This window comes from Gossypium arboreum, chromosome 1 (genome assembly GCF_025698485.1).
Source record: "Gossypium arboreum isolate Shixiya-1 chromosome 1, ASM2569848v2, whole genome shotgun sequence".
Lineage (NCBI taxonomy): Eukaryota > Viridiplantae > Streptophyta > Magnoliopsida > Malvales > Malvaceae > Gossypium > Gossypium arboreum.
In genome coordinates, this window is record NC_069070.1 from 107,462,631 (window position 1) to 107,534,719 (window position 72,089).

Sequence of the window (72,089 nt, forward strand, 5' to 3'; positions counted from 1 at the left end):
CTTTTTGTATGAAACCAATGACATGAGGTTTCCATACAACTAACTTCATCAAGATCATTTACAAGTGTATAATCATGTTTTACTTTGAATTTGGTACCTTTTAAGAAAAAGAAGTAGAAAGGGGTGAATAAAGGCTTGGTAAATAGCCTAATAAAGTCCACATGGTTAGACACACGGGCGTGTGTCTAGGCCGTGTGTCCCCTGCATCTAAAACTTCAAGTCAAATTAGTACACGGGTAAGACACACAGGCGTGGGTCTGGGCCGTGTTAATTTAACAGAGTGCTCAAGTTTTGGACACGGGGTGAGACCACGGGCGTGTGTCTTATCCGTGTCTAAAAGTCAGTGTTGCCCACGAGTTAAAGGCATGGACGTGCCCTAGACCACACGAGCGTGGGTGATCGTACGACCCCTCACACACGGGCGTGTGACACTTCTAAATAAGGAAATTTTTCTAAAGTTATGGGATGTTCCCAGTCCTATCCCGAATCATCGCTATGTAAGTTTAGGGTCTCGAAGGCCCATTTAAGGGACGAGATATGAATGCTTGTAAGTTTCAGTTCTGAGCTAGACCTGGTGAGTCGATTCAGTATTTTTTAAATAAAAAGTTTTGGTAATGCCTCGAACCCTATCCCAGTACTGGCTACGAGTGAGGGGTGTTACAAGCTTGCCAAGTAATACTGAACCCAACCCAAGGGAATAGCTCAACGCAATTAATGTTCAAGATGAAGAAGGATTCATTGAGCCTTAGCCAGAACCAAGGCAAGAAACTGTGGTGAGTAGAGGTCAAGGTGAGGTAGGTCAAAATGAAAACAAACCAGTAAATGTAGAATATAAACCTCGTGTGCCACACCCCAACACGACAAAGAATGACCGCTCAGATGAATAATTTGGTAAATTCCTTAAACTCTTAAAAAAATTACATATTAACTTACCGTTTATTAAAGCTCTGTCAGAGATGCCAAACTCAATGAAATTTTTAAATGGGCTTTTAGCAAATAAGCGGAAGTTGGACGAGGCATCACATGTGGAGCTAAACGTAGTTTGCTCAGTTATTTTACAGAATAAGCTACCTAACAAATTAAAAGATCCAGGGAGTTTTACAATTCCTTGTTTAATTGGTAGTTTAGATGTCAATAATGCATTAGCTGATTTAGGGGCTAGTATTAACGTCATGCCTTACAAAATGTTCAAACAATTAGGTCTTAGAAAACCCAAACAAACTAGGATGAGCATTCAATTAGCAGATAAAACTATAAGATTTCCTAGGGGTACTATTGAGGATGTCATAGTTAAAATCGATAAATTTATATTTCCCGTTGACTTCATCGTTCTATACATAGATGAGGATAGCAACACTCCTTTGATTTTAGAAAGGCCCTTTTTAGCAACTGCTAAAACGATTATTGATGTTGGCACAGGTGAGCTTATACTTCGTGTGGAAGACAAAACAATCACCCTTCAAGCTCACAATTTTGGCAACACATCGAAAATTGAAGGTGATTGTTTAGACCAATCTACTAAAACTGACAATATAGTACAATCTACTTTGTAGGAAATGAGTTTGAAGGAAGTACATGAACCATTCTCAAGCAATAATAGAGGACCTATTCATGAAGAACGAAGGCTAAAAATCGAGGAGCTAGATGAATGGCGGACGCATAAACCTAGAACACCCGATAAACCGAAACTACGCTAGAACGAGCTCAATACCTTTCCAAATCAACTTAAAGTTGGAGATATAGTTTTATTAGATGCACAGATCCTCACATTGTCACTACCAAACTGAATGAAGACGTCCTTCTTATAGTACTTAGCATTTTCCTATTTGGTACAGTCGAGGTAAGTCATTCCAAATTCAGCACTTTTAAGGTAAACAACACTCGTCTAAAACCTTATTTTGATAAGATGGATAGCAGGAATGAGGAGTATAAACTCCTCGAACCACCATGACCATTCAATGGAGAGGTAAGTTGAGCTTAAACTACAAATAAGTGCTTCTCGGGAGGCAACCCGAGTACTAACTGTATTAACTTCTTTAAATTTTAGTATTGAACTCCTAACTTACTAACAGAGATCTTGAATACAGGTTTTCCACAGAGACACGGCCAAGCACACGGGCGTGCTTAGGACCGTGTGAAAACAGGGCAAAGATTTTCCCCAAACATGAGCTACGATAAAACACCACGGCTGTGCAACATGGCCGTGGTCGAACCTGCCAAAACAATATTGGCGTTCAACACGCCCGTTTGGAAGAACAGTGGGTGAACCTGTTAAAACAGCACGGGCGTGCTACACGCCTGTGTCTAGCACCCGTGGTTGAACCTGTTAGATTAACATGGGCATGGGCCTACATACACGGGCGTGGGAGAAGCGAACGAAGCCAGACATGGTCGTGCGACATAGCCGTGTACACCTACACGCCCAAGGAACACGGGCGTGGATCAATTGTCAGATGCGCCCAAATTCAAAATTCGCGAAACACAAGGGCTGAAATTGGGGAACACGGGCATGTTCCATGGCCGTGTGCCCCAAAATCTATAAATACCATGCAATATTCACTATCTTCCCCATTCAAAAACCCTAACCCTAGCCACTGCAAGTCCACATGCCCTCCCTACCACCCCCGTGCGCCGCTTCCAACTTCATTCTGACGCTTATTCTTCCATTTTTTAGCATTTGTTCACTCTTTTCCCTTTAATTCCACTCATTTTTAATGCTTTAATCTTCATATATCTCACACTATGATATCATTCAAGTTTCATTTCTTTTAAATTAGTTATCATTCATTCCACATGACATATTTTTGTGAAACTCTCATGCCTTATTCACCTATTCTAAATCAATATTGTTTTCAATTGCTTTTTGTTATTTACCATTACAACCCATGCCATCTGCTAAATTTATGCTCTTTATATTTCCATTAAATTCTTTGCCATTTTTACTCATATCACCATGCTAATGCCACAAAAAGTATGCCATTGAACTTATTGTTTTAGTTAAACTTAGTATTTGTGGATGAACATATTTATGAATTTTTCTCTTCGAATCTAGTCGTATTTTACCCTATCTACTCATCAAGACAAATTGATGATTCCAATTGCAGGTACTATGTCATCTTCAAATGGTAAAAAGGTCGTTGTCCCTGCTTCAAAGAAAATGAAGAGAGCGTCATCTTCCTCGGGTCCTACCGCGGAAATTCGTCACCCTTTTTTGAAATTATCCATCAGGCCTAAAAAAGAACTGTACCAAATACTCCAAGCCCGACCTTTAGGTGTGGGCCGCTGCATTGACTGGATGGCTCTTGAACAAGTCCAGTTGGCTGACGATATATGAGCACTCCTGACAACCGATCCATGGGACCACTTTTTTGCGACCATTGAACCGACTTACCTTGAGCTCACACTTGAACTTTGCTCGACATTCCATGTTCAAGACGTCATGACCAACTTTGATGATCCTGGAACAGTTCAGTTTCGTCTCAGCGGTTTAGTTTGCTAGTTGAGTGTGCCCGAGTTCGGTATAGCTTTGGGCTTGTACACAGAGGAGTTCATGGATGAGAACAACCTCGAAACTCTCCGTCGCCACATCCACTACTCTCCCTCGAAATGCTGGTACACTTTAGTCCCCGGTTCAGCCACCTACGACTCAAGTCGCTCCAAGGCATTAGCTCTCTCTCCCTCCTTGAGGTACCTACACGCCATCTTAGCACACACTTTGACAGGACGTCGAGAGAGTACCGACGTCGTCAACACTCACGACGCCTACTTTCTATGGAGCATGGCGAACGGGCATGTGCTCGACCTTGCTTACTTTATTGCCCTCGCCATTCGCCACCAAACGGAGCAGCATCGGAGGGAGGTCATCTCTATTGGCCCCTACGTGACTCGACTGGCACGGCACTTTGGGCTCCTCAACACAGTAGCCCAATCATCCTCTCTTACTCTTATTGGCCAGATGTCCCCACAAGGCATTTCGAGCATGCTTAGTATGAGGATGATTACGAAGCACCGAGGAACCCACCCTCTTTAATATCGTCTCGCCCAATCTATCGAGGAGGAGGCCTCTGAGGACATTACTGATGATGTCCCTCTACAGCACGAGGACCCAGCGTCACAGCCACCACCACCCTCTCGTCCAGTTAATGCGGTGCCTTCATATGCTGACATCTCTGAGCGCCTCACTCTATTCGAGTAGTAGTGTTTTCAATGATTTGACAATATTGATGCTACTTTACAGCAGCTATGTCAGCACCTCCACATCTTATCGCCACCACTACCTCGTGAACCATCCGGCAATGATGATGTTTAATTTTAATTGATTTTTATTTTATTTTTATTAAGTTCACTTTTAGCTTTTAAATATTATTTCCTTTTTATTACTATCTTATATATTAGGTTTATAATTAATTTTTAATCTCGGATATTTCTTTATGAGTAAATATTCTTCCTAATATCCCCTAAAAAGTTCTTGATTTTCTCACAGTTATAAAGAGCTCCAAAGCTCACAATCGCATAGGAACTAAAAACTTAGTCGGGAAAGGTTCTCCATGACTGCCATGTCCTGTTCGACCACGACCATAGCTACCACTAGATATAATATTCTTTTGGCTCAGGACTTATGGGCTAACGAACCTCTACCTCCACCAGAGTATCCTCCTCCACTCTCGCACTATTATTCTCCAAACCTTCAGCTCAAGGAAATTCATTCATCACTTAGGAAGTTTCACTTCTCTCCCTAAATTATTTTTATATTATTTTCTATATATTTATCTTTGTACATTAAGGACAATGTACATCTTAAGTGTGGGGGTTATTCATTTCATTATCAGAAAAATCCCTGAATGATTGATTTATGATTTTTATACCTTGTTCTCTTGAAAATCTCTAATATCATATTTAGGATAAATTTTGATTGATTTATGATTTTGATTGATATATCTTGAATTAAAACATAGGCATTCATGCATTAATTGTCTAAACTTTAAGGCGTTAGAGAATCAAGCATGATAAGTTGATTTTTAAGAATTTAAAATTTTAGGTTGGTTCCCCAAAGTTTAGGTATTACTTTGAGTTGGAATTCACAAGTTTTAAACATCAAAAAGCCATAATTTTTGTGAGATTTTTGAGCCTTTTTAGCATCTATTAATTCTTTCATGCTCACTTTCATTATGAGTGCGTCAGTATTGAACTGTTATTCTAGAACTTGCTTGATTATGCATGTCAAGACCACACCATTTGATTTGATATGTCAAAATGATTAAGGCACTTAGGATTAACCCACTCATGCCATGAAAAGCCTACCTCCACGATTAACCCTTAGTGAACCTCCTTGAGCCTAACAACCCATTTCTTGTATTACCCTTAATATTAACCCTTAACCCATTATTGTTGAAATCCCCTCAATTATTTTGATCCCTATTTTTGTTGAGATTTGAGTTGAATAAATTACTTAGATATGTCTTGTTAGTAATAGTTAGTCTATGTTATTTAACTTGTTCTTAAAAAAAAATACATGTATACATATTAGTAATAATCTTTTTTTTTTTGGAGCTTCAGTATTTAAATTCCTTATTTTGAGAAGAAGGCCTATTGTACACATTTGATGACTAGTCATTTTTCTAGTTAAGTGATTTTTCAATTCAGTCTCGATTCTAACCTTTTCTTTCAGCTTGTGACCATACCCCCTAACCAAGCCACGTTACAACCCTCTAAAAACCTTTTGATTGATGTTTCATCTCAATTTATAGTGGTGGAGATTTAATTTTCATGCAAGCCTATGGTAATGACTTTTCATTATTGACTATTGAGTGCTTCATTTATTGTCCTTAAACACCTCGAGTGATTTGAGTGAATCTTTATTGAGGATGCGAAACTCTGTGATATTTTGAATCAAAGGTAATTACTTAGATGGTAATTACTTGATGAGGGTAGACACCTATGTTTTCAGGATAAAATGCTCAACTTAGAATGGTTGAAACTTTAATGCTCATTCAGTTGAATTCTTAATGTATGATTACCTATGGATTAGTTCGAGATATTATTGATAAGAATTATAAGTTGAGAAGAATTTATTTTGATTATGAGTTGAGAATTTTGCTTAAGGACAAGAAAATGCTTAAGTGTGGGGGTATTTGATAAACCATAATTTATACATATTTTTACCCCATACTTAACACATTTTATGGATGATTTTTCTTTAGAATTGGTGAGTTCGATGCTCCTAATTTCTTAATTTCATGTTTTATACTTAGGCGAGCATAGGAGAGCGAAAGGAACGAGAAATAGGCCAAAAATGGAGAAAATGGGCCAAATTACGAAATCAACACGGCTTGGACTTCCTCACACGGGCATACCACACGGTCGTGTTAATTTGGCAGAATCGAACCAAGACTCACATGGGTAGAACACACGCCCGTGCCAATCTAACAAGCTCGAACACAGCCTGAAGTAATCGCACACGGGTGTGTCTCTACCGAGCCCAAGTTGAGTCCAATTCGAAAAAGGCCACTTTTGAGGGCTCTTAAGCATTCCAAAGCCTATAAATACACCCTAGAGGAGGAGAATAGGAGAGGCACAGGGAGGAAAGAAGGAATTACTCAAAGAAAGCCGATTGATTCATCTCAGAAGCCGGATTCATCATCAAGACTGAAGATCTCCCTTCAATTTCCCTTCAGGAGTTTTAGGTTTTCTTTATGTTTTGTATTCATTATTCTTCTAAGATGTTTTCCTTTTTAGTTATGAACTAAATCCCCTAAATACCTAAGGGGAATGAAACCTAAGACGAATCTTGTTATTATTTTCTAAATTGTATGATAAATATTTAACTTGTTCTTAATTATGTGTTCTTAATTCTTGTTTTGATATCCCAAGATACTGATTCAAGATAAACTCTTATTTAGAGGAGGAATAGACCTTGTCTAAGAGTACATTTGTCATAATTAAGCGGAGTTAATTGTGCGCCTAGAGATAGAGTGACAAGATTTTGCCGGATTAGGGTGAAACCTAATAAGGGGATCCATAGATCGAGTTAATGCAACACTAGGGTGTTAATTAGAGAAAAGTCTCAATTATTCAATCTAGGGATTAGACGTTATTAGTCTTGAGTAGGGATAATAACATAACTTAGGGATCTCTACGGAACAAGTTAAATGAATAAATCATCCGATTCAGAGTCAGAATAACAAGTAAAGTCTAAGTGAATTCTTCCTTAGGTATTGTCTTAATTCAATCGTTTTTCCCAAAAGTAATTCCCTAATTCTATTTTCTGTGAATTCTTAGTTTAGATAATTAGTTAGTTAAAACAAAACCCTATTATTCTTAGGCTAGATAATAAAAAGACAGTCATTACTAGTACTTTTAGTTCCTTTGGGTTCGACAATCCGGTTTTGCTAAAACTATACTACTATTCGATAGGTACACTTGCCTACATCGTGATAATAGTTAGTTTCAAGAACGATTAATTATAAATTTATAAAACTTATCACACAAAATCACGCGATCAGATATACATTAATCAGTAAACAAATTCTTACCCAACCAGCCTCTACACACCATCTCCGTCCATCTCTAAACTCCATGTGGGGTTTAAAACATCCACTCATCCTTACACTCCAAGTAGTACCGAATATGACACATAATTAGTAAATTGCAGCTGAGCTACCAGATAATAGGCTTAAGAGCCTTTCAGTACACTTCCTCCAAATATCAACATCCCAACCCAATGCAATACAACATATAGTATATGACATGCTAATACATGAATATCAGTTACACATATAGTTCAATATTCATTCATATAATCATCATGCTCAATACATACATCATACTTACAGTTCACGCATTTAAGGGTCTGAGTAGTGCTTACCGACCCTACGGTAGGTTCACAGTCGACTTGGGAGACCCATGCAACCTAAGAACATCTTTCAGTTAAATGGGCTCACAAACCCATATGGCCTGCCCTTGTGGGCCCACACGCTTGTGCGGCCCATACGGCCTAATTTGGCCTTGGCCGTGTGGATCACACGACCTGGCCCAGATTCCCACACGCTTGTGTGGACTACCCATATAGACCCACACGCTCGTGTGGCCTACACGGCCCAAATCAGTCTATCCCATGTGTCGCACACGGCCTACTTGGCCATCACACGGCCGTGCCTTGCACATACGGCCTAGCCTCGTTGATCACACCCCCATGTTATGGCACATTGCTTACCACACGGGCAACCACACACCCGTGTGGCATCAACAGTGAGGTTTTCGGCTTTCGCCGACACCATATTTTCTATGTTTTCGGGTACACACCTGATATCGGTTTGATAAGAAACCATTCCTAAGCCTCCCGGAACCTAAAAACTAGATTAACCATCACCGATTTAGCAATTGATTAATGGATTCTGAGAAAAATAAACCAACTGAAACCCTACTTACCACCGACAATAAACTTTCGCTAACTCTTATTAAACCAAAGAAATGAATCTTATTGCTCGAGACCTCCTCCTAAATCATCAATTGCAGTAGAAATTAGATTCTTAATCGCTCAATACACAACAACTACAACGAACAGAAAAAGAAAACTTACCGAACCCACACAAGTGTAAATCGCATTGCTAAGAGAAAAGATGAATTAGGAAAATGAAAAGGAAAAAAGAAGAGGGAAAGTTGCAAGGGAATTTCAGCAGAGTAGTAGAGTACCACGTTAGAGATTTTGGAAAAAGAGCCGAAATTTTGAAAAAAGAAAATTAATGGAGATAATTCTCATGACTCCCCATATCCTTCAAATCTCTCCACTAATCCACTACTCAACCCCCTCAGCATTCCTGTTTGACTAAAACTCTCTCTGTCATTCAATAAAAAAAATAATATTAGTTTACACTTAATTTACAACCAAATACATATCGACTCATATTTTACACTTTATTCAATCTAGTCCTTATATTCGAGATACTAATATTTTTCAATATCTAACATTGGATTAAAATCTGATTTCACATTCTTTTATTAGGGACCTTATACTTCCTATCTATGACATAATTTTATGATAGTTTTTAGTTTGTTCAATTTAGTACCTAATGTTACAAATTTATCTAGCAACCTTAATTAACTTTACAATTTAGTCCTTATCATGATCTAAGCTTAGTAACTATCAAATTCAAACCTAATCCATCAATTTATCTATAATGACAACTTGTTAAAAACTTAAAATTTGAACAAATTGATACATGAGCTAGCTAAATCAAGCTCTCATGATCATAAATCTATAAAAAAATTACTAGAAAAAAATTTGGTTACCTTATAATTTTGGTTGGCCAAATGTTAACAGCTTCAAAAATGGAGTTTTGTTCTTTCTTTTCAGACATAGGGTGGAAGAAGATGAATGTTTTTCATCTTTCATCCCACTTAATATATAATAATTAACATTTACTTAAGCTAATTAATTATATTTATTAATTTGACTTTACATTTATTTATTTATTAATCATAATTTTTTACCGTTTAGAGGTTATTTATCTTCTTCATTACCCACTATTAAGGCTCTATTTATTTCACTGAAAATGACTTTCGGAAAATGATTTATGGAAAATGATTACTTTTCTGGAAAATCTAATATTTTCTGGTGTTTGAATGAATCTATGTAAAATATTTTCTATTGTTTGGTAGATTTCTTAAAATATTCCATAAAAGTTGTTTTCAATCAAACAAACATACATTTAAGATTTTCTTATTTTTCATTGTTTAATTGAATTTATTTTTATCTATAATTTTATATTTTACATTGTTTTTGCATATATTAAAAATATTATGTTAAATTTAGATTTATTACAACATTATTTTTTAGTTACATGACTACTAAGTGAATATTTTTATTCAAAATGTGACACCAACAAAATTAATAAAAAAATTAATGATGTCAACAATTGGACTTGATTTTCAAAATTGAAAAGTAAAGGGACTAAATTCTTAAAAATAAAAAGTACAAAGACTAAATTACAAATCTGTGAAGTGTACATAGACTTATGACATATTTTAACCTTTATACTACAAAACATTTATTATTAATATATTTATAATTGTAATAAATATTTATTATTAAAATATTAATATTGAATATTTTTAATAATATGTGAATCATATTATTTAAAACTATTATTTTTAAAATTTATTATTAAAATAAAATTGAAATATTAGATAATTTATTAAAATAATAAATTATATTTATTATATTAATAATTTCTTGTATAACTAAATATAAATAATTAAATATGTATGTTTAATAATATTTTAATATTTTTTAAAAATAAAATTTATTATCAATATAATAATATTAAGCTTGATTTAAGTTAATTTTATATAAAAATAAAACTATCCATAGATGAGCTCTTTTCCGACAAATGACTTACACTCCTAAAATGATAAGTTATTTTTACAGGAAAAATGGCTTATTTTACTCTTTTACTTGTAAACAAATGAACCTAACATATAGAACAATGATTTAATAATTATTTAAGTTCTTTGAATAATTGTTAATTAAGTTTTAAGTATTTTTAAATTAAAATTCAATTTATAATTTAATTCTTAAACTTTGATTAACTATTTTCTCAATTAAATTATTTGATATATCTTTAATATATTTTTATAATAATTTCGTAAATATTCCTTTTGACCTTTACAGACCCAGTTTACTAGAAAAGAAGATTAGAGACAGCAAAGGATTCAAAATCAATTGAGATGGACCGAAATTCCGTTTTCTCGAGAAAACAAAAGCAAGAAATTCCCAAATTTATTTTTATGGTGTGCTAATGTAAGATTAATCTATAAAAATAGTCACTTTTATCTGTCCCAGGTTATATTTTAGTCACTTATGTTTGAAATGTTATATTTTAGTCACTTATATTATTATTTTGTTACGAAGTGATCACTCTACCGTCAAGTTCCGTTATCTCTCTAACGGTAATTCTACGTGACAGTCCAACTAGATTTTAGGTGCCAACTTGAATTTTTAGATGAAAATAGATTTTTAATTAAAAAATTTAATTAATTAAAATTTTTAAACCTAAACCTTAACTAAAAAAACTGTTCATCTCATCTTTTTTATTTTCTTTCGTCTCTTCTTTTTTCAATGATTTTTTTTTTCATTTGACTGAAAAAATTATTATTAAGTTCAAAATAGTTGAAATCAAATTGACTGCTTCATAAAGATGGATTCAATGGAAGGTTCAGGCATGTCTTCTTTGTATTCCTCTATCTCTTTTATTCAATACTGAAAAACAAAAGAATAGATTTTTTATTGTTTAATAAAAACCCTAAATTAAAATTTTTGAAGGCATTCAAGTGGATTACCAAAAAATCTAAGAATTTTTAACTCAATCGTAGCCCTGCCATCCAACTGGAGAAAAACATTAGACAAGAGAAAAATACCATACATTTTCAAGCTTAAACATTGATTTCACTATCAATAAAGTGACCTGAAGTCGAGAAGAAACTGATTTTTAATTTCATTAAACAATAAAAAATTCAATGTTTTATTTCTGCAGTATTGAATAAAAGAGATAGAAGAATGCAAAAAAGACATACCTGAACCCTCCATTGAATCCATTGTTATGAAGAGGTCAATTTAATTTCAACTATTTTGATCTTAATAATAATTTTTCTAGTCAAATAATAAAAAAACCATTGAAAAAAAGAAAAGACGGAAGAAAAATAAAAAATAGAAGATGAACAGTTTTTAGTTAAGGTATAGGTTTAAAAATTTTAATTAATTAATTTTTTAATTAAAAATCTATTTTCACCTCATTTAGAAATTCAAGTTGGCACCTAAGATCTAGTTGGACTGCTACGTAGGATTACCGTTAGAGAGATAACGGAACTTAATGGTAGAGTGATTACTTCATAACAAAATAATAACATAAGTGACTAAAATATAACATTTCAAACATAAGTGACTAAAATGTAACCTGGGCAAACAAAAATGACTATTTTTATAGATTATCCTTTTTTTTATTATATATTTTTAAAAAGGACCCGAGGGAAAATAAATCGACAGGCGGAGAATTAGCCACACATGACATTACCCACAAACATGTCGAGACTCGCTGACCCCAGTTTTTAGCTTTGCTTCTTCCCCATAACCTCCACCTCACAATTTTATCATTTTGCCCAATTCCCCGATAAAAGATAGAGGTAAGCCTTTTACCCTTTTTCTTTTTTTAGTTTTCCTGGGTTTCTTTTTATGTTTCTCCTAATTCAGATGAACCGATTCGCTGTGCTATGGTAATAGTTGTAGGAACAATGCCTTCTTCTTCTTTAGCTTCCCTTGTTAATTTGGGAACCCTTAATGCTACTTTCATTAATTATTTCTCTGAACCTATTTCATCCTCTTACTATTCTTGTGTTAGAAGAGTTTCATTGTCTAAAAGAAGTTTTAGTAGGAAATGTAAATGTAAATACTCTGTGGCACCCACCGATTTTGTTGCTGAGGCAAACAATTCCTCTTCTTATAAAGATAGTGATGCTGAAATTGTTCTTAAACCTGCCCCCAAGCCTGTTTTAAAGTCCGAAGGGGCGAAAAACGATAAGGGTTTGTCTTGGAATGCTGAATTGAGTGAGGGTGAGGATGAGGATAAAGAAGAAAATGAGAGGAATAAAGTGATTGAGTCTTTAGGTGAAGTATTGGAGAAAGCTGAAAAATTGGAAACATCTAATGTAAATGTTAATGTGAATGTGAATAAACCCAAAGCCAGTGGTGATAGTGGTGGTTCGGGTGGTGGCAAAAAGGCTAAGACTTTGAAAAGTGTGTGGAGGAAAGGGGATACTGTTGGGACCGTGCAAAAGGTTGTTAAGGAGTCTCCTAAGGTTAATGATAAAAAAGGAGAGGGGAAGGTGGATTCTCAAGGTGAAAGTGCTGCTGCACCTTTGAGACCTCCCCAACCACCTGTAAGACCTCAACCTAAGTTACAAGCTAAGCCAGCTGTAGCACCTCCACATGTGGTGAAGAAGCCGGTTATCTTGAAAGATGTTGGGGCAGGTCAAAAGTTAGAGTCTAATACAGATGGGAAGAGTAAAGAAAGAAAGCCTATTCTGATTGATAAATTTGCGTCGAAGAAGCCTGTGGTTGACCCTGTCATTGCTCAAGCTGTATTATCTCCTACAAAGCCAGGGAAGGGCCCTGCCCCTGGAAAGTTCAAGGATGATTATCGGAAGAAAAATGTTTCTGCTGGAGGTCCTAGGAGGCGCATTATTAGTGATGATGATCTTGAAATTCCTGATGAGGAGACATCAGAGTTGAACGTGTCAATACCTGGTGCTGCCACCTCAAGGAAAGGGCGGAAATGGAGTAAAGCTAGAAGGAAGGCAGCTAGAATCCAGGCTGCGAAAGAGGCAGCACCTGTTAAAGTGGAAATTTTGGAAGTTGGAGAAAAAGGCATGTCAGTAGAGGAGTTAGCATACAATTTGGCTATTGGTGAGGGGGAAATTCTTGGATATTTGTACTCCAAGGGGATTAAACCAGATGGAGTGCAAACTATGGACAAAGACATGGTAAAAATGGTGTGTAAGGAGTATGAGGTTGAAGTCATAGATGCTGACCCTGTTAAGGTAGAACAAATGGCAAAAAAGAAGGAAATTTTCGATGAAGTTGACCTAGACAAGCTACAAGACAGACCTCCTGTTCTCACTATAATGGGTCATGTTGACCATGGGAAGGTTAGATGTAACGCTCAGCATATAGAATTCTCCTGGTCTTTTATTTCATTTTGAACTAAAGTAAGAAACTTTTCTTAAACACTAGAACTTACTGATTTGTATTTTGGTTATTTATGCTTTGCAGACAACTCTTCTGGATGTTATTCGAAAGAGCAAGGTGCGTGGAACCTTGATTAGTCCGATGCTTCTTATGTTTTTTTCCATTCGAAATTAAGAGGAACTTTTAGGTCATAGGGTTTACTTGCTCCGGTTGAATTTTTAATTTTTAGTTATTTATTTTTGCTCTTTCATGGTGTTGTGCAAGTGATAAAATGATTCTCTGCATAGAATTATTGATAATTTGGTCAATTGACACTGAAAGCTTTATGCAATTACTAACTAGCAAAACACATTCATTATCAAACTAAAGCCTAATTGCTGGATATCTATAGGTGGCTGCCTCAGAAGCAGGTGGTATAACACAAGGAATTGGAGCATATGAAGTTTTAGTACCAATAGATGGCAAGCCACAACCGTGTGTTTTTCTTGATACTCCTGGACATGAGGTAACATAACCACTAGGAATAGCTTTTCTTTCCCTTTCAGTACTTTTTTTTTTTTTTTTTGCTTCAGAAACTAATAACCTTCACAATAATGCTATGGTACAGTAAATCTTAAATGCAACTTGCTTGCAATATCTTGTCCCTAGGTGATATCTATTACATGTTTCTGTAGGCTTTTGGGGCAATGAGAGCTCGTGGAGCACGGGTTACTGACATTGTGATCATTGTGGTGGCTGCTGATGATGGGATTCGTCCTCAAACAAATGAGGCTATAGCTCATGCCAAAGCAGCTGGAGTACCAATTGTCATTGCTATAAATAAGGTTTGTTAAGTATAAGGTCAATTTTGTTCTGAAAATCAGAATGCAAGTCTACTCTACAGGAAATTTTGGTGCTTGCCCATGCTCTAAATGTTGGCATTGAATATGGCTAATTTTATTCATTCCACTGTAACAGATAGATAAAGATGGAGCTAACCCAGAAAGAGTCATGCAAGAGCTTTCTTCGGTTGGTCTAATGCCAGAAGACTGGGGTGGGGACATCCCTATGGTTCAGGTTTAATTATATGTCATTTATGTGTTCTTTTCTGATTCATGTTCTTTCTGGATGCTTACGTTTTTGTCTGCTATTACAGATCAGTGCTCTTAAAGGGCAGAATATAGATGACCTGTTGGAGACTGTAATGCTAGTTGCTGAGGTGTGTACTATTATTGGCTTTCCTGCATCTTGACAATTTTGCTTATTACCAAAAGCATATCCTTAGTTGCTTTTTCTTCTCTTTCTAAGTTTCCAAATCATTTTGAATTTTCTCTTTAGTTCATTTTCTTTATAAAATAGCTTCTCAGCTCAAGAAGTATCTCTCCTAAGGAATAGACTTTTTTGAAGTTCTACTAATAGGACCAATTAATGATGTCATTTGGCACTTTTGATGTAGAACATTTTGAAAAACAAAATCATTTCACTAAAGCATAAAAGTTCAATATGATTTGAGGCCTAAGTGGTGATATCTTTGGTGAAATATTTCAAATAATATCGAGTTTTTCTGTGTCTAACTTTAAGCACATAATTATCTTGGTTATTGTTACTTCCAATATGACCTTCGCCTGGATTGTTTCAGTTACAAGAGTTAAAGGCTAATCCAGATCGAAATGCAAAAGGCACAGTAATTGAGGCGGGTCTTCATAAATCTAAGGGGTCTGTAGCTACTTTTATTGTGCAGAATGGAACCCTTAAAAGAGGGGATGTAGTTGTTTGTGGAGAAGCCTTTGGAAAGGTTGGTAAACTAGAGCCACACTCTTGAACATTCGAATATGAAAATTCTCTGCTTGCTATATGGTATATGCTTAACATTCTAAACCTATCTGAAGAGAGTTTTCCACTATATCCATGACCAGGTGCGTGCTTTATTTGATGATGGTGGAAATCGTGTCGAGGAGGCTGGACCCTCAATACCTGTACAGGTTAGCAAATTATTACGTTTCCCTTTTAATTTACTCTGTTTGTCTTGCCATATTTGACTGCTTTTTTGATTAAATTTGAAAGATGCTAATGAACCTGTTGCTCTAACTTGAGCACAGATGAGGAAATTTGGACCTCATTGCAGAATGGTTAACATTTTGACATGCAGCTTGATTTCCTTATGTGGCCATTGTAGTTGGAATTTAGCTACACATGTGGTGTGAGTGTGAGGTTGTAAGTTCTTTGCATTTGGGGCTGTCAATACAATATAAGGAGACATGATTTTGTTCAGTGCCACCTTTATCTTCAATATGAACCACAGGATCACCTTTAAGAGAAAAAACAATTCTCAGATTCTTCACTCCTAAATTATCTGGACTCTAGGTATGAAATCATGCTAGTTTTTGACCAAGGATCCACCCTGCTAATTGACAATGTATGAATATAGTTGAGTCTAAAAGAGGGATTTGGACTTCTTAATATCATCTATAGCCTCAATTTATGTGGTTGCCTTAGCAGTAGTTACATCTTTGTGAAGCAAAATAATTGTAGCGTAGTTGAAATTGATGGATAAAATAGCACAATAGCCTTGGCTTAATTGAACTTGGGTGGATGAAGATGGAAAATGTCCTATCTTCTTCCCTGTTTTCTGCACTGGCCCTCACAAGACTTTAAAAAAGACAAACTTTGGGTCTAATGATTATGGCCTTCTAACTTGAAAGTAATTTGTATATTCTCTTTCAGTTACCTTTATTTATTTTCACAAGTCAGCTATGGAATACATTAAAGAAGCTTGTTAGAGAAACTAGTTAAAATGGCATCATTTATGAAATACCTTGATTATCTGTTGTTGCTTAGGACAGAAGACGATATTTCTAGTAGCTCTATGTAATACATTTGTATAACATGATAAGTATGATGAGCGAAGTTGTTCATGAAAGTATCCCCGAAATACATAATTGTTGTGCATTGATGGTGATGATTTGAACGAACAACAATGTTTGTGGATAAGAAATAGAATCAACTTTAGAGATTGACTAGTTAAGGCTTACTCTGGAGAACGACAGACAAATCATAATTGATCAACAATAAACTGCTTGGCTCCCCTCACCTCTTTTCTTCTCCTTTGAGGAAAATCTGTGTTGGTTTCTTATAGAATTGGAAGATTCACAGATTCAGGACTCATTTGGTACTCATCTAAAGCATTTCCTGAAGTGTTTCTGTGATGATTACGCTATACTGTTTATTCCAAATATGGGCTTGATCCACATTCATTCTCTCTCTCATAGTTACATCCCAGTCATCCTTGAGGCCCCCGTAGAAAGGAGGAGAAAAATGAAAAAAAGGAATGTACATGAAAGAACACGTGGACTACTATTTGGTGTATAGTTTGCATGAATTCGCATTTTCTGAACTCGATAACATGCAAATTTTATTGTTTTTAGATTGATGTTGCCAGCATATTTCTAAACTAACCAGGAGCATGTTGAAGAATTCTCCTGAATTTCTGTGCCATAGCTTCTATGTGTTGGCTTTGTATGTCTATTATTATAGCATTACTCTAGGTTTGAAAATTTCCCTAAGAGATCCGGTGTGTATGTTTCAGGTCATTGGTTTGAATAATGTTCCACTTGCTGGTGATGAATTTGAGGTAGTTGATTCCCTTGATGTTGCACGTGAAAAGGCAGAGGCATGTGCTGAGTTGTTGCGAAATGAACGTATGTCAGCCAAGGCTGGGGATGGAAAGGTCACACTTTCTTCTTTAGCTTCTGCAGTGTCAGCTGGAAAGCTTTCTGGGTTAGACTTGCACCAGCTAAATATTATCTTGAAGGTTGATTTACAGGTATGCTCATCGGATTTACACAGAGGAAAACATCATGCAAGGTTATCCCGTTCATAACATTGTTAATTTGAGTGTAATGAAATTTGAAAATGCACACGGATGACTTGGCCTTTCTATTGAGTACATGCTGCTGCTAACTGATTATTGGTCTGATCTCATCCTTCTCTTAGGGGAAAAGGGGGAGGAGAATGAAAAAAAAAAATGCTGTTGGTTTTTGTAATAGTTATATCAATTTTTTGTACAAGGAAGAAACTGTGCATCATGTGCCATCTGTGTGAATTGCACATAATTTTTGTGCTACTGTTTATCAATATGATAAAGAGTTAATGAGATGTTCAGTGCATGTGAATTGCCTGAGAATGAAATGGGGCCAAAAGAGAGGCTCCTTCCCCATGATAGACAGCGCAAGGGGACACAGGTGATAGGACGATTTGAATTATATGGGCCAAACATTATAATTCAGTCAATTAACTTGTCTTCTTTTATGTATTTTTTTAAAAAAATAAACCTTTCTTCATTTGATAAAAAGGAAAAAAAGAAAAACTTGACTTTGGCAGTTCAGGCTGTATCATCATTTGGAGAGAGTACCCAAAATTCATCTTGGTATTTCTCTTCTTACTTTCTGGTTTATTGTTTATTGTTTGATGCTTGTGCTGGGTGCTGATTCCTTGAAATGGAATGAATATCCTCAGATATTCTTGTTTACGTTTTCTTTGTTTCCTCCGAGCACTATAATTGCTATAACTGTATCTGTTTTCCACAACCAGGGATCCATAGAGGCTGTCAGACAAGCATTGCAGGTGCTCCCACAAGACAATGTTACTCTGAAGTTTCTTTTGGAAGCTACAGGAGATGTAAGCACCAGCGATGTCGATCTTGCGGTTGCTAGCAAAGCTATTATTCTGGGATTTAATGTAAAGACACCAGGTCCGGTTAAAAGCTATGCAGAAAATAAAGGTGTTGAGATTCGGCTTTATAGAGTTATCTATGAACTTATTGATGATGTGAGGAATGCAATGGAAGGACTCCTGGAGCCTGTTGAGGTTAGTCTAATGTTTTAAGTATTAATATTATGCTACTGGGGTTCTAAATGAAGCTGTTTGGCATCTGATTTGGTTCCTGAGTCAAAATGTATATGGATTTAGGGCAATGGGAAGAAGGGAGAGGAAAGAGGGGGGTGGGGAAGAAGGGGCCTGGCCCTTGTTTGGGAAAGTAGAGAATGGAAAGAACGGATCATGGAGGGAAACCCTGTATCCCTTTCATATTATAGTTCCGTCACAAAATCCATCTCTTCTTAATTTTATTCAATAAGCCTTTAATTCAAATTGCCTGGATCAGCTATATGTATACTTTTATTTCTATCTATGGCTATTTCTCTTAAAATCCTTGGTAGTCATATTCTTTTACCTTGATCAGTCTCTTCTACCTGTATTTGTTGAATGTGCGTAGAAGTATGCTGGGGCATTGATCCTTCTATCACTTCCATTTTTTGATTTATTTTTCTTTTGCTTCTTTCTTGTTGTTCTTCTTTAGTCTCTTGTAAACAGTGAATTTACTTTGATCTGGTGTAGGCTTTGAACTTGAAGGCTTTAAACTCTTGGGTCATGTACTTGCTTTTCCTTTTGTATGTTTAAGATTTCCACAGTAAAGTTTCAGAGTTGATACTGCTCTTTTTTTGATAGGAACAAGTACCAATTGGCTCTGCTGAGGTTCGGGCTGTTTTCAGTAGTGGTAGTGGTCGTGTTGCTGGATGTATGGTAACAGAGGGAAAGATAGTGGATGGTTGTGGCATCCGTGTCATTCGAAATGGTCGCACAGTCCATGTTGGTGTTCTTGATTCATTGCGAAGGGTTAAGGAAATTGTTAAAGAGGTATACTGTTGATTGATAGTACTCTTTTTTTCTTTGTTCACATTTCTATCATCAGCTCTCTTTAATATGAAATTTTAATGCATGCTGACTCTTCCGGTAAACTTTTTCATGTCTTTCTCATATGTATCTGCTGTCATATTGGCGAATACAGATAAGTATGTGAATATTATCTAATAATTGTGCTTGGGAGGATTTGATGGGTTTGATATGCTGCATATAAAGATGAGAGAAAAAAAATCAAAATAATGGATAAAACTGCATATAAAGAGATCCGCAACCAGAAGTTTCTATGTTGAATATTTAGATGGGAGATCATTATATATTTGATTAATAAATCAAGTTTAGCTAAGCAGTGGGATGAACAAACTATTGAATTCTTTGGACTTGTTTTCTACTTGGACTATATGAAGTGTGGTAAGGTTTGTTTTGTAAAGATAGGAACCTGCATTGACGATTTTCTTAGAAGCTGGGTGATCCTCAACTGAAAATTTGAATGATAGACTGAACTTAGGCCAAAAATTCATGTTCATCTTTGATTGCCTTTGTGGTTGGAAGTGTTTTGCCTTTGAGTGTACTTTTGGATCCTTTTCCCCAACCAAAAAAAGTGTTTTTTTTTTTAAATTTATTTTAGTATGAATGGTATGATTGACAATTAGGAATTTTCTTAAATTTAAAAAAAGTTTTTTAAATCTATTTTTTTAATATACTTTCTATAATAGTTAGGAATTTTCAGTTTCACGGGATGCCAAGGATAGATTTTTTATTATAGTACATATATTGTAGCAACAGTAGATGCATCTGATTGTAGTGGGCTTCTCCTGTTCATTTGTCTGATGAAATGGTTCTAATTCAATGCCTTGGAACATCTTTTGATCTTAGTTTTTTACTTGTCAGTGACCCAATCTTTGTCCTGATTTTTGTAATGTAAGGTCCAGTGGCATTGCGTTTAATGCCTTTGCCTTGGTTTTGTCAATTCTTTTCATTATGTTGAGAAATGTTTAATGTTCGGTAAAGTTGGATTGTGGTCTTGTACTTCTAGATCATGTTTGAAGATGCTTTTCCGAGTAGGACAATCATCATGCAACATGGCTATATCAGCATTAATATCTTCATCTTTCTTACTAAAATTGTCTGGTTGATAATTTAGGGATGCGGGAATTCTTCTTGGTTTCATATTTAGTTGATAATTTTGTGGACAGGTAAATGCTGGTTTGGAGTGTGGTATGGGAGTGGAAGATTATGATCAATGGCAGGAAGGAGATATCCTTGAGGCCTTCAACACGGTTCAAAAGAAGCGAACACTTGAAGAGGCATCTGCTTCAATGGCAGCCGCACTGGAAGGAGTAGGAGTCGAGTTGTAGAATGACACAAGCTTCAAATGGTTTTCTTGATGGAATCAAAATTTTCATGAAAGAGGCAAACCACCATGTAGTGTGTCTACTGCTGCTCTGGCCATTGCTCAATGTGCATTGATATAAGAGATTTTGCCTCGTGCAACTTATTTTGGAATGCAGCATGTTGAGGTTTGTGGACATGCAGATTTTTGCCATTGTTGTTTTATTTTTATTTAATGTATGCTGTATATATTAACATCTCATTCCAGCTTTGCATTTGGAAAGACTGGATAGTTGGTTACATATTCCACAGGATTCATTGTAGAAAATACCTTGGAACACTTAACCCAAAATGGGGAAAAGGAATATAGTTGGATAAGTGTGGGATAATGTCTTGAAACTTGCTGCGTCAATCTGATGCATTTTCTCATCCTGTGAATCTGTATCTGTGAGCAGAGTTCAAAAAGCAAAGACAGGATTTAACCTATCTGTCGTGAACTAGTGGCTCATCTCATTTTGGTATTGTATGGATGAGCCAGGATTTATCAAACCGGCTAAAGGCTGGTAAAAGAATACAAAAGAAAGTCTTGGGTAAATATATTTTTTAGTCCCTGTGCTTGGTTTTAATGTTTATTTTAGTACTTATTTTTTTTTCTGGTTTAAATCGGTGCTCGTATTTTGTTTCCATTACACAAAATGGGACTTTAGATTAACTGTGTTAATTCATTCATGTTGTCTAATGAATATTTAACACGTGATAAATTTAATACGTGATAAATTTAATACTTGACACATTGTCATGGCAATGATGATGTCAAAACTATTAAAATATTTAAAATATAAAAACATAAATTAAAAATGTATATTAAAATTTTAAAAATATAAAATATTTTTATTGAAAAGTATGAAAATATGTTTTTTAAATATATAAAATAAAAGGTTTTTACTAAAAAACAAAATTCATATTATTTTTTTATCAAAATCAAATTCTTTCATAATTTTTGTTAGGAGTTTGTATTTTCATCATTTCAACCAGTGAAGGAGGATAGCCAATTGGTTCGAGTATAAATTATTAAATTTAAAAGGCTTTCAATGTTGTTTAAAATTATATATTTACCTCTGATTAAATAGTTCAAACAAATAAAAAAAAGTCTCCACTCAAATGTATTTATTTTTTACTCAATATTTAAATCGAAAATGTTCTTACACCAACATTATAAACTTTTTAATATACATTTTATTTGGATAAATAATTGCCAAAAAATTTAAAAATAGAATATATTTTTATGAAACATGACATAAGACTGACATTTTAATTTGGCAACCCAATATGAAATAAATAACATTTTGCACCTAAAGGAGCATTTTTGTAAAATGTTGTACACTTTTTAAAAAAGTAAATTAATTTTTAGAAATTAATTTTTGAATGAAATTAATTTTTTTATCAATTTTAAAATCTGTAAATAAAATAGACTCTAAATTTTTAGATAATATGCTATTTTTCATAAATATAAATATTTGTCTTACAAAATGTAACTTTTTTATAATTTTATAGAAAATAAAAATTATAATTTTTATATAAAAGTTTAAGTTTTTACATAAAATAAATTTTTATTTTTATATAACTTGATTTTTTTGAATTTTGAGTTTAAATCGAATTAAATTTTCGATTTTGAATAAGTCAAATAATTTGAGTAAATCAATTATTAATTTATGTTATTTTAAATTTATATTATTATTTAGTTTTAAAAAACTACGTGGTTTCAATTTGTTACCTCCTAATCACTTTTCTAGTTAAAATACCAGAAAATGCCATTTTTAAAAATAATAATTGAAATGGGCTAATTTTTATAAAATTGACGAAAATACCCTAATTAATATACACCCAAAACTCTAATAATAAAATCATTTTTCTTAAAACTCTAAAACACTAATTAATAAACACTTAAAAATTAAATAAAACACTAAAACTTTAATTTATTAATAAACCATAAATCCTAATTAAATAATTAAAATCTTACAAAATACGGAGAAATGCGCTGGTAGATGCATTTTTCCCGGTACGTGACCTGGACATGTTTTACTGGTCATGGGAACAAAAAGGCCCTGAAAACGCGTTTTGATAAAATTGACCTTATTTCCGTCAATTTCGTAAAAATTTACCCATTTCCGTTATTACTTTTAAAATTGGCCTTTTCTGGTATTAAACGCCACTTTTCTTTACTTCCTCCCCCACCCCGGCCCCCAACAACAAAAAAAAAACTTTCCCCAGATCAAAAATCAAAATCCCTAAATCAATTATCAAACCCCCGAGAATTTTATCTTATTAGCCTTCTCTCTATTTCTCTAGGGCTTTGCCTTGATGGCTCCAGTTCTAAGCAGAAGCTTAGCTACTCCATCTTTAGTCTCTCTCCGTTTGACAAACCCCAACAAGGCCTTCAATCTCTGAACCGCTTTTCTACCTCCAAATGCCCTCAACAAGGCCTTCTCTTGCTCTCGATTGAGGTGGAAACTTGAGTAGATAAAGAACCGGATAATGGTTCGATGTGAGGCTTCAGCTGTAGCTGAGAAAAAGGCCGAAGAGACCTCTGGGGAGAAAATTGAGTACCAAGCAGAGGTGGGTTTCTTTTGCTTTTCCTGGGTTTTGCTCTTCTGTTTCTGCTTTTGGTGGAATATTTAGGGATTTACGTGGTGGTTTTATGAGAAAATTAAGGAAAAATGATGTTTGTGTGATGTATTACCACATTTGGTAATTACAAATTATTATTGGATAAAGCTTTGGTTAGCTAAAGGTTGATGCTTGTTTATATTGAAAGTATTTATCCTATATTTTCTATTCTGAAATTAATAGTTTACAAATGGTTGCAGGTTAGTTGACTGTTGGATTTGATTGTTCACAGTCTATACAGTCATAAAGAGGTCTTTTTGAGAGAGCTTGTAAGGTGAGCATATTTTTTTCTTGCTAAAACCATGCTATTTTTTAATGAAGAATCACATTACTTTTAGTTTTGTTGGTTTTCTGTGCGGACAATTGACAGTTTTTTTTTTTGTTCTAGTAATGCAAGTGATGCTTTAGATAAGCTTAGATTCTTAAGTGTGATTGCACCCTCTCTGCTTGGAGATTCGGGCGAACTAGAGATACGCATCAAACCTGATTTAGATAATGGGACTATCACTATAACGTATTTTTTTTTTATCATCTTCTTGGAAAAATTGATATGAAGAGGACTTCATTAAAATAAATAAATTTATTTTCAGAGATACGGGGATTGGAATGACGAAAGAAGAGCTTATTGACTGTCTTGGAACAATTGCTCAAAGTAGTACTACAAATTTCTTAAGGCTCTTAAGGGAATTTCTTTTGTATTTTGTAAATAACTCTCTCCTTTTAGAAAATAAAGAAAAAAAAAAGTGTTTTGGTCACTTACTTAGCATCTCATTTTTTTGTAGGAAAATAAGGATCTAGGAGCGGACAATGGTTTGATTGGTCAATTTGGTGTTGGATTCTATTCTGCTTTTCTTGTTGCTGAGAAGGTAACATGCTGTCAGCTTAATAATAACATGCATTCCCATCTTCTGCTTCATGTATGAAGCCTTTTTGTTCAATAATTTTCAAGCTAATTGGGTTGCTTGTTTATATGTTTCTTGAACAGGTTGTTGTGTCCACAAAGCGTCCAAAATCAGACAAGCAATACGTTTGGGAAGCTGTAGCAGACAACTCCTATGTGATTAGGGAGGAAACTGATCCAGAAAATCTTCTAGTCCGTGGTACACAGATTACACTTTATTTCAGGGTACTCTATCTGTTCATTCTTTTTCCTCTTTTACACCTTATTTTAATGTATTTGCATTTGTATGTTTAAAAATATTAAAGGAAGATAATAAATAGTATTGAGATTTTAATGTAGTGTTTCGTGTTGCAAATACAATTGCCTTCGAAATTTCTGATTCTTCAAATGTACAATTCTTCTGAGTGCCAAATGTCTAAGATCCCACCAGAATTCCATCTCACTTGAAAAAATATATTCGATTTGATTCAAGAAAATTTCAAATCGAGTTAGGATTATAAAATAAGATTCGTCAACTCGATTAATTTGAAATTTTCGGGTATCATTTTATGTACTGGAAATTAAATATAGGTACCAATTTGGAAAAGAAAACATAGATACTGAAATGAACATGGAAATTAAATATAGATGCCAAAAACTATATTACCCAAAAGTACATATTAGATTTGAACGTTTTCAGTCAAGTTGTGCAATATTTATTATCCTTTTCTTTTTGTGAAAAGATAGGATTTTCAAGAAATCCTATAATTACATGACTTCAGTCCCCATCAAACCCTGCACATCAATGTAGAGTGCGTTCCAAGCCTCTAGAATAGGTGAATTAAGCTCTAAACTCCCTTCACAGATTTTGAAACAAGATCAGCCACCGTATTTTGTTGTCTCTTGATATGAGCGATTTGAACCTTCCATTGACGATGCAGTAATACTTCCGTTCAGAATGGATAGTGCTTAACTTATTTTGGAAGTCAAATAAGAAATTAAATGGAGAAAATGAAAAGCCCTTTATGGTTACATGAATTTAAATAGAGAATATTTATGAAGAAAATAATTCAAATTTGAATTCCTAAGAAACTATCCAATACTAATGGTTGAACCCCGTATAGGAGAAAATCAGAAACCCCCCGTTAGGATAGTCTTCTCTATAATGAAACGTTGCTTGACTTGGTTCCACCCCGTATGCTTGACTTGGTTCCACCCCGTATAAAATCTGGCAGAAAGCCTCCCCTACTGAATACGCTACTATTGTTAAGATTGTGACATGAAAATAGGGGCGTTTTACTGAAAAATACCCTTTTTTAAGGTTAATTACGAAAATGGACTGATTTTTTGGTTCTTTACCGGACTAGGCCATTTTTCTCAAAAACGCGTCTACGTCAACGCGCTTTCAGAGTACGTGTCAGCAAAACGCTTCCCTAGGGGAGCGCTTTTGTCCACGTCAACAGAAAACACTTCCTAGAGGGCGGGCTTTGTTGACGTGGACAAAAACGCTCCCCCAGGGAAGTGTTTTGCTCGTTTTTACGTTAGGATTTTTAAGGTTAGGGTTTTTTATAATTTAGGGTTAGGGTTTTTTATGTTTTAGGGTTTTAGGGTTTATAAAAAAAATTAATTGATTTGGGGTTTAAATTAACTAGTAATTTTAAATACTAAATACTAAATTAGAGTTTAATGGTTTAGGGTTAATTGATTAAATTAGGGTTAATTGATACATAATCGTTTAAACATACTATTTTAATATTTTATTTCTTATAATATTTATGTAAAAACCCTTAAATAACTCTTACCGTGTAAACAACAACTTGGTAATTCAATTACTTGACGTTTAGGTTTTTTTTTTTTCCCTTATCAATGGCTTAGATCATTTTATTTTTGATCCTCCAGCTAAGTTTCTTTTACCTTGTAACAAGCTCATTTCTAATTTTTTTAATTATTAATTTCCAATATACATACACGAAAAAGAAATTCTCAAAGATAATATGATTGCAACTTACATACATACTAGGGTTATGCTAAGTTTAGGGTTTCGAGAAAAAAATAATTGAATTAAGGTTTAGGGTTTTAAGGTTAATTCATTAAATTAAATATTAATTTTAAATACTAAATACTAAACTAGAATTTAGTGTATTAGGGATTAGGGTTTAGTGTTTTTAAATAAATTTGTGTTTAGGGTATTAGAAAAAAACATATAAGCAATATAATTTTTTTCTTAGGGTTTAAGGTTTAGGGTTTCTGTAAGAATAATTTTGAGTAGACATTTCTGAACAAATAATGTTGAAAACGCTTTAAGTAGGATGCAGTGTCAGAAAATTTTTGGAAAAAACTCACGTGGACGCTCTTTTGCTACAGTGTTTGTAGAAAAATAAATCTGAGTAGACGTTTCTGAATAGATAGTGTCGAAAACGCTTCAAGCAGGATGCACTGTCAGCAAAAGTTCTGAAAAAAGCTTCCACGTGGACGCTCTTTTGCTACAGTAGTTCGCAGGAAAATGAGCCTGAGTAGACATTTCTGAACAAATAGTGTTGAAAACGCTTCAAGTAGGATGCACTGTCGGAAAAAAATTCTGAAAAAAGATCCCACGTGGACGCTCTTTTGCTACAGTAGATCGCAGAAAAATGAGCCTACAAATGAGCCAAATTTTATTCTCAGGTTGCATAACTTACAGCAAAAAAAAAAAAATTAAAGAGGCTAAGAAGAAAAGAAATTGAAGATGAGTGAATGTATTAATACTGTTATTTACTATGATAGTGAGGTCAGTAACACCGAAAACAGTGTTTTTTTTTATTGGAGAACACAACTAGATTGGTTTTTAACCAGAACATAGATTTGACAGAACTTCGTAAAAGAATTAGGCGTAAAATTTTCGGAACGATGCCAATGAAAGTTTTGTCTATTAAGTATCGATTTTGTGTATCAGTTGATCCTGTGACATATGACTCATTCGACATCAAAGGCGTTCGTAGCTTGGAGGCAATGGTGCAGACTCATCTCGCTAGTGGATCACCCTATGTTGAGTTATATATACAATTTTCATCGCCAAATGATGCATTTGCAGCTTCAACATTTACTGCCGGTCGAGAGGAATACACGACCCCTGCTCGACATTCCGTTAGTGGATGGCAAAACACAGAAGCGCCTGTGTTTAGTAGCAGTATGGAATACCCAACCCTTGCACGACACTCCGTTAGTGGATGGGATATGCACCTCAGTGGTCGATGTTTGATGCTGGAAATATGTACTGAGGAATGACATCAACTTCTAGTGGTTGACAATCCACATCTGATTGGAGATATTGTGAAACGTCCACAATAAGGGATGATGTACTCCCTACGACGTCCACCGGCGAGGGGACCTCTTTCGTTGCAGATGATGGTGGGTCAGATGATGAGTCTGATGTGGATCCACCTCGAGAGCCTAGGCCTAATGGTGCAGAAGTTGCATTATTTTCTGAACCGAAGCCTGTTCCAACCGTACCTGAAGATGTTGAAGGGGGTTTAGATGAAGAAGAAGAAGATTCACGATTCAGGGTGTACTCACCTTCAGCCTACATGCATGTTGATCTATCTCAAGATGATACGTTGGAGTTTCCAGATCTACCACACAGAAGGCGTGATCGTACAAGTTCCTCAATGAATTCGAGTGAATTGGAAGTTGGTAAAGAGTTTTCCAATAAAGATAGTTTTCTTGGTGTAGTAAAACAATATAGCATCATGAACGGGGTTAACTACAAAGTGGTTAAATCTAAATCCGATAAGTTTAAGGCCAAGTGTGCAGTGCAAGATGGAACATGTTCATGGAAAATCATGGCCTCGTTGAGGAAAAAGACAGGCTTGTGAGAGATAAAAAAGTACAAAGGTCCATATACATGTGTTGCCGGTACAGTATCACTAAACTTCTAGGGTTTTTGAATAATATTGTTATTACGTAATGTTGCATTATTTAATGTACTTCATTGACAGGTGTTTCACAAGATCATCCCAAGATGGATTCAGATATGTTAGCTACCTTAATACCACCGACGGTGAAGGCGGATCCCAGAACTTTAGTGTCGGTCTTAATTGCCAATATTCATGGCCAGTTGAGGTACATACCCTCTTATCGCAAGGCTTGGATAGCTAAGCAGAAGGTGTTGGAAAAGATGCATGGTGGGTGGGACGCTTCATATAATGAAGTGTGGCAGTGGTGCCAGGTGCTGGAGAGATATGTCCTAGGTTACGTAACAGACCTTGAAACAGAACCTACGTACTACAACGACCGATTGCTCCATGGATGCCAAGTATTTAAGCGCCTGTTCTGGAGCTTTAAGCAATGCCGAGACGCATTTCTATATTGCAAGCCATTGGTACAAATTGACGGTACCTTTATGTACGGTAGATATACTCATCAGCTATTGTTAGCTGTGACACAGGATGGCAGTGGGAGAATCCTTCCAATTGCGTTTGCAATAACACCGGGGGAGTCACCTGATGACTGAGATTTCTTTCTTTCTAGGTTAAAGAGGCATGTCTGCCCCTAACCTAATATCTGCATCATATCGGATTAGGGCACAGGAATATTATTCGCAATTGAGCGACAGGGAAGCCTGTGGCATCGCACACACCATCGGTATTGCCTAAGGCATGTTGCGTCCAACTATTATGGGTAATATCGATCTATAAGTGAACAACGGCAAATGACCAACATGGGTATTTAATCTCTACTAATATAATTTCTTTTTATTCTGAGTGGAAAAGTGATATGTAATTTTTGCTATCATCTTATATTGGCAGGGTATTAGATAAATAAGGATCGTTTTCATGAAATATTGGCAGTTTTGCGTTCAGTTAACGAAGAAGACACAAACTACCTCTGTAACATACCTTTCAAACAGTAGACACAAGTATACGACGGTGGCCTACGATATGGTCAAATGACCTCGAACTTGGCTGAATGCATAAATTCTGTTTTAAAAGGAACACGTCATTTACCGATAACATCGGTTCTGCGAGAGATATTTTCTTTTAGCGGGACTATTTCCAAAGCGAACAACAACTTATCAAGGCCAAATGTAGGGAGGCCATATATGGTGCGTAAAAGTATTGCAAGAAATTAATAAAACGAAGGCGCGGGCGAACATCATGCACACAGTCTGTCACGATCGAGACAACTTATGGTTTCGTGTGACGGAGTTTGATAGACTGCATGAAGGTATTATTGGCGGGCAATATCGTGTACACTTGAGAAATAAGACTTGCGATTGTGAGAGGTTTGATGCACTTCGTTATCCATGCGCTCATGTAGTTACAGCTTGTCAAAATCTCCGTCTAGATTCCATGAGCTATGTCGATGAAGTGTACAAACTAGAAACCATATACAAGTATGGAGACACGTGTTCCCACCTGTCCCAGATGAACGTAATTGGTCACTCAGACGCTTGTTCGTTTAAGTCGTTACAGATAGAGAATTGCGTCGCAAACCAAAGGGTCGACCTTGCTCGACTAGAATACGTACCAATATGGATATCCGAGAAACAACCAATCAACAGAAGTTGCGCGGATGGTGTAAGAACCCAGGCCATACAAGTAGATCATGTTCAAGTTGAAATAGTTGATAGTTGTCGTAAAAAACTATGTTGTATTATTTATATTTTATTAAATGAAACGATGTTGTATTACAATTGTTTTATTCAAAAGAAATTTTATTTTATTAAATTAAAAAATATAAAAAGGTTTGTACAAATATATTAAAAAAATCAATATCCGTGGCGGTCAGAATCAATGCCACATGGGGGTCGTTGACGGGTCCGTGTTAGATTCCTCCTTTGACCGGCTTTCGGCGGGGGTTATGGTTCCTCCGGCAAGGGATCTGGTTGTGGGTGTTGGGAGGGTGACCCACCTTGATAGAATAATGACTGTGGCGGTGTTTGCATCACAAATGGAAAAGGTGTTTGAATCCCGTAAGGCGATGGAGATTGGTAGAAAGAAGAGCTCCCCAATGGCACCTTATGCGATCCTTCATTCGACGACGGCCTATAGATCGACAGTTGACTCGGAGTAATCGGGAACAGAGATGAACCGAGCCATACATTCCAACCTGTCATAGGACTAGAAAAAGGAAACATATAAGGGTTAGGATACATATAAGGGCTAGGATACGCATCTCGCGTAATCTGAAAAGGCTGTTATATGGGTGTCGTCAGTTGAACTGTTGGGCCTGGTGATTGTGTGGGCGTTGTTGATGGGCCTGTGTCGTCGTCCCTTCTTCTTGGATTTAAAGGCCCTCGTCGTTCCCTTTGGGCACGAATTTTCCGTTGCCTCTTCTCTTCCGATAATAAATATGGCTTGCTATGGATCCTAAACCATGGCATGTATTCCGGTACGCACGCTAACTCTGAAACGATGATCGGTTCCCGAGTTGGTATATAATCATACCGATTTTCCCATATTTCAATATAGTGTGACCAGAATATCAGCCAATCCGTATGTAGTTACTGTAAGTCGACTTTGTGCTCATTATCAAACACCTCAGGTGCCACGGGAATCGGTTGTCTGAATCCAAATTGCCTCAATACTCTATCTGACTGGTGCATCTCCACGGTAGCATAGTTCACCAATGCGACCTTCACATGCCAAGCGTTTGGATTTTGAAAGAATTCATCCGGAATTACTGCCCGAATTGCCAGATCCTCGTATGGTGTCTATTGACACTATATAAACATGATAAAAATATTATTTATATACATAATACATAATACATAATACATAATACATAATACTAAATACTAAATATTAAATATGGCTTACCTTGGATCCTAAACCATGACATGTATTCCGGTACGCACGTTAACTCTGGAACAATGATCGGTTCTCGAGTTGAGATATAATCATACCGATTTTTCCACATTTTGATATAGTGTGACCAGAATCTCGGCCAATCCGTATGCAGTTGCCGTAAGTCGACTTTGTGCTCATCATCAAACACCTCAGGTGCCACGGGAATTGGTTGTCTGAATTCAAATTGCCTCAATACTCTATCTGACTGGTGCATCTCCACGGTAGCATAGTTCACCAATGCAACCTTCACATGCCAAGCGTTTAGATTTTGAAAGAATTCATCTGGAATTACTGCCCGAATTGCCGGATCCTCGTATGGTGTCCATTGAAACTATATGAACATGATAAAAATATTATTTATATACATAATACATAATACATAATACATAATACATTATACATAATACATAATACATAATACTAAATACTAAATACGAAACGACTATGTTATTATATATATATTTTATTTAATACTTGTGTTTCCGATCTTTGGTCTAATACAAGCCGTATATCTTCGAGAGAGGTAAGTATTCCGACATAACTCGCCGAATGGTTCCACCTAATTAAATAATTTTTTAGCATACAATTTTATTCTAAATCTACGTAATAATTTGTAAAATCTAATATAAAATTTACCTCTTTATGAGTGGAAATGTATATGGGTGGTCTAATCGAGGACGTAAAAATGGAAGCGAAACTGTGCCCATGATTGCAGTAGTGATAGGCAACCTCCTATTTTGGCTTTGTTCGGTCACGTCGCCCCGCACATTTTCTTGTACAATGTTGCCAACACGACAGACCCCCAACTCAATTCGCCGGCTGCTCTAAAATCTATGAGTTTCAACAGCCATCTCAAATGTACGAGGTTTCGTGACAAGTCTGGCATCAGATAACCTCCAATCATTTCGAGTATGTATGCACGAGCATATCGTATTTTTTCGAGTTCAGTCGAATCATTATTCGGCTCCGGGAATGTGTCTCGTAACCAGCCTATCTCGATCTGACCTCCGTTAATATTATTCGGTATAGCACCCAAAAGCTCGTAGTACATGGTTCCCCAATTAGTAGATGATGCAGACCTGGTGACTGCGTACCCATCCACCGGTAATCCCAATTGCAAATGCACGTCTTCCAGAGTGATAGTACACTCTCCGCATGGAAGATGAAAAGTGTGCGTCTCGGGTCTCCACCTCTCTACCAACGCACTGATTAGTTTTGGGTCCAACTTGCACCCCTGGCCTATCGTGGTCACGTGCCAAAATCCCGCTTCCCGCAAGTAATTCTCGATCAACAGTGATGGAGGACCAGACATATTACGGATGTAGCATTGCAACACCCGATCTACAGACTATTATAAAAATTTATAAAACAAATATTAATTAAAATTGCATAAATTAATTAATGCAAATATCATAAATGAAAAAAAATCAAGCAAGATTGAAATTTTAATTAAATTGCATAAATGAAAAAATATCAAATAGTATTGCAAATTTAATTAAATTTGCAAAAATTAAGAAAATATTGAATAGTATTCAAAATTTAAAATTATTACTTACCATTGTCATTTGCTCAATAGAGATGTGCTTATTATCTAGACGGATTAATTTTTCGGCCATTGCTAACACGATCAGATTTTTTTATTTAAAAAAATTAAATTCAAAAAAATTTTAAACAAATAAAATTGATAGAATTTTGATAGAATTTTGAGAAAATTTCAATGAAATTTGATAGATTTTTGAAGGGAATATTGAAAGAATGTTGAGAATTATGAGAGATTGTGTGAAAAATAAATGAAAGTAAAGGAATTTTGAGAGAATAATAGAAATTGTGAGAGATTTGTGTGAAAAAATGATTTGGGGGGGCCTTTTATAGTTTTTTTTTTGGACCGTTGGAAGCCAACGGTCAAATTTTTGACCGTTGCAGGGTAAAACGCTACCTTGGGGGAGCATTTTTGTCTAGTCAGCAAAGCGCGTCCTCCAAGAAGCGTTTTTTGCTGACGTGGACAAAAGCGCTCCTTTAGGGAAGCGTTTTGCTGACACGTACTCTGAAAGTGCGCTGACGTGGACACGTTTTCGGAGAAAATGGCCTAGTCCGGTAAATAACCAAAAAATCGGCCCATTTTCGTAATTAACTTTAAAAAAGGATATTTTTAGGTAAAACGCCTTGAAATAGTTTATGAAACAGACTAAAATAACCACACCCTAGTGTGCAAATTTCGGTAAAATCGAATTAATTTGATTAATCAAATTAATTCAGTCGGGGATCAGTTAATAATTTTTTGAAAGTTTGGTTAAAGGTCAATTCGGTTCGAAATTAGTCAGTTAACCGAATTAACCGAATTTAATAAATAATATTATAATATATAAGTATTCTGTCGGTTCGATTAATTTTTTGGAAATATAAATTAATCGGTCGATTAATTTTTGATATATTTTATATTTGTTTTAACTAAAAATAAAAAATATATAAATTTCGATTAATTTGATTAACTGACTGAATTAACGAAAAAAGCAGCCATTGCATGCTTAATTGATTTACTATATTTGATGCTTAATTGCTTATGTAATATTTAATACCCAAAAATCATATTGTCAAAAAAAATGGATGGAAATGCTGGCTCCAATACTAAAGGTTGAAACGTATAGGAGATAATCAGAAATCTCCCTTTAAATAAGCTATTATTAGGATTGTGACATGAAAATAGTCTACAAAGCCGACAAAATTGACCACACCCTAGTACCTACCACTCTTTTTTCCCCCGTGTCTTTTGCATTATTTCTTTTCTTGCTCATTAATGAATTTCATAATCATGCAACAACTAAATTATTTTAAAACGAACCTGCATAAAGAAAAAAACAATAAGTGACTAATTTTTGCTTTTGGGTATTGAGTAGTAATTTTGTTGTACATGTTTTTGGCGTAAAAAAAATTATTTCCTATATTACATCTTGTTTTTTTGTGGTGAATTTATATATCGACTTACAATTGAGATATCTGAAAATAGGTTGTCGAAATTATTTTTATTTTTTGAAAAATGGTGTCGACTTTTTATTTTAAAGATGAAAACAGAAGTCGCCACCAATCTTTTTTTTATTTAGGTGTGCTCGGGTCACCTCTTAATTGATCATTTTAATAAAACGTTTTGATTTACTAAAATAACAATTTTTGGACTACAAAATTCGAGAAAACAGGTTCGGGAGTTGGTTACGTGCGAGGAAGGATTGACACCCTCTTAACGCTCAAAATTAGTACCTAATTGATTAATTATATCTGAACATCAAAATTTAAAAACCCAAAAAGAATTTAAAATACGATCCTTGTAACACCCCTTAACCGAACTCGAAACTGGGACTAGGTACGAGTGTTACCGGACATGTACTCAAACATTTTCGAGAAATACGAGTTATAAAATTTCATTCCAATATAAATCCAATAAAATTACATCTTAATGTCCCTATATTGGGCCTACGAGGCCCTAAACATACATTGAGAATGATCCAGGACTAAATCGAGAACTTAGGAAAATTTTGAGAAAATTTCTAGGTTAATATCTCACACGCCCGTGTAGAGACAATGCACACGCACGTGTCCCTACCCCATGTGGAATTAATTGTATTTATTTTCTATTTCGAACCTACAGGGGTTTTCACACGGCCAAGCACACGCTCGTGTCCCTGGCCCGTGTCCTTCACACGGCCTAGACATGCCTATATGGTGGCCCGTGTCCAAAAACTCGAGCATTTTGTTTATGACATCAGCATGCATTTAGGGGCACACGGCCAAGACACACGCCCGTCTGCTAGGCCGTGCTTTCCACACGGTTGAGACACACGACCGTGTCTCTACCCGTGTGTTTACTACCATGCATTCTGACTTCAAAATTTTAGGTGCAGGGGACACATGGCCATACCACACGCCCATGAGGCGATCGGTATGTCACACACGGCCTAGACACACGCCCGTATGTCTACCCGTGTGGACCTTGTTAGGCTATTTTCCAAGCCTTTAGTCACCCCCTATCATCCACACTCACCTATAGATTTCCATAATACATAACAAGGCCTGATTATACACTTAAATGACCTCGATAAACCTCATTGCATGTAAACCTCATTTCATCGGTTTTACACATGCTAGGTTATTCCCTTTGTATTAAGGTTTCTGTACCTTATAACACTTTTAAGATTGGCTCATTATTATAACTCATTGCCAATTATGGCCAAGTCATCCCATGTAATTTGGTCACATTACTTAAGCCTAAATGTAATATGCCACATTTAAATACCACAAGAACATTTAGACATAAACATGCACAAATTTATAGGTCATAACCTACATCAAAATGAGCCAATTCCCATGGCCATATACAAGTGAATATGTATACCTTTACATGCCTTCATTTTGGAAAATCAAGTGACACATATAACAAAATAAACAAAAGCCCTATACATGCCATTGAACAAAATAAAAGTGTCTATATACCAAAGCTAGACTAGTTGATAGTGTGTTGACTCTCCAACAGTCTTCCAATCTTTACAAGTCCTCGAGCTCTATAAAACAGGGAAAAGAGAGGGGTAAGCATTTATGTGCTTAGTAAGCCCGAATAACTGGAAAGTAAACTTATCGATTAATTAGCATACAACCATATTAGGCAATAAAACCAACAATCATGGAATAGTTTCCCTATCACATGCACCCAATCAACAAGTTAGTCACATAACAATGCACCATGTAATTTGTCTTAGATGAGTTCATCATTCAATATTTTCATTTATATATCTCGTAATAATCCAGTTGAGTTTCTCAGAAATCTCGATGGATTTTCCATTTACCGTCAAGTCATAAGAGCGATCATTTCATGTATGCACTCCCGCGAACTTCACATCTTACGGCAGAATTACCAGTCCAGGCTAAATCCCTTATAGCGGAAAACACCCTTAATGAGCTCAGATCTGAATTACTAGTCCAGCTAAATTCAGACCCTAATCGGATTACCCGTCCGGACTAAATCCATAATGCACACATATTCTTCGGAAGGCTCGATCACTCAAGAAACACTAGTTTGGGCTAGATTCCTTTCTATATTTGAGATCAACAGATTACTCGTCCGGGCTAAATCTTTTTCTACAACACATGCAGGATCTCAAGTAACATGTAAATCATGGGTCATCTATCGAACTTTCTTTTTTAACCTCAACCGAGACATTTATCAACATGTCATTATTAAGGATACATTTCATGAATTTTCATGCCATCATCAAATATAATTATCATACATTCATAAAACATACAATTAGGCATATTATGAGTTTACTTTAAGTTATTCAAACTTACCTAGTATTCGTCTCGATTTTGCATTTTGGTTATTCCGAAACTTTTCATTTTCCTCGATCGACCTCCAAAATTTGTTATTTGGGGTCTATAACAATAAAAATGAATCATTAACACCTCAAATTATACTTTTTGATTCTAAATTTCATCCCAGACAAAATGATCGTTTTGCCCCTAACCTTTCACATTTTACGATTTAGTCCCTAGGCTCGTATAATGAAATGCATGCAATTTCTACCTTACCCAAGCGTAGCCGAATGTTCTTTCCTCTTATGGTAGCCGAAATTTTTCCATTATTTCTCATCTTTCTAACCATTTTTAAAACTTTTACAAAATGGTCCCTAAAGCCATTTCCATGAAAAATCACTTAGTAGTGTTAAAAGAAAAATCACTTAGTAAAAGTTGTTTACCATCTTTTAAACTTTCATATTCCTTCATAAACCATCAAGCATGGGTAAATTTATAAACATGAACCCTAGCATGAAATATGGGTAGAAATAGAGAGAGTAAGTTACCGGAATTTCAAAAATACGAACACTAAAAACAGGGCTTGGGAGCACTTACTATTGAGCTTGAAAATGTTGAAAACCCTAGCTATGGAGAGCTTGTGAATTTTGGCTGGATGAGGGAGAAGAATGACTGATTTTTGGCTTATTTTTCCCATTTTATTTAATTAATTAGCCAAATGACCAAAATGCCCTCAAGCCCTTTCTTTAAAATTTCATCCATAAATGCCCATTTTTGTCCAAAAACTTAAAAATTGGGCAAATTGCTCTTTAAGAGCTGATAATTAATAATCTAAAACAATTTCATACAAATTGCTTCTAGAATCCAAGTTTTGCAATTTATTCAATTTGGTCCTTAATTTCCAATTGGACACCTTACTCATAGAATTTCTTCATGAAACTTTAACACATGCATATTCTCATATTCTAGATCTCATAATAATCATAAAAAAAATATTTCAATGCCGAATTTATGGTCCTGAAACCACTGTTCCGACTAGGCCCTATTTCAGGATGTTACATTTCTCCCCCTTTAGGGACTTTCGTCCTTGAAAGTCTTACCAGTAAACAGGTGCGAATATTGATTTCTCATGGTTTCTTTCGGCTCCCATTTAGCCTCTTCTACACCATGTCGATGCCATAAAACTTTTACCAAAGCCATATCTTTATTTTTTAGCTGTTTAATCTCACGAGCTAAAATCTTGATCGTTTCTTCATCATAAGTCATGCCCGATCTTATTTCAATCTCATTCGGTGAAATCACATAAGAGGGGTCTGATCAATATCGCCTTAACATAGATACATGAAACACGTCGTAAATCTTTTCCAATTTGGGAGGCAATGGCAAGCGATAGGCTAATGGTCCAATTCTTTCAGTGATCTCGTATGGTCCGATAAATCATGGACTTAGTTTGCCTTTCCGACCAAATCTCAACACATTTTTCCATGGAGATATTTTCAAGAATACTTTATCTCCAACTTGGAACTCAATCTCTTTTCTTTTCAGATCAGTATATGACTTTTACCTATCCGATGCCGCTTTTAAACAGTCACATATCACTTTAACCTTTTCTTCAGTTTCCTTGATTAGATCAACCCCGTGAATCTAATTCTCCTTAAGTTCTGTCCAATAGAATGGAGTCCGGCACTTTCTGTCATACAAGGCCTCATAAGACACCATCTTCAAACTCGTTTAAAAACTGTTGTTGTAGGCGATTTCTATCAATGGTAGGTATTTTTCTCAGCCACCCTGAAATTCGAGAATGTAACATTGCAACTTATCCTCAAGGATCTAAATCATCCGCTTAGACTGACCATCGGTCTGACAGTGAAAAGTCATACTAAAGCTCAACTTTGTACCCAAGGCTTCTTGTAGCTTTTTTCAGAATCTCGAAGTGAATCTCGGATCTTTGTCTGAAATAATCAATAGCAGTACCCCGTGTGATCTTACAATCTCAGATACATACAAGTCGGCCAACTTATCAAGAGAGTTGTCTGTTCTTACCGGAATAAAATGAGCCAACTTTGTCAACTTATCCACCACAACCCATATGACATCTTTCTATTTCGGGGTCAATGGTAATCTTATTACGAAGTCCATAGTAACTCTATCACACTTCTATTCGAGGACCATCACAGGTTGTAGCAAAATTGAAGGTACTTGATGTTCAGCTTTGACTTGCTGACATATCAAGCATTTCGATACAAATTTGGAGACGTCTCTTTTCATGCCATTCCACCAGTACATTTTCTTCAAATCATTGTACATCTTGGTACTTCCAGGATGAATAGACAAACTGCTATCATGTGCCTCTTGCAAGATTTTCCAAATAATATCATCATCTTTGGGTACACGAACCCTATCTTTGAACATCAACATCCATTAGGACCAATCTGAAAATCTGATTTGATGCCCAACTCACACTGAGTTCTTTTAGCTTGCAGGTCACTATCATTAGTCTGAACATCATGAATTTCTTGAAGAAATGTCGGCCTAGCCCTTAACTCTTCCAGGACTGAACCATCATCAAGCAATGCCAATCGAGCGTCCATGGCCCTCAATGTAAATAAAGATTTTCTGCTTAATGCGTCAACGACCACATTCGCCTTTCTCGGATGGTAACCAATGATCAACTCGTAATCTTTAATTAATTCTAACCATCTCCGATGTCTCAGATTCAATTCTTTTTGAGTCATCAAATACTTTAGACTCTTGTGGTCTGTGAATATACGACACGTCTCGCCATATAAATAGCGCCTCTAAATTTTCAAGGTAAAAATAATGGCGACAAGCTTTAAGTCGCGCGTCGGATAATTCTTCTCATGTGGCTTCAACTGCCGTGAAGCATAGGCTATCACATTGCCATCTTGCATAAGTATACAACCCAATCCATTTAAGGATGCATCACTGTAGACCACAAATTCTTTTCCCAGCTTGGGCAATACTAGAACAAGAGCTTCAGTCAGCAATGTCTTTAACTTCTTGAAACTCTGTTGACACTTTTCCGTCTATTCAAACTTAACGTGTTTCTGTAGAAACCTCGTCATTAGAGTCGCTATCATGGAGAATCTTTTCACAAATCTTCGGTAATAACCGGCTAAGCCCAAAAAGCTTATAACTTTGGTTACATTTTTGGGTGGTTTCCATTCAACGATAACAGAGATCTTACTTGGATCAACTCGAATGCCTTCAACTGAAACAATATGACCCCCAAACCCAACTTCTTAGAGCTAAAACTCATTCTTGCTAAACTTAGCATACAATTATTTTTCTCGTAAAGTCTGCAACACAGTTCTCAAATGCTTCGCATGCTCTGTCTCATCCTTGGAATAAATCAAAATGTCATCAATGAACACAACGACGAACTTGTCCAATTATGGTCAAAATATCCTGTTCATTAGGTCCATAAATACGGCCAGTGTATTCGTCAATCCAAATGGCATGACAAGGAATTCATAGTGGCCATAACTCGTTCTGAAAGCTATCTTAGGCACGTTTGACTCCTTAACTCGCAACTGATAATAGCTGGACCTCAGGTCTATCTTAGAGAACATAGTAGCTCCTCTCAACTGGTCGAACAAATCATCGATCCTTGGGAAAGGATACTTATTCTTGATAGTCACCTTGTTCAATTGCTGATAATCTATACATAGCCTCATTGAACCATCTTTCTTCTTTACAAATAATACGGGAGCACCCCAAGGTGAAAAACTCGTTCTTGCAAAATCTTTATCCGTCAGCTCTTGCAATTGTGCTTTTAACTCTTTCAGCTCAGTTGGTGCCATCCTATACGGAGCAATAGAAATAGGTGTTGTTCCTAAAGGTAATTCCTCCGGGAACACATCTGGATATTTACATACTATTGGCACAGACTCAATCTTCAACTCCATTTCCTTAGTGTTCAGTACAAAAGTAAGGTAGGCTTCGTACCCTTTTCTCATATATCTTTGAGAAACCATTGAGGTAATTACTACTAGTGTGTGTCCAATTCTCTTGAATCAACCCGTAGAATCTCACCATTTAGGCACTTCAGTTCAATATAATTACTAAGTTTACAATTACATCATGCAAGGCTAACCAATCCATACCAAGTATTACATCAAACTCATAAAATGACAATAACATAAGGTTAGCCGGAAAACAATGACCCTGAATCGTCAAAGGACAATTCTTACAAACTTTATCAACCAGGACTGACTTGCCTAATGGGTTCGACACTCTGATAATAAATTTCGTAGATTCCATGGGTATATTCATACTAGACAACAATCTCATGCAAATGTATGAATACGTTGACCCCGGTCAATTAAGGCAACAATACAAGTATTAAAAAGAGAAAAAGTACCTGTGATAATGTCAGGAACAGAGGCTTCCTCTCGAGCGCGTATTGCATACGTTCTTGCCGGGGCTCGAGCCTTTGATTTTATAGTATCTTTAACTGCAACAGGACTGTCGCTAGCACTTCCAGGATACCTTGGAAGTCTACCTCGTGGAATAGGAGTACTCGACTTCGGGGCTACCTCCACCTCTTTATCAGTTCGCTCTGGGCAGTTTCTAAGAAAGTGGTCAAGAAAACCACATTTGTAGTACACACCACTCTTCATTTGGCACTCTCCGAAGTGAGATTTATTGTAACTTTTTCACTTCAATTTTTAGTCATCTACATTCCCCACATTAGCCACCATCGGCGAGGAAGACTTCTGATTACGTTGTTTAGAGCCACTCGCTATACTCGAATATCCTACTGATGAATTGAAGCGTTCATATTGGCTCCTTGACTTCTTTGTGGGAAATAAGAGCATCTTACTACTGGGTTTCTTGCTCGAAACTCGAGTTTCTCTCTTTCCTTAGTTCACTTCATTATTGAGCTCCTCGGCCTTCTTGGCTCGATCAGCTAATGCAGTGAACTCTCGTATCTCAAGAATCCCAATCAACAACTTGATTTCTTTATTCAGACCTTCCTCGAAGCGTTTACACATTTCTCACTCGGTTTGAACCCATTCAGTCGCATACTGACTTAGCCTTACAAACTCCCTTTCGTATTCCGCTACAGTCTTATTTCCTTGTTTGAGTTTCAGGAACTCCTTTCGCTTCGAGTCTAAAAACCTTTGGTTGATGTACTTTTTCTTAAACTTTGCTTGGAAAAATTCCGAAGTGATGTTTTCCTTTAGAACCATTGAAGATACGGTCTTCCACCAGTGGTATGCAGTATCCTTCAGAAGAAACACAGCACACTTTGAGCACACCTCAGGTGTGCACGATAATTTGTCTAATACTCGTATAGTATTCTCAAGCCAGAACTCGGCTCTTTCAGTATCATCATCGATCTTAGCTCTGAGTTCCTCAGCCCTATACTTTTTAAGTTTATCTACAGGGGCTTTACCAATTCTTATAGGTGCCATACCTCGTGGCAAATCCTCATCAGGTTGGTTAGGGGGCGGGAGAGGTCGTGGTATGTTGGGGTGATTTCTCAAACAATCCCCAAACAACTCATCTATCACGTCAAAGAAGGCGGCTCTGACCTCTTCCCAGCCTTCAGACATAGGCCTTCTACTACTACTAGAAACAGCTAGCTGTACGGAGGCTGGAGCATGACTCTCGGCTCCCTCAGACTCATCTTGTGCTTGATTGGAAGACATTTACTATATTTAAAGACAACTAGACAGTTAGGACATGTCACACTATCCACGTTCGTATAATAGTATGTTTAGTAAAACTCAATACTCTTTACAGTAGTCCTAGAACTGACTAAAACGTAGCTCTGATACCATTAAATGTAACACCCCTTACCCGAACCTAAAATTAGGACTTGGTATGAGGTGTTTCCGGACATGTACTCGAACATTTTCGAGAAATATGGGTTATAAAATTTTATTCCAATATAAATCTAATAAAATTACATCTTAATGTCCCTATATTGGGCCTACGAGGTCCTAAACATACATTGGGAATGATTCAAGACTAAACCAAGAACTTAGGAAAATTTTGAGAAAATTTCTAGGTTAATATCTCACACACCCGTGTGCTTTGGGACACGCCCGTGTCCCTACCCCGTATGGAATTAATTGAATTTATTTTCTATTTCGAACCTACAAGAGTTTTCACACAACCAAGCACACGCCCATGTCCCCGGCTCGTACCCTTCATATGGCCTAGACACGCCCGTATGGTCGCCCGTGTCCAAAAACTCAAGCATTCTATTTATGATGTCAACATGCATTTAGGGGCACACGGCCAAGGCACACACCAGTTTGCTAGGCCGTGCCCTCTACATGGTTGAGACACACGACCGTGTCTCTACCCATGTGTTTACTACCATGCATTTTGACTTTAAAATTTTAGGTGCAGGGGACACATGGTCATACCACACGCCCATGGGGCGATTAATGTGTCACACACGACCTAGACACACGCTCGTGTGTCTACCCGTGTGGACCTTGTTAGGCTATTTTCCAAGCCTTTGGTCACCTCCTATCATCCACTCTTACTTATAGATTTCCATAATACATAACAAGGCCTGATTATACACTTAAATGCCCTCGATAAACCTCATTGCATGTAAACCTCATTTCATCAGTTTTACACATGCTAGGTTATTCCCATTGTATTAAGGGTTTCTGTGCCTTATAACATTTTTAAGATTGGCTCATTATTATAACTCATTGCCAATTATGACCAAGCTACCCCATGTAATTTGGTCACATTACTTAAGCGTAATTGTGATATGCCACATTTAAATGCCACAAGAACATTTAGACATAAACATGCACAAATTTGTAGGTCATAACCTACATCAAAATAAGCCAATTCCTATGGCCATATACAAGTGAATATGTATACCTTTACATGCCTTTATTTTGGAAAATCAAATGATACATATAACAAAAAAAAAAAAAGGCCTATACATGCTATTGAAGAAAATAAAAGTGTCTATATACCAAAGCTGGACTAGTTGATAGTGTGTTGACTCTCCAATCGTCTTCCAATCTTTACGAGTCCTCGAGCTCTGTAAAATAGGGAAGAGAGAGGGGTAAGCATTTACATGCTTAGTAAGCCCGGATAATTGGACTGTAAACTTACCTATTAATTAGCATACAACCATATTAGGCAAGAAAACCAACAAGCATGGAATAGGTTCCCTATCACATACACCTAATCAACAAGTTAGTCACATGACAATGCCCCATGTAATTTGTCTTAGATGAGCTCATCATTCAACATTTTCATTTATATACTAGTAATAATCTCATTGAGTTTCTCAGAAATCTTGATGGATTATCCATTTACCTTCAAGTCATAAGAGCGATCATTTCATGTATGCACTCCCGCGAACCTCACATCATTCGGCGAGATTACTAGTCCAGGCAAAATCCCCTGTAACGTAAACTCAAAAGGTGATATCGAGATTACCAGTCCAGGCTAAATCCTTATAGAGACAAACACCCTTAATGAGCTTGGATCTGAATTACCAGTCCAGGCTAAATTTAGACCCTAATCGGATTACTTGTCTGGGCTAAATCCACAAATCACACATATTCTTCGGGAGGCTCGATCACTCAAGGAACACTCGTTCGGGTTAGATTCCTTTCTATATTTGAGATCAATGGATTACTCGTCTGGGCTAAATCTTTTTCTGCAACACATGCAGGATCTCAAGTCACATGTAAATCATGGGTCATCCATCGAACTTCCTTTTTTTACCTTAACCGAGACCTTTACCAACATGTCATTATTAAAGATACATTTCATGGATTTTCATGCAATCATCAAATACAATTATCATACATTCATAAAACATACAATTAGGCATATTATGAGTTTACTTTAAGTTATTCAAACTTACTTGGTATTCGTCTTGGTTTCGCGTTTCGATTATTCCGAAACTTTTCGTTTTCCTCGATCGACCTCTGGAATTTGTTCCTCGGGGTCTATAACAATAAAAATGAATCATTAACACCAAAATTATACTTTTCGAGCTTGAATTTCACCCCAGGACAAAATGACTGTTTTGCCCCTAACCTTTCACATTTTTATGATTTAATCCTTAGGCTCATATAATGAAATGCATACAAATTCTACCTTACCCAAGCCTAACCTGATGTTCTTTCCTCTTATGGAAGCCAAAATTTTTCTATTATTTCTCATCTTTCTACCTATTTTTACAACTTTTACAAAATGGTCCATAAAGCCATTTCCATGAATAATCACTTAGTAAAAGTTGTTTACCAACTTTTAAACTTTCATATTCCTCCATAAACCATCAAAATACAAGTGACTCATGCATGGGTAAATTTCTAAACATGAACCCTAGCATGATATATGGGTAGAAGTAGAGTAAGTAAGTTACCGGGATTTCAAAAATACGTAGAACATTAAAAACGAGGCTTGGGAGCACTTACTATTGAGCTTGGAAATGTTGAAAACCCTAGCTATGGAGAGCTTGAGAATTTCGGCTGGATGAGGGAGAAGAATGGCTGCTTGTTGGCTTATTTTTCCCATTTTAGATAATTAATTAGTCAATTGACCAAAATGCCTTCAAGCCCTTTCTTTAAAATTTCATCCATACATGCCAATTTTTATTTAAAAACTTAGAAATTAGGTAAATTGCCCTTTAAGACCTTCTAATTAATAATCTAAAGCAATTTCATTCAAATTGCTTCTAGAATCCAAGTTTTGCAATTTATTCAATTTGGTTCTCATTTTCCAATTGGACACCTTACTCATAGAATTTCTTCATGAAACTTTAACACATGCATATTCTCATATTCTAGATCTCATAATGATCATAAAACAAATATTTCAATGTTGGATTTGTGCTCCTGGAACCACTGTTCCGACTAGGCCCTATTTCAGGATGTTACAATCCTCTCCTTTTGATTAATATTGATAAAAAAATGCTCGAATGAATTAAAATCAGTATTGAAGGATATCTTGTCTAGGGATAACAAAATGTCACATCTCGTGAGTTAGGACGTGACATTTAAACCCTAAAAAATAAGCTAGCCTTATAATTGCTTTATTGTAAAATCGTGCTTTGATTTTTAAAAGGACATTCAGTCGTTTGAGTCAAACGAGAAAAATCGAAACCCAATACGTTAGGGCAGGATCCCTCGAACTTCTATAATTCGAAACATTGCCTTATTTTTTATCAAAAGAAAATTCATGTATGTCAAATTTTGAAAGGATATTTGGCTATTTAGGCTTAACGAGAAAATCAAGACCCCGTGAGTTAGGGTACAATTTTTTCGAATTCCCTAAATGAGAAATATTTTTGATTTCAAAATATTTAAGTTTGAGTAAAATAAAAAAATTTAATGATATATCTAAAAAGATATTCATTAATTGATTACGGTTAAAAAGAAATTGTTTAGCATGTAAAAGGGTCATACGTGACTAATGATGATATTGCAGCATACATTTGACATAACATTGCATAATAAAAAATTAACACATGGCCTTGACATTAGTGAATCATAACACTAACAAGCATGAACAAAAACAAGAATAGTGATACGAATGATAATTTAGGAAACAATGATAATAATATTAATAATATGAGTAACGACCATAATAATGATAATAATCTTGAAATATATTGAAAGTTGTAAATAAGTAGAATAAAACAAACTAAATAAAATAAGTAAACACAATAAAAAATGAATGAAAATAATAAATAAGAAATACGAAAATGAAATAAAGGAAATAATAAGTAAATGAAATAAATAAACAAAGCATTTGATGAAAAGGACTAAATAAATAAAAGAATAAATAAAAAATAACAAACAAAACAGTTTGTAAAAGAGGAATTTGAAGTTAAATGAACCCTGGATTGAATTGAAATTAAAATAAAATTAAAAGGCTGAATTTTAACAAAATTAGAAAGACAGGGCCTGAACGAAACGCGTGTGAAGATGCGAGGGCTGAAAATATCCCCTGCTCTCAAAACGTCGTCGTTCCTTATGGGACCCAAATAAAATTGAAAAAAATTTAGAGGTAAAATTGAAAGATAAAAGAAAATTAAATAGGGATTCAATCGAAAATAGCCTCAAAAGCGGAAGGACTGAGGGCACAAATAGACCTCCAATCCAAAAACACTGGGATCCTTGGCTGATTTCTGGTCGGATCTTAGGTATGGTCACTAAACGACGCCGTTTTGAAGCCACTGAGATAGGCCCTAAACGACGTCGTTTGTTGAGGCCTATAAAAGATAATTTTAAAAAAAAAATCATTCTACCACTGCATTTCTAAAAAAAACAGAGAGGGGGAGGGGGAGAGGGAGAGGCGCTATTTTGTACCTATCTTGGCCAACTAGGAGGGTTTCATCGGCGTCTGACGCACCTCCGCCTCTGCCATGGCACTCGGCCTGGGGCCCTAAGCGTACAGGTAAGCCTTCTTTCCTTTGTTACCAGTTTCTTATTAACAAAAGCAAAAATAAATCTAAAACAAAAAAAAAATACGAATAGAAGAACAACCTTAAAAAAGCTTCTATTTTTTATTCTCTCTTTGTATTTTTTGATTACTATATATGCGTGTTCGAAGTAGTCGAATACAATAATGAAAAATGACTTTATAGTCAAATAAAAAAATAATAAGAAAATACAATATTTTGTCTCGTTTTTTTTTTGCTGTTGTGTTTGTCCCTTTTTTTGCAGGTACAGAGGTGTTTGCTGACACGTACAGAGAGGGTACGTAGCAAGGTGGCTGTAGCTGTAGATGCATGGAGGTTGCTGGTGGCCATTGCGGTGCCTAGGGTTTCTAAGTTTTTCTTTATGAAAATGTTGTAGGCTAGGTTGGGCTTTATTGGGCTAGGGTAGTTTAGTTGGGTTAGGGTAATTGGGCCGCTCGGTTTGGGTTCAATTTAGCTGGGTCTGTATTTTTTTTTGTGTTGGTTTGTAATTAGACTGTTAATTTGGACTATTTATTTTTTTTATTTTCTATTTATTTTTGGTTCTATGCTTGGGCTAAATTGGCCCATTACAGCTGCCCCTCTTTGCTCGTTGTCGTGTAACGAAAATAGAGCAAAGACTTCAAAAAGAACCAATTTCGCCCTGTCTTTGAATCTCAACTTCTTTGGTGCTCACTCTTCTTCAAGTAGCCTCATTTTAATCTACTGCAACTTCAGAAAGATGAGACTTGTAGCTTCGATTTACTCCAATGTAATTCCAGGGAGAAGAGATTTGTAGCTTTGATCTACTCTACTGGAACTTAAAGGAGATAAGATTTGGTAATTTCAACCTGCTCTACTGCAATTTCAGGGAGATAAGGTTTGTGTACTTTCCTGCTCCACTGCAACTTCAAGGAGATAAGGATTGTAACTTGTAGCTTCAATCTATTCCACTGCGACTTCAGGAAAATGAGATTCGCTATCTTCAGTCTACTCCGCTACAACTTCAAGGAGATGTGGCTTCAATCTGCTCCACTGCAAATTTAGGGGGATTAGATTTGCCATAGCTTGTAGCTTTAATCTATTCCACTGCAACTTTAGTAAAATGAGATTTGCTATCTTCAGTCTACTCCACTGCAACTTCAGGGAGATAAGACTTGTGGCTTCAATCTACTCCACTGTAACTTCAGGAAGATTAGATTCGCCATGATGATTCAATCCAACCTACTACAACTTCAAAGGTATCGGATTTATGGTTTCACTGGTCTGTTACGCCATTCTCTAGGAACAGGACCTATAGAATCTGTTTGATAGGCCTATTTATGCCAAATAATTAGGATGTCATGATTAGAATACAACAAATACTCCTAATTAGATGCGTGTGAATGATATTTGCATGAATGCATAATGTCATTTTTGAGAATGATCCCTTTTTTAATGCTTAGGTTGTCATTGCTCATTGTTTGTCAAAGATCTATCACTGATACGCTACTGTGCCTTCTTACTTAGCTGGTATATCTGACAGAAGATTTGAAGAGATAGTCGTAATTTGCACTATCCTTCCTCTTATGTTTCCAATTTTTGAATTTGGGTTAGTTCTGACTAGTGGTCCTGTTTCAGGCTCTTGTACCATTTAGAAACTTTTTAGAGTAATATGCAGAACTTCTTTTATGTGAATATTATAAGTCCAATGACCATTGTTTCAATGAAAAATGCTTGAGAAGACTATCACAATGAACAAGATAGAATTTTATTGAGAGCAAGGCTTGAAGTGGAAAAATTAATCAAGAGAGCAAATTGTGCTAAAGTACAAAATGAATAAGATGAAAACAGGTGCCTCAGATATCGCAGCACAAGCTTCTCTGTTCAAACTTCTCGAAGACCATTTCGAGCTAGATATGTGTTTAGGAGATCTAAAGTATTTGTTGATGCCCCAAGACATAACACTCCTCTTTCTTGTTAATTCAGAAAGGACAAGACTACCACATGCCTCATTTTTGAAATTTGAGCCGCTCGTTTTTGAGTTTTCAGCTCAAAACCCCTTTGATCTCAAAGCTCCCTTTGCGGGTTTTTGCCTTGGCCTCTCCATTTTCTTCTTCTTCATTCATTTTTTTAGAAGGTCTCAAAGCACCCTTTGCAGGTTTTTGCCTTGGCCTATCCCCTTCCTAAGTGAAGTACCTCTTGACGGAATCTGAATTCACAGGATTGGGCAAGTTTTTACCATCAATCTCAGCTAGAATTAGCTCTCTTCTGGAAAAGGCTTTCTTTACCATATAAGGTCCTTTCTAGTTTGGCATCCATTTCCCTCTAAAATCCTTTTGTATTTGAATAATCTTTTTCAAAACCAGATCTCCTTCATGGAATTCTCTAGGGCGAACCTTTTTGTCATAAGATCGCATCATTCGTTTTTGGTACATCTGACCATAACGAATAGCCCTTAGCCTCTGTTCTTCAATCAAATTCAACTGATCGTATCAAGACTGGATCCATTCTACTTCATCCAACTTCACTTCTGACAAAACTCTGAGGGAAGGAATCTCAACCTCGATGGGTAAAACTGCCTACATTTCATAAACTAGTGAGAAAGGCGTTGCCCCAATAGAGGTCTTGACAGACGTTCGATAAGCATAGCGGGTGAATGGTCGCTTCTCGTGCCAATCTCTATAAGTTTCAGTCTTCTTTCCTACAATCTTCTTGATGTTCTTATTGGCTGCTTCCACCGCACCATTCATTTTTGGGTGATATGGTGACGAGTTGTGGTGTTTGATCTTGAACTGATTACAGACCTCCGCTATTGTGTTGTTGTTCAAATTCAGAGCATTGTCTGATATGATCTTTTCTGGCATTCCACATCGACATATGATTTCTTTCTTCAAGAACTTGCTAACTGCAGACTTTGTGACACTAGAATATGAAGCCGCTTCCACCCATTTAGTGAAGTAATCGATGACCACGAAAATGATCGATGCCTATTAGAAGCTTTTGGCGATATCGGCCCAATCACATCCATGCCCCCTAAATACCTAAGGGGAATGAAACCTAAGATGAATCTTGTTATTATTTTTTGAATTGTATGATAAATATTTAACTTGTTATTAATTATGTGTTTTTAATTCTTGTTTTGATATCCCAGGATACTGATTCAAGATAAGCTCTTATTCAGAGGAGGAATAGACCCTGTCTAAGAGTACAGTTGTCATAATTAAGCGGAGTTGATTGTGCGCCTAGACTTAAGGTGACAAGATTTTACCAGATTAGGGTGAAACCTAATAAGGGGATCTATAGATCGAGTTAATGCAACCCTAGATTGTTAATTAGAGAAAAGTCTCGGTTATTCAATTTAGGGATTAGACGTTATTAGTCTTGAATAGGGATAATAACATAACTTAGGGATTTCTATGGAACAAGTTAAATGAATAAATTGTCCGATTCAGAGCCAGAATAACAAGTACAGTCTAGGTGGATTTTTCCTTAGGTATTGCTTTCATTCAATCGATTTTCCCAAAAGCAATTCCCCAATTCTATTCTCTGTGAGTTCTTAGTTTAGATAATTAGTTAGTTAAACCAAACCCTCTTTATTCTTAGGCTAGATAATAAAAAGACAGTCATTTCTAGTACTTTTAGTTCCTTTGGTTTCGACAATCCGGTTTCGCTAAAACTATACTACTGTTTGATAGGTACACTTGCCTACATCGCGATAATAGTTAGTTCAAGAGCGAATAATTATAAATATTTAAAACATATCACGAAACCTCACGATCAAGTTTTTGACACCGTTGTCGAGGAACTAAGATATTAGGAATGCTCAATTTTTATTACTTTAGCCATTTATCTTTCTTGGAATTTAGTTTTATTTTATTATTATTGTTATTATTTATTAATTTACTTTTTTTTTCTTTTTCTTGGCAGGTTTTTATAGTTTATGACTAGAAGAAACCCGTCAGGACCACTACTTTTTGATGAAGAAATTGATCGCACAGTACGCAGAAACCAAAGAGAAATAAGGTGAAGCTTACGATATAAAGAGAACGAGCAAGAAGACGATACTCAACCCCCAACCGAAGAGATGGCTGAAAACCAAGGCAATCAGCTACCTTCTGTAATTGCGGTTAATCAAAATCCTGCTCCACGCACTATGTATGATTATGCTAAGCCTTCTTTAACAGGAACTGAATCGAGCATAATTAGACCTGCTGTAGCTACAAATACTTTTGAATTAAAACCTAACACTATTCAAATGATACAACAATTTGTTCAGTTTGATGGTTTGCAGGATGAGGATCCTAACGCTCATTTAGCCAACTTCTTGGAACTATGCGATACATTTAAAATTAATGGTGTCTCTGATGATGCCATTCATCTTCGGTTATTCCCTTTTTCATTGAGGAACAAAGCTAAACAGTGGTTGAACTCGTTACCACGAGGGTCAATTACTACTTGGGAACAAATGACCGAAAAAGTTTTACTAAAATATTTTCTGCCAGCTAAAACGGCAAAATTACGTAATGATATCTCTTCTTTTGTGCAGATGGATTTAGAAACACTCTACGGTGCATGGGAGAGATTCAAGGATCTTTTGAGAAGGTGCCCTCACCATGGGTTACCGCTTTGGCTCCAAGTACAAACATTCCACAATGGTTTGAATCCTTCGACTCGACAAATGGTTGATGTAGCTGCTGGCGGAACCATCAATAATAAAACACCTGAAGATGCCTATGAGTTTATTGAGGAGATGTCACTGAATAACTATCAGTGGCAAGTCATGAGGACAAAGCCAACGAAAACAACCGGCATTTATAATGTCGATTCGGTCACCATGCTCTCTAATTAGGTAGAAATCTTAAATAAAAAGATTGATGGTTTTCTTAGTTCTTCACAGGTTCACCCAGTGATGCAGTGCGAAGCAAGTGGCGGTGGAACAAGCCATTTAGAATACCAACCTTATGGCCACAACATGGATAACGAGCAATTAAATTACATGGGTAATAATCCTCGACCTCCAAACAATCCATATACTAACACTTACAATACAGGTTGGAGGAACCACCCCAATTTCTCATGGGGAGGCCAAGGAAATCAAAGACCACAACATCCTCCGGGTTTTCAGCAACCACCTTACCAACAAGAAAAGAAGCCGAACCTTGAAGAGATGCTTTCAAAGTTTATATCGTGTCAAAAATCCATTTTCAGAACACCGAGATAGCACTTAAGAATCAAAAGCACCGATCCAAGAGCTCGAAGCTCAGATAAGCCAGCTATCCAAATTAATTTCAGAAAGACCACTAAGGAGTTTACCTAGTAACACCCAATCAAAAGAGCATGTGAAAGAAGTTACACTAAGGAGTGGGAAAGAGTTAGTGGAAACTGAAAAGAAGCTAACACAAGAAGTCGTGATAAGCGAAAGAGGGGAAGAAAAACCGAAAATAGTGACAAACTAGTGCCAAAAGAATATAAACCTCTAGTTCCGTACCCAAAAAAATTGAAAAAAGATCGCATTGATGCGCAATTCGGTAAGTTTCTTGAACTTTTTAAGCAATTACATATCAACTTACCTTTTGTTGAAGCCATCTCGCAGATGCCTACATACACAAAATTTTTGAAGGAGCTTCTAACAAATAAAAGGAAATTCGAGGACTTGTCTACAGTAGAACTCAACGAGGAGTGCTAAGCGATACTCCAAAACAAATTGCCAACCAAACTGAAAGATCCAGGGAGTTTTACTATCCCTTGCTTAATTGGTAGTCTGAATGTTGAGAAAGACAAGCTGATTTAGGCGCTAGCATTAATTTGATGCCATATAAATGTTCAAACAACTTGGTCTTGGGGATGAGTATTCAATTAGCCGATAGATCTATTAAATATCCTAGGGGCATTATAGAAGACGTACTCGTGAAAGTAGATAAATTCATATTTCTTGTTGACTTTGTTGTGCTTGACATGGATGAAGATGTAGAAGTGCCCTTTATTTTAGGGCGCCTATTTTTAACCACTGCTAGGGCTGTAATCGATGTGGGTGACGGTAAATTGGTACTTAGAGTAGGTGACGAGGAGATTACCTTTAAAATTTATGACGCTATGAGGTTTTCTAGGGAACAGGATGACCCATGTTATTTTATTGACTCTATTGATCATACTACTCAAGACTCTTTTCAGGAAATTATACAGAAGGACACAATAGAACTGTATCTAGCTCAAGAAGAGGAGACAGATGATGAACCTAATGAGTATTCTTCAAGACAAGTAGAATATGAGGGCATTAAGCTAAACGATGAACTTAAACAAAAACCTTCTATTGAAGAGCCTCCCAAACTGGAACTTAAACAATTACCCAACCACTTGGAGTATGCATTCTTTGGATCTACATTACCAGTTATCATTGCTTCTAACTTGCAACCCAAGGAGAAAGAGGAATTAATCCAGGTATTAAAAGAACATAAAAAGGCCATATTGGAAAATTTCTGACATTAAAGGAATCAGTCCTTCTTTTTGCACCCACAAAATTTTGAAGGAAGATGAATACAAACTGTGTGTGCAAGCTCAAAGACAACTGAATGCCAACATGAATAAAGTTGTAAAAGCCGAGGTAATTAAACTTCTAGATGTTGGGATTATTTATCCTATTTCTGACAGTTCTGTGGTAAGTCCAGTGCAGATTGTCATTAAGAAAGGCGGTATGACGGTTGTGACCAACGAAAAGAATGAATTAATCCCAACAAGGACAGTCACAGGATGGAGAGTTTGCATCGATTACAGGAAACTGAATGATGCCACAAGAAAAGATCACTTCCCCTTGCCATTCATTGACCAAATGTTGGAAAGATTATCCGGGCACATGTACTACTACTTTCTAGACGGACTTTCTGGTTACTTCCAAATCCCAATAGCTCCTGAAGATCCAGAAAAGACGACATTCACATGCCCATATGGTACGTTCGCTTATCGTAGAATGCCTTTTGGATTATGTAATGCTCCTGCCACTTTTCAGTGTTGTATGATGGCCATCTTCGATGAACTCATGGAAGATATCATGGAAGTATTTATGGATGATTTCTCAGTATTCAGCAACTCTTTCCATCTTTGCTTTAAAACAAGTTTTAATAAGATGTGAGGAAACGAACCTTGTGCTTAACTAGGAGAAATGTCATTTCATGGTTCAAAAAGGTATTGTATTAGGGCATAAAATTTCTAGTAAAGGGATTGAGGTGGACAGATCTAAAATAGAAGCAATCGAAAAATTACGACCTCCTAGTTCGGTTAAGGCTATTAGAAGCTTTTTAGGACATGCTGGTTTTTATAGAAGATTTATTAAGGATTTTTCTAAAATAGCTAAGCCTTTGACTAAATTGCTAGAAAAAGATATACCTTACAATTTCAATCAAGAGTGCTTTGAAGCATTCAATACTTTAAAGGATAAATTAATTAATGCTCCAATTATGATTGCACCTGATTGGAATTTACCATTTGAATTAATGTGTGATGCGAGTGATTTTGCAGTAGGTGCAGTACTGGGACAGTGGAGAGACAAGCATTTTCAACCTATCTATTATGCTAGCAAAACTTTGACAGCGGCACAAGAGAATTATACCACTACGGAAAAAGAGTTGCTAGCTGTGGTTTTTGCGTTTGATAAATTTCGATCATATCTCATATTGTCTAAAGTTGTTTACACTGACCATTCCGCCCTTCGCTACCTTTTAACTAAAACTGATGCAAAACCTCAACTCATTCGATGGATTCTCCTATTGCAGGAATTCGACTTGGAAATTAAGGATAAGAAAGGAGCTGAAAATCTCGCGGCTGATCATCTGTCCAGGCTTGAGAACTCCAAAACTAGAGAACTTGTAACACCCTGAAAATTTCTACAGTAAGATATTATCCTTAATATAGTAAAATAAGGAAATAAAGTGACAAGAAGAGGAAAAATTGAGTTATGTCACTGGGAAATATATTATGACATATTGATTCAAGAAAGGATTAAATTGTAAAAGTGAGAAAAGTTTTGTGGCCCAAGAGTAAATACTCAAAGTTTGAGGGATTAAAGTGTAAATATGAAAAGTTGAAGGACTATAGTGCAAATATTTTAAGGGTGGAATGATCTAAAAATAAAGGAAAATTGATGAATTAGGACCAAATTGAATAGGTGAAGAATTATGAGGGACTAAATTGTAATTTTACCAAATTAAGTGATGACTTAAGAATGGAATTTTAAAAGATCACTAAGGGCAAAATGGTCAATTGGAAGAGAGAGAAATCTAGAGATAATGATGATGTTAAAGATATTTTAGATAAATTAAATAAATAAATATTAGTTTATTAATACTTTAAATTGATTTTTAAATGATATTTTATTATTTTATTATTATTTTATTTAGTATATATAAGGAAAGAAAGATGAAGAATCATCATATTTTCTTTCCCATCAAACCAACGTGAGAGAGGAAGAAGAAAAGAAGTTTTCTTTCTTTACAATTTAGTCCTTCCACCAAAAATTCATTATTTTCACCTAAAAACTGAAAGAATTTCCATAGCCATCAAAAAAGAAAGATAGCAAGGAGATGATGGGGAGCAAGAATATCAAGTTGGATTCAAGAAATAGAAGATGGAGGAGAGAGAAAAATCAAGTTAAAGATTGAAGTCAATAAGAAAAGGTAAGAACATAAGATTTCAATATATTTTTAAGTTTAATATTGTTGAAAAAGCATGGAATTGATGTTGATTTAGAGTTTTCTTATATATGGTCTTATATTCTTATCATGTTAGTGAAGAGAAAATAAGAGAAAGTAATGAAAAATAGAGTAGAGAAAGAAACTAAGGGTGTTATAAACATGGTAAATAATACTTTGCACTAAAACAGTTTTGAATAGCAGCAATAGTCTAAATTTGAAAATCACCAAACATTTTGGGAATCGAATTAGAGGTTAAATAAAATATGAAATTAAATCTTATTGAGTCTAGTTTCTTATAAAAGAAACGTTGTAAGAAATGAAATTGTAAATTGTGAGATATAGTAAATTTGGTGAGATAAGGTCAGAATGATTTCGGGTTCCTCTGTTCTGACTTTGAAAAATCATAATAAATTGGATAAAAATAATTAGGGGCTTAAATTTATATTATTAGAATTATTAATGTGTCTATTTTCAGTAGAAATAAACAGGAACATCATTTGAATTCTGTACAATGAGATAATTAATTTTTAGTTAAGAAGGGTCGGAATTGTCAGATAATAGAATAAGGGTGACTTTAAAGAATAAACTGTACTTATTAGCTAAACCAAAAATTCTTAAAATTTTATGGTAATAATATACATAAGTATAGTTTCATGGAAAATTAGCGGATCTTAATTTTGAGTTCTGTAGCTCAAGATATAAATAATTTAGTGACTATGATACGAATGGATAGTTTTGAATATACATATAAGTAAATAGTGAAATTATTGATATTGTTATTTGTAGCATCTTATATAAATTAAGGATGTGGAACGGAGAGGAGGAGGAGGGAAATATGTATGAATACTCATCTAGCATGGCTAATTTGCATGTTTTAGGCTCAAGGACTAAATTGAATAAAAGTAAAACTTTATGGGTAATTTTGAAAAAATGTTAGAAATGACCAATTTGCATGAAATGGATTATTTTATTATTTAAAATTACAAAATTGAATGAAATTATTAATTTAGCTCAAGATCGGGGAAAAACATGTTTTATGGATTAAATTGAAAATTGTTAAAATTATGAAAAATTCTTATATTTTATAGAATTCATGGGTTTTTATCAATTTGTTTGAGAGCAACGACTGGAAATAAGGATTAAATTGCAAGAATTTTATTTTTTTTTAGCATAAGAATGAAATCGTCATTAATTAAAAAGTTTAGGGGTAAAATGGTAATTTTGTTTAGAGCATCAATTGAATGTATTAGAACATGAAATAAATGAAAACGACGATCAAATTTCTTTATAAAGATCTGGATGACTCAAATACGAGACTTGAACGTGGAAAAGAAAAGATATCGGATTAATGAAATTATAAACATGAACAAGTAACGAGGTAAGTTAGTGTAACTTGAATTGTATTTTTAAATGCATGAAATATCGATATAATGAATTACCTCATTTATGTTTATGAAGAAATGACAAGAGAATGATATTTATCATGACATGTAAATAGGTGATTATCTTTGATATGTTGATACAAGGAAATTAATTAAATTGAGACGAGTAATAAATTCAAGTACAACATATCGAGAAAAATAAGTACGTTAAGGGAAAATATGTTTGATTTTAATTGGTTCCAAATATGAACGTTAGATGAAATGAAATATCTGATAAATAAATCGGTAACTCCGGTAATGCTCTGTAACTCTATTCCGGTGACGGATTCGGGTTAGGGGCGTTACAGAACTAGATGAAGTTGAAATAAATGATTCATTCCCTGAAGAATAATTTTTTGCTATATCTGACTCGAGGTACCTTGGTTTGTAGACATCGCGAATTTTTTAGCCGCTAACATTATCCCAAAAGGGTTAACACACCAGCAAAAGAAGCAATTCTTTAATGATGTGAAAAACTACTTTTGGGACGACCCCTTTCTGTTTCGCACATGTGCAGATCAAATCATTAGAAGATGCGTTACAAGATCAGAAACATCAAAAATATTGGAACATTGCCACTCAGGGCCAACCGGAGGACATTATAGTAGAACTAAGACCGTACACAAAAAATTGAATCAGGTTTTTATTGGCCTTCGTTATTCAAAGACGCTAACAAGTACGTTACTTCATGTGACAAATTCCATCGGACAGGTAACATATCTAAACGTGATGAAATGCCTCAAAACTATATGCTTTCCTATGAAATATTTGACATTTGGGGTATCGATTTCATGGGCCCATTCCCCAGTTCATTTGGGAATAAATACATCTTAGTAGCAGTTGATTACATGTCCAAATGGGTGGAAGCCAAAGCTCTACCTACTAATAATGCTAGAGTGGTAGTACATTTCCTTAAGAAACTCTTCTCGAGATTTGAAGCACCTAGAGCAATTATCAGTGACAAGGGCACTCATTTTTGTAATACCCAATTTGAAAAAACCCTTAAGAAATATGGAGTTCATCATAGAACAGCTACCCCATACCATCCTCAAACTAATGGACAAGTTGAAGTAACAAACTGAGAAATCAAACTGATCCTTGAAAAAACAGTAGAATCAAACAGAAAAGATTGGGCAATAAAAGTAGACGATGCCTTATGGGCTTACAGAACTACTTTCAAGACCCCATAGGGACATCACCTTATAGACTTGTTTATGGAAAAAGTTGTCATCTACCATTCGAACTAGAGCATAAAGTTTTTTGGGCTATCAAATTTCTAAACCTTGATCTCGAACTTGCAGGAAAAAATAGGTTGATACAGCTGAACGAGCTTGATGAGTGGCGAGCCAATGCATAAGAAAATTCATGCCTATTCAAGGAAGTAACAAAGCGGCGCCATGACCCTCGCTTAAAGCAATGAAAAAAATTTGAAGTTGGAGATCTTGTCTTACTATATAACTCAAGACTCAGATTGTTTCCTGGGAAACTTAAATCACAATGGTTAGGACCTTTTGTAATTCAATCGTTCTTTCATATGGCACAATAGAGGTGAGTCACTCATCATACGGTGCTTTCAAAGTAAATGGACATCGTCTCAAACTTTATAATGGCGAGAATTTTAAAAATGAGGGAGAGGAGCTATGACTCCACAAAATCACCATGAATAAACCAACAAGGTAACAGTCGAGCTTAGACTACAAACAAGCGTTTCTCGGGAGGCAACCTGAGTACTAATAATTTTAAATTATTTTAATTTCAAGTTTTAAACATTTAGGTCACTAACAGAGTATTTGAAGCATAGGTTCCCAACTCCACACGGCCCTACACGGCCTTGCTTAAGGCTATGTGACCAACATGGACGGAAACACGGTTGTGCAATATGACCGTGAAAAAATAGGGTAAAAGTATCTTTTCCAACACGAGATGCAATAAGTGGCCACGGGCGTGCGACCTGGCCGTGGTCAAATCTGCCAAACGAACACGGACGTGTGATACGCCCGTGTTTAGCACCCGTGGACCATACTGTCAGAATGACATGGGCGTGCGAAAACCTACACGACCATGGGAGAAGCGAACCATGCCAGACATGGCCGTGTGACACGATCATGTAGCCACACGACCTATACACACGGGCGTGCGAGAAGGTCGTGCGACGACATCACAATTCACGACAAACACGGACGAGACACGAGCCACACTAGCGTGTGCACCGGCCGTGCCACTTGAAAAATTAGAATAATTATCTTATTTTATTTTTCTTTTATTAAGTTTTTAAGATTCATTTGTTTTCCTTTTAAAAATGGCTTACCTTCAGAATCATATTTGTCCTCCAGCTTTATTTCCAACAACTCGCTCCCGCTAATCCAGGATTCCATCCATTTTTAACTCAGTAAGTTTCTCTTCTCTCCCTATCTTATTTTTATACTCTAATATCTATCTTGTACATTGAGGGCAATGTACATCTTAAGTGTGGGGGTATTTATTTCATTATCAGAAAAACCCTGAATGACTGCCTTGTTCTCTTGGAAAGCTTTCATATCATATTTAGGATAAATTTTAATTGATTTATGATTTTGATTGATATATCTTGAATTAAAACATAGGCATTTATGCATTGATTGTTTAAACTTTAATACATTAGAGAATCAAGCACGATAAGTTGATTTTTAAGAATTTAAAAATTTAGGTTGTTTCCCCAAAATTTAGGTATTACTTTGAATTGGGATTTACAAGTTTTAAACATCAAAAGCCATAATTTTTGTGAGATTTTTGAGCCTTTTGAGCATCTATTAATTCTTTCATGCTCACTTTTATTATTGCTTTGAGTGCGTCAGTATTGAACTGTCATTCTAGAACTTGCGTGATTATGCATGTCGAGACCACAACATTTGATTTGATACGTCAAAATGATTAAGGCACTTAGGATTAACCCACTCATGCCATGAAAAGCCTACCTCCACAATTAACCCCTAGTGAACCCGCTTGAGCCTAACAAGCCATTTCTTGTATTACCCTTAATATTAACCTTTAACCCATTATTGTTGAAATCCCCTAAATTAATTTAAGCCCCATTTTTGTCGAGATTTGAGTTGAAATAGTTGCTTAGCTATGTTTTATTCTACTATGTAATTTAACTTGTTTTTTAAAAAAATGTATACATATTAGTAGTGATCTTCTGTTTGAAAGCTTCAGAAGATAAATTCCTTAGTCTGAGAAGAAGCTCTGTTGTACGCAAGTGATGATTAACTCTTTTTCTAGTTAGGTAATTTTTCAAGTCAATCTCTATTCTAACCCTTTCTTTCAACTTGTGACCACACCTCCTAACCAAACCTCATTACAACCCTTTAAAGACCTTTTGATTGATGTATCATTTTAAATTATAGTGGTGGAGATTTGATTTTCATGCAAGCCTATGGTAATAACTTTTCATTATTGACTATTGAGTGCTTCATTTATTGTACTTAAACACCTCGAGTGATTTGAGTGAAACTTTAGTGAGGATGTGAAACTCTGTGATATTCTGAATCAATGATAATTACTTAGATGAGGGGAGACACCTATGTTTGCATGATTAAATACTCAACTTGGAGTGTTTGAAATTTTTATGTTCTTTTAGTTGAATTCTCAATGTATGGTTGGTTATGGATTATTTTGAGATATTACTGATAGGAATTATAAGTTGAGAAGAATTTATTTTAATTATGAGTTGAGAATTTTGCTTGAGGACAAGCAAATGCTTAAGTGTGGGGTATTTGATAAACCGTAATTTATACATATTTTACCCCATGCTTAACGCATTTTATGGATGATTTTTCATTAGAATTGGTGAATTCGATGCTCCTAATGCTTTAATTTCATGTTTTATACTTAGAAGAGCATGGGAGAGCGAAAGGAACGAGAAACGGGCCAAAAACGGAGAAAATGGGCCAAAGTACAAAATCAACATCGCCTGGACTTCTTCACACGGGCAGATCACACAGTCGTGTCAATTTGGTAGCTCGAGCATGGCCTGAAGTAATCGCACATGAGCGTGTCATATGGGCGTGTCCTTGCCAAGCCCAAGTTGAGTCCAATTCGGAAAAGGCTAATTTTGAGGGCTTTTAGGCATTCCAAAGCCTATAAATACACCCTAGAGGAGGAAGAAAAGGACACACAGAGTAGGGGGTAAAGAATTACTCCAAGGAAGCCGATTGATCCATCTCAGAAGCCGAATTCACCATCAAGACTGAAGATCTCTCCTCGATTCCCCCTTCAGGAGTTTTGGTTTTCTTTATGTTTTGTATTCTTTATTATTCTGAGATGTTTTCTTATTTAGTTATGAACTAAATTCCCTAAATACCTAAGGGGAATGAAACCTAAGATGAATTTTGTTATTATTTTCTGAATTGTATGATAAATATTTAACTTGTTATTAATTATATGTTCTTAATTCTTATTTTGATATCCCAGGATACTGATTCAAGATAAGCTCTTATTCAGAGGAGGAATAGACCCTGTCTAAGAGTACAGTTTTCATAATTAAGTGGAGTTGATTGCGCGCCTAGACATAAGGTGACAAGATTTTGCCGGATTAGGGTGAAACCTAATAAGAAGATCCATAGATCGAGTTATTGCAAACCTAGAGTGTTAATTAGAGAAAAGTCTCGGTTATTCAATCTAGGGATTAGACGTTATTAGTCTTGAATAGGGATAATAACATAACTTAGGGATCTCTACGGAACAAGTTAAATGAATAAATCATCCGATTCAGAGCCAGAATAACAAGTACAGTCTAGGTGGATTTTTCTTTAGGTATTGCCTTCATTCAATCGATTTTCCCAAAAGTAATTCCCCAATTTTATTCTCTGTGAGTTAGTTTAGATAATTAGTTAGTTAAACCAAACCTTATTTATTCTTAGGCTAGATAATAAAAAGACAGTCATTACTAGTACTTTTAGTTCCTTTGGGTTCAACAATCCGGTCTTGCTAAAACTATACTACTATTCGATAGGTACACTTGCCTACATCGCGATAATAGTTAGTTCAAGAGCGAATAATTATAAATATTTAAAACATATCATGAAACCTCGTGATCATGGTCGCTAAAAAATTCCCCACCATTGTGAGTCCGAAATACTTCTATTTTCACACCAAATTGTGTTTCCACCATAGCTTATAAAGACTGAAATACATTTTTAACTTCAGACTTATCTTTTAATAAAAACACCCAACAAATTCAAGTATGATCATCAATAAATGTGACAAACCAACGTTTTCCTGAAAAAGCTAAGACTCTTAAGGTTCCCAAACATCACTATGAATTAACGAAAAAGGTTTAGAGGCTTCATATTTTTGAGGTGGGAAGAATAACCGATGATATTTAGCCAATTCACAAAATTCACAATGATATGAAGGACTTTTATTTTTAAATAGATTAGGTAAAAAAATATCTTAAATAGTAAAAATTAGGATGTCCAAGCCTATAATGCCAAATCATAACCTTATCAAAATCAGAAACAGAATTTAAAAATAAAGTAGTTGTTGGTTGACTTAGATGGTCATCTTCAAGAAAGTAAATTTCACCAAATTCTTTAGCATTGCCAATCATCCTCCCCAAGACCATCTACTGAAACTTACACATAGAGGAGTCAAATATAACATGACAATTAAGGACTGGGATAATTTACTGACCGATATGATATTACAAGCTAGATTTTGCACATGTAAAATATCATGTAAAATCAAGGAAGACGAAATTTTAACAGTGCTTTTCCCGGCTATTGCCGAGAAGGACCCATCTGCTATTTTGATCTTTTTGTTTCCTGCGCAAGGTGTGTAAGTTGAAAAAAGAAAATGACTACTAGTCTTGTGATCACTAGCTCTAGAATCAACAATCCACGTGCTTGTTTTACAAGGCTTGAAAATGAAAAAAACAAAAAAATCAGTACTTGATTGGGCAAAAGAGGAAGAAGGATTAATGGATGAGTTAGGAATTGTGACAGCCCTAATTTGACCCTAGTCAAAAAGTGGTTTCGGAACCACAAAACCGAGTCATAAAAATAATTAACCGTTATATTCTATGTTTATTATATGTGTAAATGCATGTGTGAAAGTTTCATGCTTTGATTTTGTCATTTGTATGTGAAATTTATAAGATAGGACTCATGTGATAAGACTTGAAAATGTGATAGGTAAATTTTAAAGTGCCAAATAATGCATGAACTATTGACATGGGGACTTGCATGTCAAATAGACCACTTTTAATATAGTGGTACCATAATGATGGTTGATGGATAATATATGTTTTATTTAAGTATTATAATAAGTAATGGCATTATTTTGAAATAAAAATAATTAGTAAAATAAGAAAAAGATGATAAAATAATGGGTGTTCATCTTTCTTTCTTCATTGCCGAAATTGAGAAAGAAAAATATTGAAGAAGAAGCCAAGGCATTCGCCATGGTTATCTCAATTTAAAGGTATGTAATTTAATTTTTTTGTAATTGATTATGAAATTAAATTGATAAGTACATAGTATAGTTAACCCATGGTTTAAATTCATGAATCATTGAACATATATCCATTCGGCAAGTTGCTAAATTTGTGTTATTTTGATAAGTTTTTGGGAAGATGTTATTTATATGTTAAAGTAGCTTAAATGATGGTTGAATAAGTTGAATTCATTGTTGAGAGGTATGAATTGAAGTTGCCGTATGTATATATATGCATTTTGGAAAGAAAATTTTATTGTTATTTGAGTTTATATATATATATATATATATATATATGTACATTCGGTCATGGGGGGGATAAGATGAATTTAAAATGTTATAGATTGTTTTTAAGATTTGTTAAATTGTTCTGGTCATTGCCGAATATATGTTTAGTTAAAGAAAATTTTTAAAGTGTTTAGTTAATTAGTAGGTTAATGGTGTATGAACAAATTATTTGAAATATAAACTTTGTATGAGTATTAAAAGATGTATATGAATTTGGCTTTGGGAGAATTTTTAGTATAAAATGCTTAAATTCTAGATAGGTTATTGCTTAAATGACCGAATGTGCCAAAGGTAAATGCATGTCAAATTGATCCATAAGTGTTAAGAGAATAGGAATAAATATCGGTTTGATGAACTATATATATATTCGGCTATATAGTTAAGATATGTACATGAAAATATGATAAGCCATATGAATTTTGTGTTTGTGTATGTGAACTAGATATTTAATGGATATTCACTAAAAGGGTTAAAGGTTAAGTCACAGAATTTTGGTGATATACATATTCGGTCATTAGGGTTATATGTACTTTGGCTATGTGAGTTATGTATTAAGTAAGCTATTTATTTGATATGTATATTCGGTCATAAAGGTATACTTGGAGAAATGTTTAATTAAATTGTATTAGAATGTTTAAAGTGATTAAAATGGGTATGACCATTTCGTATTTGAGCTAAAGGTAGCTATATGACCTAGTAAATCTCTTGTCATATTCGACCATAATCTAGCATGATGGGATATTAATAAGCTAAATTTGTTTGAATTAGATCAAGAGCATAGAGGGGCAAACTCAGATAAGGGAAAAGAGAAAGTAATCGAATAGCCGTTGTAATCGTTCGACGATATCCGAGGTAAGTTTTGAGTAGTCGCCTTTAGTATAAAAATTTATGATGCCTTGATATGTGTATATTAGATGAATTGTGACCTTTTGATTCTACTTGAATTAAGTTGTGTGATAAATAATCTAAGTATATGAACTATAGTCGAATGGTCAATACGGGTTAAGCTTAGTTAATGAAATGTATATGGAGCTTATATTCGCATGTAGCAAATGACTACTAATGTGACATGTTCAATGAGATGTGTTAATATATGATTAAATATCCATGATACTTGAGGAATTGTATCCGGGCTTAAAGACCCGCAGGCTATATGCTGGAATGTTATCCGGGCTTAAAGACCCGCAAGCTTCGTGCTAGAATGCTATCCGGGCTAGAGACCCGCAGGCTACGAGCTAGTATTATACCGTGTTTAAATTCCCGCAGGCTGGTGCTAGAAATTTGTTTCAAGTTCTAAGACTTGACAGGTTTGATGCCAAGAATTAAGTAAGATTACGACATTGAATATCCATGAAAAACCACGTCGAATAATACTATATATTTAACATGTTAAGGTAATGTATTATGTACTCATATGTGAAATGATTTTTAAAGTGAATTATTAGTATTAAAGAACTATATATATATACATGTGGATGAATACGGTATTTAAGAATAAGAGAATGACCTATTCAGTCAATGTATGTCATTTTATGAAAGTATGTGACTTAAAGTAATTGTATGAGCCATATACTATAGTTAAATATGTGCTGAAAATTTCTTGTGTATTCATATATATATATTCGACCAATAGGCTTTATAATTAGTGTACTTGTGTATATTCGGCCAAGTAATATATAATTAGAATACGAGTTCTGTGATACTTAAGGTTCGATTTAAATGACAAGTTTTAATTGTTTGAAATGCTTAAAACTTACTAAGCCTCAAAGCTTACTCGTTCCTTATTTCTCTGCTTTTATAGATTGTTGATTTTGGCCACCGACTGGGATCGTCAAGAATTCATCCTACTATCGATCTTTTTGGTATAGTTTTATTTTGGTCCTGATATGGCATGTATAGGTTAGGCTGAAGATAACTATGTTTTGTAATTGTAAATATTTTGGCCATATGAAAATGGCATATATATAACACAAAGATTAATATGTATTCAGATTGATCTCTGTTTATGTTAGTTAATGTGGATGAGAAATTTAATGTTTAGCTCGGTAATACCTTTTTAGCTTAAATCCAGTGATCGGATTTAGGTTAGGGGTGTTACAGGAATAGAAGAATTCATCTAAAATTGTGGTGACTGAAAAAACTTGTGTAGATGCTCTAATTGTTCCTTAGTGAATGGAGACCCTTCCAGAGAACTTTGGTCCTCATAATTTCCATTAGTTGTTTGGAAAGCTCTATTATCCCCTGATTGTGAACCACGATCATTGCCACTCTTTTTCCTTTCATTTTTCGATTTCCCATGGAGCTTCCAACATGTTTCTTAAGTGTGCCAATATTTTTTGCAGTGATCGTACCAATGTTTAACCATGATGTTACTAGAAATTTAACCTAGCTCAATGCCATGAAAGTTTCTAATAGAGCTTTTAATAAAACTGTTCTATTATTATTAACTAAAGAACTTAACTCAAATAGAGAAAACAGTCCTAATCCTAATTGGAAAAATAGTTCCCTTATTCTAATAAACTACTAAAAGATAAAAATAAAAATATTCTTAGAATATGAATAAAATTTATCTACCTAAATAAGATTTATCTACCTAAATAAATTTAAAATATATACATATTTCAACAGGAGTGTGGTATGGGAGTGGAAGATTATGATCAATGGCAGGAAGGCGATATTCTTGAGGCCTTCAACACGGTTCAAAAGAAGCGAACACTTGAAGAGGCATCTGCTTCAATGGCAACCGTACTGGAAGGAGTAGGAGTCGAGTTGTAAAATGAAACCGGCTTCAAAAATCAGATCATTTGGTTTTCTTGATGGAATCAAAATTTTCATGAAAGAGGCAAACCACCATGTAGTGTGTCTACTGTTGCTTTAGCCATTGCTCAATGTGCATTGATATAATAGATTTTTGCCTCATGCAACTTATTTTGGAATGCAAGATGTTGCGGTTTGTGGACATGCAAAATTTTGCCATTGTGTTAAGAGTACTTAAATGAATGAATATAACAGTAGAGAAGAATGAATTCAAATAAAACAATTGGCTGAATATTTCTTATTATTATATCTCAATTTGAATGAATCTGTATCGAGAAGGTACTTAATATACATGAGAAGTTGATAATTAATGCTAACCATTAGAGCTAATAGCATACCAGAATGTAACTGACTATAACAACCTGACTTATCTCATATATATTAACATTCACCCAACTTTTCGATGGGTAAAACCCAAAGTAAATTTCGAAACCTAGCGAACAAAGAAACAGACAGCAGTTTCGTAAAGATGTCTGCAACTTGGTCACAAGCTAGAACTTCATCAACAGCAAGAGCATCTTGGGCAACTTTCTCACGAACAAAAAACAGATCAAGTTCAACATGTTTGAACTTGGAGTGTAAAACTGAATTTGCAGTAATTGCTACAACACCAGAATTATCACACCAAATATTAGGCAGATCAGCAGATGATATCTGAAGCTCCATCAACAGAGACACTAACCACGTGACATCACTAGTGGCAGCAGCCAAACTTTGATATTTAGCCTCAGCTGTTGATTGAGAAACTACTTGTTGATTTTTCGAACACCAAGAAACAGGCGTGTGGCCAAAATAGACACAATATCCAGTCGTAGAACTACGATCATCAAAATTCAATCCCCAGTTGGCATCAGCATAACCAATGAGAGATAGCCGATTGGATGGCCAAAAAATCAATCCATGATCTATGGTCCCATGTAAATACCACAAAATTTGTTTCAGGGCCATAAAATGTACTGTAATGGGTGCATGCATGAACTGATAGACGCGATTTACAATATAAGTAATATATGGTCGAGTTAGAACTATATACTGAAGTGTACAAGTACGATATTTTGTAGGATCAGCAAGTCGATCTCCCTCATCTCTAGACAAAGCTGATGAACTAATCATTAGTGTGTGAACACTTTTTGCATTATTCAAATTGCTTCTGTCAAGTAACTCCCTGATGTACTTCCGCTGGCATAAATGCAGACTTCCAGAAGACGATCAAGTAACTTCAATCCCTAAGAAGTAATGCAGGTTCCCCATATCCTTGAGTGAAAATTCTTTATCTAGTCACTGAATAAAACTAGTTATACTAGCAACCATACTCACTGTAACAATAATGTCGTCCACATAAACCAGAACATAGAGAACAGGCTCAGTTGTAACACGAATAAACAGAGACGCATTAGGCTTAGATACGAGAAACCTGGTAGAGACCAAAAACTTCTTCAATTTATCAAAACAAGCACGAGGAGCTTGACACAACCCGTACAAGGCTTTCATTAGACGACACACCAATTTCTCACCATTTGGACCGAACTGAACATATCCTGGAGGTTGTTGCATGTATACCTCGTCAGTTATATCACCATTCAAGAAGGCATTGTTGACATCGACCTGATGTATCTGCCAACCATGAGAGACAACAATAGACTTAATGGTTTGAATAGTAGCAGGGTTGACCACTGGACTGAATGTTTCCTTGAAATCACATTCAGGAACTTGTGAACATCCTTTTGCAACTAACCGAGCTTTATACCGAGCAATAGTCCCATCAGGATTATTTTAAAAAGCCACTTACATTCTATTACCTTGCGGCCAGAAGTCAGAGGAACAAGTTCCCAGGTGGAAATGTTTATGATAGTATCATACTTTGCTTGAACAGCTGGTCTCTATGCAGAATCAGCAAGAGCTTCCTCATTCGTGCATGGTTCATAGGCAACAACTTCAATAGAGAGAGCCTTGGGTTTAAAAATTCCAGCCTTGGATTGAGTAACTATATTATGAGTATTCTTCACTGAAACAGATAGAGACGGCTCGATAACTAAGATTGGAGTAGTCAAATGACCCTCAGTTGTGGATGAATTAGTCCCTAGTTCAGCCACCGAGTCTGCTGGTATAGGACTATATTGAGAAGTAGACTGAGAAGTAGGTACTCAAACACTAGTGGAGCTTCCGACAGTGGCAGAAGGGTGAGACACAGTAGGATGCATAAGAGGAACATATGTAGGAACACGTGCACTATTATTTGCACGATCTACGATAGATGATGAAAACAAGAAGCATCGTTCATCAAATACAACCTGACGAGAGACAATGACATTACCGTCTAGTGTAAGACAATGATAACCTTTATGTTGAGAACTATACCCCAAAAATGTACACGGCTGAGACCGAAATCCAAACTTATAACTCACAAATGGTCGAAGATATGGAAAACAATAGCAACCAAACACTTGTTAGTGATCATAAGTAGGTTAATGATCACAGAGCACTTGATAGGGAGACTGACCTTTCAGAACAGGGGTAGGTAAATGATTGATGAGATGAATCGCACTACAAAAAAATAACCCCAGTAAGCCATGGGCAGATTGGCATGTGCGAGAAGAGTGAGACCAGCCTCAACAACATGACGATGTTTTCACTCAGCAACTCCATTTTGCTTAGAAGTATGAGGACAAGACAGAAGATGTAGAATCCCAAGATTAGCCAGAACAGACGTAAAAGCACGATACTCTCCTCCCTAATCACTTTGAAAGCTCTTGATGTCCTTCCCAAACTGAGTCTTTGTAACACCCCTAACCCACATTCGTCACCAGAATGGGGTTACAGGATGTTACCGGAGTTTACAGAATAATTACACATAATTCCACTATTTGCTCATATTCCAGTCAAGCTGTCTTCTCGAGTCATAGTCACTAAATTATTTATATCTTGAGATACAGGACTCCAAATTAAGTTCTGCTAATTTTCCCTGAAACTAGACTCATATATCTTCTTACCATAAAATTTCAAAATTTTTGGTTTAGCCAATAAGTATAGTTTATTCTTCAAATTCACACCTATTTTGCTGTCAGATAGTTCCGACCCCTCTTCACTAAAAATTAATTATTTCCTCATACGAAATTCAGATAATGTTTTCATTTGTTTCTTTTGAAAATGAACTCATTGAGGATTTTATGAATATAAATTTAAGTACTTAATTATTTTTATTCAATTTATTATGATTTTCCAAAGTCAAAAAAGGGGAACCCAAAATCATTCTGACCTTGTCTCACAAAAATTCAAATATGTTACAATATGAAATTCTTTTAATTACACCATTTCTTCTATGTAAAACTAGACTCAATAGGCTTTAATTTCATATTTTATTCAACCTCTAATTAGATTTCCACAATTTTTGGTGATTTTTCAAATTTAGACTACTGCTTCTATCTAAAACTGTTTTAGTGAAAAATGTTGATAACTAAGTTTATAACACATTCACTTCCTTTCAATTAAACCCTATACATACCATATAAACCTTAAGATGCATAATAAAATTTACCGAAGTAAACTGGATAGTGTGCCCTGATGTGTTGATTCAATCCACTGATTTCACGTCAATCTACAAAGAATATTTAACGCGCAAGAGTAAGCTTACGAAAGCTTAGTAAGCTCATAGGCATAGAAAAATAAATCTTACCGAACATTGCACATAATCATCTAACATTTAATTTCACTAAATCCTCCTATAAATCACAAAATCATTAATAAACTCATTTGATTTATTTCAATGTCACTATTCACCAATTCTTGATCTTTTGGGTCCATTTCTCATTTACTTTCATAGTCAAATTAGGGAATGATTACGGAATTGAGTACTTCGTTATCACAATGCCATAGTAAAACTATGGTCTTGCACATAGTCACATATTACACACCGAAGCCATAGCCTAGCCATGGTCTTACATGGACCACATATCACACTAATGCCATATCCCAGATATGGTCTTATACAGTAGCACATATCACACTAATGCCATATCCCAGATATGGTCTTATACGGAAGCACATAATCACATGTCTCCGATGCCATAGCCCAGCTATGGTCTTATACGGAAATCACATGATCACATCACACCTATGCCATAGCCCAGCTATGGTCTTATACGGAAATCACATGATCACATCACCCCGATGCCATAGCCCAGCTATGGTCTTATACGAAAATCACATATCTCATGTTGCCATGGTTCAACCATGGTCTTTTAAAATCAATTGCCTTAGCCATCGAAGCTAAAGTACTCAAATCTATTGTTCCACTTAATTTGTACTTTTATTCAAATATCATTTTACAACTATCACAATTTAATGACATTCATATGCAATATTATACTATATCATTCATGAAATTTTCATATCAAAGCATTTAATTTAGCCATATGAACTTACCTGGGCAAATTCGCAAAAGTCATACAAGTTCAGGGACTAATCGTCTCTTTTCTCTTTTTCACGACTCACTTCGGGTTCTTGATCTATAATTGTAAAATTATTCATTTATTAGCATTCATTTCAATTTTACTCCACTTCACAGTTTATTCCCTCTAATTCCCAAAATTACACTTTTGCCCCAAATTTTACAATTTTTGCGATTTAGTCTATGCTCAATTAACCCATCAATTGAGATAATTTTTCTCAATTAACACTTTATTTATTCATTCTAAGCTACTAAAAAACATTTGAAAATCATAATTTCAGCACCAAACCTTAATTCACAACTTTTTCACAATTAGGTCCTAAAATCAATTTCTATCAAAATTACTTAATAAAATCATCATATAATAAAATAAGAACTTCAATTCCATAATAATTCACCATAATCATACAACATTTATTCATGATAACTTTAAGTCACCCATAAAATAAAAAACTAATGAATTAGATAGTTGGACCTAATTGTAAAAGTCACAAAACAATAAAAATTACTAAGAAAAAGTAAAAATTGAACTCACATATGTCAAAATATGAAAAACCAAAAACTTCCAGACCTCCCATGGCATTTTTACTGAAGAAAAATGATGATATCTCTATAGTTTTCAATTTTGTCTTTATTTTATATGTTTAATTTGTAAAATTTCCAATTTTACCTTTGTTTCTCCTTGTCTTTTTGCTGATTTTCTTGCCCAAACCATCCAACCCATATAATTTGGGTCTAATTGCCTTTTAAATCCCTCCTATTAGTGACTTAAGCTATTTAATCACTTTACCAAATTTTGCACTATTTTCAATTTAGTCCTTTTTAATTAATTAGCTAGCCAAACGTTAAAATTTTCTAACGAAAATTTAATACTAACATAATAACACTCCATAAATATTTATAAAAATATTTATGACTCGATTTATGAATCTGAGGTCTCAATACCTCGTTTTCAATGTCATTTGCCTAATTAATTCTTTTAAATCACAAAATTCACTAAAAAAATACTTCTATAATCACACTTGACTCATAGGTATTAATTTATTAAATTTTCAACTCACTCGTCAGATTTAGTGATCTCGAATCACTATTTTCGACACCATTGAAAATTAGGCTATTACAGTCTTGACCATCTTTT

At 35.4% G+C, this 72,089-nt stretch overlaps 1 protein-coding gene, 1 long non-coding RNA gene, 1 other non-coding gene and 1 pseudogene across 4 annotated transcripts; 3 read left to right on the plus strand and 1 right to left on the minus strand.

Moving 5' to 3' along the window:
* Positions 1 to 12,038: 12,038 nt before the first annotated feature.
* LOC108466998 (translation initiation factor IF-2, chloroplastic) lies at positions 12,039 to 21,145 on the plus strand. Of its 2 annotated transcripts, XM_053029960.1 has the most exons (13): positions 12,039 to 12,177; positions 12,275 to 13,698; positions 13,823 to 13,855; positions 14,130 to 14,243; positions 14,413 to 14,562; positions 14,696 to 14,794; positions 14,874 to 14,936; positions 15,357 to 15,512; positions 15,634 to 15,699; positions 17,304 to 17,540; positions 18,308 to 18,583; positions 19,223 to 19,411; positions 20,611 to 21,145. In XM_053029960.1, the coding sequence occupies exons 2-13, from the start codon at positions 12,286 to 12,288 to the stop codon at positions 20,770 to 20,772; spliced, it is 2,958 nt and encodes a 985-aa protein (XP_052885920.1). In that variant the 5' UTR covers positions 12,039 to 12,177; positions 12,275 to 12,285; the 3' UTR covers positions 20,773 to 21,145. The 2 variants fall into 2 exon arrangements, with proteins under 2 accessions (XP_052885920.1, XP_017622918.1); XM_017767429.2 differs by having other exon boundaries at positions 12,039 to 13,698.
* Positions 21,146 to 22,987: 1,842 nt separating this feature from the next.
* LOC108464358 (heat shock protein 90-5, chloroplastic-like) lies at positions 22,988 to 24,686 on the plus strand (annotated as a pseudogene).
* Positions 24,687 to 27,233: 2,547 nt separating this feature from the next.
* Positions 27,234 to 29,110, plus strand: LOC128285410 (uncharacterized). The gene is made up of 2 exons (XR_008275911.1): positions 27,234 to 28,184; positions 28,268 to 29,110. It is a non-coding gene; the product is annotated as an uncharacterized LOC128285410 (long non-coding RNA).
* Positions 29,111 to 51,335: 22,225 nt separating this feature from the next.
* Positions 51,336 to 51,443, minus strand: LOC128281890 (small nucleolar RNA R71). Its single transcript, XR_008272173.1, has one exon. It is a non-coding gene; the product is annotated as a small nucleolar RNA R71 (small nucleolar RNA).
* Positions 51,444 to 72,089: the final 20,646 nt, after the last annotated feature.

Bases quoted from the DNA above. Each gene is read 5' to 3' on its own strand.
- LOC108466998 (XM_017767429.2), top strand. From the start codon at position 12,265: ATGGTAATAGTTGTAGGAACAATGCCTTCTTCTTCTTTAGCTTCCCTT. The intron at 14,244-14,412 runs GTAACATAACCA...ATGTTTCTGTAG, and splicing joins TTGATACTCCTGGACATGAG to GCTTTTGGGGCAATGAGAGC. The intron at 14,563-14,695 runs GTTTGTTAAGTA...CCACTGTAACAG, and splicing joins TTGTCATTGCTATAAATAAG to ATAGATAAAGATGGAGCTAA.